Source organism: Haliotis rufescens, unplaced genomic scaffold (assembly GCF_023055435.1).
Source record: "Haliotis rufescens isolate VD_foot unplaced genomic scaffold, xgHalRufe1.0.p SCAF_19, whole genome shotgun sequence".
NCBI classification, from domain to species: Eukaryota; Metazoa; Mollusca; class Gastropoda; order Lepetellida; family Haliotidae; genus Haliotis; species Haliotis rufescens.
The window spans coordinates 17,295,547-17,367,635 of NW_025963879.1; the positions used below are offsets into that span (position 1 = coordinate 17,295,547).

The following is a 72,089-nucleotide window of genomic DNA, read 5'->3' on the forward strand; positions in this document are numbered from 1 at the left end:
ATATACTTCGACGTTGTATAATTACTAAGACCACACGCATCCAACTCAGCTGTTGCAAATCCAGTACGTAAAACATGTACACATGAACATTTGTCACAATTTTTTAATTGATTATTTCCGGCGAAATACATTAAAATGTTCAATTAGTCATCGAATACACCTGTTGCCTACAACATTTCTGGTTCATGCGATCGTAATGTACTTAGGTAATACCTCATAGTTTTTATTTAAACACAATTATATTCATTACAATAAATTAATATTAAAGGGATTAGTGAACAAGCAACTCATTATCTATGTAAAACTTGTCTATAATAACACATATTTTAACACACCCAATGTTTTAGAAACAATAGTTAATGTTATATATCCCTTCAAGCCAGATGACAGCTGTTGTTGATTCTACCATGACTACGTAAAAATACTCGATTTTGATTGGACAATCAATAAAACATACATAATCAACTTGGATTCAAAAAAACATGCATCTGGATTTATGACCGCTTCACTGCACGCTAACATTCCTGACAACACTGTCATTGCTTTTCTAACTCGTTGGCCGATCAAAGAAGGGGCAATTCTTCTATTCTGCAGGGTTAAGATTTGTCAGTCAGCCAAGTATCCTCCACTGTGACTTCAAATTTTAATCTTGCACAAAATGTAAAAACTGGCACGTCCACCGCTTTCCAAATTTCAAATTGTTGCGTAACTGTCAACAATTACTTCCAAGAAACTAAGTACAATAAACTACGGTTATAACGAACTCTAATGGACCACTAATGTTAGCTCGTTATCACCGTAGTTCGTTGTAAGCATATATACAACATCTATACAGCAAATGGCAGGGACCAAAAATTCAGTTCGTAATATCCGTCAGTTCGTTATAAACGTAATTTACTGTAGGTCAGGGTACGCCATGTAGTGTTGGCAGAGACTACAGTAATAGGGCACACCAGTAAGCTGGTTTCTGTCATATTTGGAGGGTTTATGTAACCGTTACTTATTTACAACGTAAAAAAATGTTGCATTGAACATTTAGTTTGTTTTCTTTTGACGAATATTTTTTTACGTTACAATGTTAAACACACAACGAAAGCCACTTACCACCTCTTTCACAGAGGAGTTCAATTAGCCTACTGCACAGACTGTATTTATGACCGGCAGTTTCCGAGGCACAGGATGCGATAACTGTCCATCTGCTAAAGTTGATATACTGTACATGTAGTAGATTTGTAATGTATCTCTCGCCTCTAGCCACTCTTGTACCATACTCGTATTAGGTATATTATTTTCACTGCACATTTTATAGTCAATAGAGGTTTATTACGTTTTGTCGCACGCTTTATGGCAGCAGACATAAATAGATCAGGATATTATATGAGTGTTCATGTCATACTATGTTTAGAACACAAGTGTCGTAAATAAAGTATGACATCAACACGAAAATAATGTTCTATTTATTTCCGAAGAAGATGTCTACATACCGAGACGAATTTTAGTGTTTTGGTGTTACAGCAAGTCGCAACAGCAGCGGAACCACAATTTGTCAAATGACGTCAACAATCTTTAACTCAGTAACTGGCAGAGTTGGCAGAGCGCCCAGTCTCTTCACGTACAGGTGCTGACCGCCTCCGTGGTCTAGTGGTAGAGCGTCCGCCCGGAGAGCTAAAGGTCCGGGGTTCGATACAAAAACGACGTTAAAATTGGTACTTGTTACTCTGTATGACGCTTGGCATTAAGGGGCTCAACAAGGAAATGATCGTCTCGGAGTCTACTGTATACTGTGTCTGAGTGGGGTATTCTTGTTAAACTGCGGCATGGTATCTCAGTGGGCTTGCACTATAAATCGGCATCAGTCCGGACTAGCACAAGTAGCCATACACACGTCTCTATACAAGTGCCACAATCTTGGACGCGACGTTAAACCCAATTTCACCTCACCTCATCTACAGGTGTTAGATCACACCTAAAAGTAGCTAGAACACGTCGATATGACATTGGTAAATGTAACAAAATATACATTGTTTTATTTTTAAATTTTATTGGAAGTTACATCAAAGTCGAAGTTTGTTACCACCAGTACCACAACTATTATTTGGACGATTAATTGCGCCTATATGGTCTTTGACAATATTTTCAAAGATAGCTCGTTTGAATTCCGATATAACAGAGTATGTTAAAGCTTTTGGATGTATCACTTCCATAGAAATCAGTTTTTTCCTACTGTTACCCATCTTCCCGAGGCAAGGGAGTTAACTGACCGTAAAGGTCCAGTTTCCACCCTTGCCGAACTAAGCTGGAATTTCTGTGCTCGATCGTAGCGCCACCAGTGGCTATTACGAGTTTTGTCCCTTCTATGCCCCTCCCTCTATGTCCCTCTATATCACTTGCATTTGCTTCAAACAAAATGGCGGCGCCCAGTGAAGAGTGTGTGAGTGAGTATGGTTTTACGCCGCTTTTAGCAATATTCCAGCAACATCACGGTGGGGGACACCAGAAATGGGCTTAACACATTGTACCCATGTCGGGAATCGAATCCGGGTCTTCGGCGTGATGAGTGAATGCTTTAACCACTAGGCTACCCGACTGCCCCTGCCCAGTGAAGACGATCTGATTGATAATCAAGATCTATATTGTAATAGAACGGGTCTTACTTCGCAAAGTGCATCAAATCACGTCAGCACCTTGGTTTAAAACATGAAAAAATTGGAAAATATCTGTTGACGGTACACATGCTTTGCAAATCCTACCTCCTACCGAAATCTGCACGGCAGTTAACGTACCGGATGTCGATTTCGTTACGAGATTTTGATTGGCCTGTGCATAGACTCGTTTGTCCAGCCAAGTTATTACTCCATAATTCCAGCCTAGTTCGGCAAGGGTGGAAACTGGACTTTACTGGAATTAACTCCCTTGACTCGGGAAGATGCCCGGCCCGCGCGACAAATTCTACTGGAAATGTCCATTTAAGTATTGAATGATCTAATTTAATCGTAGCTTGAGCATCTACCGACCCCACACACCCGGCACTTTTTACCAGAACATATGGTAACGTATGACCCTGAAGACAGACACCACCCCAGGGAATCGTATGGACAATGACTGTAGCCTACCACTTACATGTATATATCTCGTGTTGAGGCGTACGTAAAATCATGTAAAATGCTATTGCGAACATTGCAATACCGTAGTTGGCGTTCATTCAAAATCCATGAACACCATGTTTGTTTGTTGTTGTGGTGTCCCCCGCTGTGATATTGGTGGAATCGTGCTTAAAGCGGCGTAAAATTATACTCACTCACTCTGTTTACAATATATACTGTTTGTCAGTCTGTTTGTATGTTTGTTTGTTTGTTTGTTTGTTGTTTAACGCCGCACTCAGCAATATTCCAGCTATATGACGACGGTCTGTAAATAATCGACTCTGGACCAGACAATCCAGTGATTGACATCATGAGCATCGATCAACGCAATTGGGATACGATGACATGCATCAACCAAGTCAGCGAGCCTGACCACCCGATCCCGTTAGTCGCCTTTTACGGCAAGTATGGGCTGCTGAAGACCTATTCTATCCCGGATCTTCACGGGTCCCATGAAGACCATGTCCATATGTATTTTAGGTATTGTCTATCACCTCCCTCTCCTGTAGGGAATCAACACCTTCAATGTAATCTGACAGACCTGCACACCTGCCGGTGAAATCACCACACACATAAGTTGAATGACATCTTTGGTATCTAAATATTTGTGTCAGTAATATGTCATAAAAAGCGGAAGCGTCAACTTTCTATTGGTATTGTCTGGGGGTAAATAACAGACATATTGTTAAAACACAATACAACCATGTTCATTATCTGTTTTTTCCACATCACATTCATCGAGTAAACTTCTCTTTATTAAAAAACGTACACCTCCTGATCTTTTTCGTGCTTTTTGCTTTAGTTCAGTTCTGTTGTGACCAAACCACGTACACATTCAACATTTAATGTTTGTTTGTTGGTTGGGTAACGCAGCACTCAGCAATATTCCAGCTATATGACGGCGGTCTGTAAGTAATCGAGTCTGGACCAGACAATCCAGTGATTGATATCATGAGCATCGATCCACGAAATTTGGATACGATAACATGCATCAACCAACTCAGAGAGCCTGACCACCCGACTCCTTGAGTCACCTGTAAGACAAGCATGGTTGCCCTATACTATGTATTGATACCTGAATACACTCTTCAAAAAAGGAAACGCACAGGTGGCATGCACTTCATTGAACCGCCGAGCACCCTCATTCAAATGAAAGTGCTGAAACACTGACATTCTAAAAATAAACCCACTCAACATTTGAAAGGGATATTCTGAGTGCGCGACCTGAACGTGTGTGAATTGCTGCTTGCAGTCACACCAATGGTACCCTATATTCCAATGCTACTGTAGCATATTAGGGGCGGTGGGGTAGCCTAGTGGCTAAAGCGTTCGCTCGTCACGCCGAAGACCCGTGTTCGATTCCCCACATGGTTGCAATGTGTGAAGCTCATTTCTGGCGTCTTCCTGGCGTCCCACTGAATACTATATTCCGTATTTCAGAAATGTATTTCTTCGCTTCAAAGTAAATCGTCACTGAGAAGTTTAATTATTCTTATTAACCTTATTTCAGGATAAGTCTAAAGGTACCTAAACCCAAGGAGGCAATTGTTCAGTCCACACACGCACGCACGCACGCACGCACGCACGCACGCACGCACACACACGAAACCTCAGTGACCAAGACCAAAATGATGTCCGATGCAATTCCCTTTTTTGACATTTCTTAGGATTATGGAAAGGGTATGTCGATATTATGTATTAGAATCGCGTGACTCATGCTCAGTGAAACGACCCGTTAGATCAAGGTAAGACATGGTCTTCAGCAACCCATGCTTGTCGTAAAAGGCGACTATGCTTGTCGTAAGAGGCGACTAACGGGATCGGGTGGTCAGGCTCCCTGACTTGGTTGATGCATGTCATCGTATCCCAATTGCGTGGATCGATGCTCATGATATCAATCACTGGATTGTCTAGTAGGGGACGTAGAACATAACATAGCTACAAGAGGAATATCTAGTTTGTACGGTGGCCCATAAAATGTCCAAAACAAAAACGAAAATGTAAAAAACTAAAATGAAAGTACAGAAAAGTATTTCCATCGCGGTGAAAACTATTTTTATTGGAAATACTTTTCACTGCGGTGGAAATACTTTACTGTATTTATATTGTAGTTTTTGACATTTCCCTTTTAGATTTTGACATTTTTGCTTCAAATTTCAGCGATTCGATAGCTACTTTTCCATGTTTTCGGTTGTTTTTATACATGATTTATCACATATTTGTTTGACAAATTGCGTTAATTTGCAAAAGGTTACGATAAAAGTAAGTGAAATATCAAAATATTGAAAAACAGACTCCATGTCCCTTATGGGCCACCGTAAGTTTGGGCACTCACAGATGTTATCGCGTACACAGTGTCCTTGGCATACTTAGTAACACATGCCCTATATGATGTAGTTCTTAAAATAGCTGCATGGGGAATATCTCGTTTTAGCAGGCACAAATCAGAGGTACTGCGTTACATGCGCCGACCCAGACACAGGGTTTGCAAACACTCTAAGAAGTTCCTGTTATATTCAACGTTGGAACACTCGTCAGGTAGAGGATTTGGGTTAATCGTGTTCAAGTTCTGTCAGTAGTCATGGATTTACCCCGCGGGGATTCCGAGTTAGGTCAGCGTCCCCACTGTGCTGGTAGTACTACATAATGGATCAACCCGTGAAGATCCGGGGTACAATAGGTCTTCAGCAACCAATGCTCGCTGTAAAAGAGGCGACTAACGGGATCGGGGGGTCAGGCTCGCTGACTTGGTTGATGTATGTCATCGTATACCTATTGTTTGATTGGATGTTTTGAGGCAACACTAAAATGTTGCTTCTACTTTCACTTTTGGTTTTGCTTCAGAGAAACTTCTGACAATTCCAGGAACATCCGAAGTCCCAAATCAAGCATTCAGCCAGTTTGGTGGTCATTCGGAGTCTATATTCGCAGCATTATAGTAGCTCTTCTACAGGTTTGACATAGGTTTGTATTGTTTAGATTACTTAAATTTACTAATCCGCAAAATACAATTTTATCCAAATCAAAATGCATGCATTTTTCATCTTTCTTTTAAATGAGTTCATATTATCCTTTCGTTTTGCAAACACCCATTTACCTTCCACCCGTGAAGACCCGCGGTAGAATAGGTCTTCAGCAACCCGTGCTTGCCGTAAAACGCGACTGTGCTTGTCGTAAGAGGCGGCTAACGGGATCGGGTGGTCAGGCTCGCTGACTTGGTTGATGCATGTCATCGTATCCCAATTGCGTGGATCGATGCTCATGATGTCAATCACTGGACTGTCTGGTCCAGATTTGATTATTTACAGACCGTCGTCATATAACTGGAATATTGTTGAGTGCGGCGTTAAACAACAAACAAACAACATTTACCTTCCCCACAAAGTTTGCTGATAATAGTCATGCTGGTTGATTCATCCCATCACTATGATGTTGATGTTGAGGGTTTCTCACTGACTGTTCATGCAATCACAGGCCGGCGTATCTATCTTTAAGGATGAACGAGGTGAGGTGAGTTGAGTTGAGTTGAGTTGAGGTGAGGTGAGGTGAGGTGAGGTGAGGTGAGGTGAGGTGAGGTGAGGTGAAATGTGGTTGAACGTCGCGTCCAAGATTATTGCACTTATATAGCGACGTGCATTATACATGCACGTGTGTGTGGCTGCTTGTTCTAGTCCGGACTGATGCCGATTTATAGTGCTAGCTCACTGAGATACCATGCCGCAGTTTAACATGAATACCCCACTCAGACACAGTATACTGACACCGAGCCTACCAGTCCTTGTTTTAGCCCCATAATGCCGAGCGCCAGACAGGGTAACAACAAGTACCCTCTTTTAACGTCTTATGGTATGACGCGACCGGGGATCGAACTCCAGACCTTCCGCTCTCCGGGCGGACGCTCTACCACCAGACCACTGAGGCGGTTTAAGGATGAACCAAAAACACCAGCAGTCCTCCTCCACAATCTCTTTGTATTGTTGAGGTTATTTCGTCAGAATTATTACTTTTACTTTCAGGACACAATATGACCTCCCAAAATTACGAATGCAGTAAGTGCCCCAAGATTGATACACAGAGAAAATTAACAGAGCATTTTATCCGAAGCCACGTGACCGATGAGGAGGCACCATGGAGGTGTTCCTTGTGCAATTTCAAGGCTCTGTCGCATCATCAGCTTCAGAATCATACAAATCATTTTCGCCACCAAGAAGCAGTGAAGCGATGCCCTCTAGGAATAATTGAGTACATAAAATCCAAAACACCATATAAAGTACAATTTGGTAGAGATATTTTGCCGCATCGCGAGAATGAACCTATGTACAATACCGGCGTGGACAAGGTTATCGATTACAACCACAAATCACTCGGTATCGTTCTCAGTCCTGGTTTGGGTTTTGACTATTCCGTTGGCGAGACAGAATCGGAGGAAGACGAAATAAGAAGAAATAGATTTTGTGAAAGAGAAGGAAACACGAGGGAAAGGAGAAATAGATCTCAGGAAAGAGAAGGAAACGACAGGGAAAGAAGAAAGAAATCTGAGGAGAGAGAAGGAAACACAATGGAAAGAAGAAATATTTTCAAGGAAAGAGAAGGAAACACAATGGAAAGAAGAAAGACATCTGAGGAAAGAGAAGGAAACACAATGGAAAGAAGAAGGAAATCTGAGGAAAGAGAAGGAAACACAATGGAAAGAAGAAGGAAATCCAAAGAAAGAGAAGAAAACACAATGGAAAGAAGAAAGACATCTGAGGAAAGAGAAGGAAACACAATGGAAAGAAGAAGGACATCTGAGGAAAGAGAAGGAAACACAATGGAAAGAAGAAAGACATCTGAGGAAAGAGAAGGAAACACAATGGAAAGAAGAAGGACATCTGAGGAAAGAGAAGGAAACACAATGGAAAGAAGAAGGAAATCCAAGGAAAGAGAAGGAAACACAATGGAAAGAAGAAAGGCATCTGAGGAAAGAGAAGGAAACACAATGGAAAGAAGAAAGACATCTGAGGAAAGAGAAGGAAACACAATGGAAAGAAGAAAGACATCTGAGGAAAGAGAAGGAAATGGCGGGGAAAGAAGAAAGAAATCGGAGGAAAAAGAAAGAAAAGGCGGTGAAAGAAGAAAGAAATCCGAGAAAGGAGAAAGAAAAACAAGCGAAATAAGAAATATTAACGGTGATGAAGAAAGAAACGGTGTAGAAAAAGGAAGGAAATCGAAAGAAAGGGGAAATAAGCGACAGCGAACATCTGAACCAGACAACCAGAACAAAAAGCCCAGACTGACATCTTCATCGGGTGAGGGCAGCAGAATTAAGACAGAAAGGACACCAACCACACGGCGAGAAAGGGTACCCATGGCAACAAACGATGCTGGCGTAAACGAGGAAACAAACATGAAAGATGTTCTCGAAGACAAAAATGTGACCGGAATTACCAAAACCTATAAAGAGGCCCAGAGGGCGAAAACATCTTTCCCACTTAAAACAGAAGAACTAGACCTGCCATTAAACAACAACCTGCAACAGGACAAACAAATATATGACCATACTAACGAACCTACGCCGGATGTTGAAGAATCAGCCGAGGTCAACGTCGAACTAGGCATTGCCGATCAGCCATCACAAGATGGAGCAGAGAGAGAGCCGGATGTAGAGGTTGTTGGGGAAGAGGGCGCTCTTGTCGACAAGATATCGGACCTGATACAGAGTCTCCAGCCCATGAAGAACATCTCGAAAGCCCTCATTAGTCTGGACTTCCACATGAGACGACTCTTGCCACTGTTGGAGCAGTGTCAAAATGGAAGGCAGTCATCAACTGCAGGCTTGTTGAAGGACAGCAATGAATGTTAACACTGGAAGAACTGTATGTCTTTTATCACTGCATAGTGACATTTATACTAGCCATAATTTGGTTAATAAAATACGTTAAACTGCTATTTAAAATCATGATATCTAAATTAAAACGATGGTTTATCATGTCCATTACATAAAGACCACAAGAAGCGCTCACTTGTTCTTGAATTTCAGATGTCAAAATTTTTGCAGTTGCCACTCAATTGTTTTTTGAATTTATCTTTAAATTTTAGCAAGGCAGTATACCATAAACATAAATGTGTTGTTCTTTCTTGCATAACTGTGTACAATTTATGACATGACAAGTAAGTTTAGTTACTGTTACAGAGCATTGCAACAATTACAAATTCAAAAGAGGGTTTATTGACCTAGATGGAAACATAAACCTGTACATATTTCTGACACTTGCAAAGTGCGTAAATATAACGGCCCTGTCATTCTTGGCAACCTTAACTTTACATAACTACTTTCGCTTCATTTTCCGTTCATATTTCGAGACCCGTGAAGATTCCGGCGTAGAATAGGTCTTCAGCAACCCATGCTTGCCGTAAAAGGTGACTATGCTTGTCGTAAAAGGCGACTAGACAATCCAGTGATTGACATAATGAACATCGATCCACGCAATTGGGTTGGTTTATTTGTTGGTTTGTTGTTTTACGCCGCACCTCATCAATATTCCAGCTATATGACGGCGGTCTGTAAATAATCGAGTCTGGGCGATACAATCCAGTGACTGATATCATGAGCATCGATCCACGCAATTGGGATACGATGACATGCATCAACCATATCAGCGAGCCTGACCACCGGACCCCGTCAGTCGCCTTTTACGACAAGCATAGTCGCCTTTTACGGTTGCTGAAGACCTATTGTACCCCGGATCTTCACGGGTCGGGTCAGTTACTGATATTGTCAGCACAGATCCACTGGACGCTTCAACTGTTACAGTGATAATCAGTACTGAAGCGCTCGTAAAATAGCTGGTTCTGACAATAAAAATTCCATCCTTGAGCAACTCCTGTCATAACCAGTACCTTCAACATATGTTTCATGTTACTGAATTTTCCTTTCTTTTATACATCAAGTTTCAAAAGCTAAAAACCATCCGTTGATCGCTTCATGTGGCATCTATCATCTGTATGCAAAGTCGAAAAATCTGTTGCAGTTGCAAGAAACAGACCTCTTGATTAACAGTCGTCACGATATGGCTGAAATACTGCCGATGTGACGTTAAATATTAACTCACTCACTCACTCACTTAATTAACAGACAGAAATGGAATACTTGCAGATAACATTATATAATATATCAAAAGTCTTATATTGCGTGTCATAAAGCCTAATCTAATGAAGATTGTCCATTTAAAGCTGTTTTATTTATTAAAAATCGTACATATATCGTCCATCGTATACCTAACGCAACATATCAATCTTGGGAAATAGATAAATAAAAACATATTTAAAAATTGTCAGCATTATACTTTTTAAAAAAAAATACCCAGAACAAAAGCAACAAAACACTCCCGTTATTCCGGGACAAGCCGAATAGCCACTCGTGCCCCTCTCGTGGTCATTTGTGGCGCAAACGGGCATAGAAAATAGAATTGTCAACTCGTTGCGTAATGTTTCACGTATATCATCCGCATATAAACTGACGTCCAAAAGAAACTTTACCAGAGTTTGAAATCACTCTTGCCCAAAAACAACAAAACAAACATGCATGAAGTAAAGTGTATTGAGAAGATCAATATATCAACATAATCAACACTGAAAATGACAATCATACCGCGACCAAGGATGACGTCAGAGCCCCCCGAAGTTGGGTGTGGTACAAAACTCGAGCTTTCAGAATCATGGACAATAGGCAGAGTACATAAACAATCGCTCACGTTCAATAGCAAGTCATTAGTAGCGTGTGTGACCACCAAATGCCTAAATACACGCAAAAACTCTTCGACGCACAGAAAAAGTCTGTCGTCTGATGAGGTCGTGTGGGATTTGACGCCAGTTCTTGCCGGTTGGCTGGAGAGTGTGGTCGTTGTCGAACACGACGATCCATCAAGTCCCAGAGGTGTTCTATGGGGGACATGTCGGGTGAGCGTGCAGGCCAGGGCAGGGCGTTGACGTTGTTGGCTGCGAGGAAGTTAGTGACAATTCTGGCTGTATGGGCTCTAGCGTTGTCATGCTGATAAATGACACCACGTGGCTGCTGGAGAAATGGTAGGACAACTGGACGAAGAATGTTATCCATGTACCGCTGAGCTGTCAAGTTTCCGTCAACGATGACCAGCGGTGTCCTCTCCTGCCCACAGATCCCTCCCCACAACATGACACTCCCTCAACCATATGGTACGACCTCCTGCACGCAACACGCCGCCGTTCGTTCACCCCTTCGGCGGTAAACACGTTGTCTTCCATCAGCCCTAGACATACAGAATCGACTTTCGTCAGTGAAGATAATCCTCTGCCAGTCACGTCGTTGCCAACGCCGTACACAAGTTTCTTTTGGACGTCAGTTTATCATGTGTATTCCTGATGCTATTGAAAACACAACGGGGCATTATATTGAGCAATAAGATTGAACACATTTAACTGTATCTGGGACCGTATATTTTAGATACAAGACATCAAAAATTATTTCTGAGGGATTCTTTGACAGAAGAACTTGAAGTCATACGCACATTCTGATTGGTTTGTCGTATTTCCGGAATTAACGTTCATCGATAGGGGGCCGATTCCGTGAAAATATCTCCTTTCCCCCGTCACTCGATGAGAGAATCATGATATTTCACTCGACACATGAAATGTCCAATTTAATATACATGTATACTTTTTGTGTAGTTGTCTACCGGAAAATTTAATTATTTCATTACAAATGTAAAACCTTGAGACGTGAATTCTCCCAACCTAACACACATGGTTAACCACCACTTGTATTTGCGACTAGTTTCGTGTTTGCAAAATCTTAAAAAATATAAACAAAAATAACAAAAAATATTTACGGTCACGAAAATTCTGTATCATACATATAGAAATGATTATAATTATACAAAATCATCTATAACAAAAATATTCTTGTAAACTTCGCTTATAATAGTCTCGATTGACGAGTTAAATGAGAAATGTACAGTTTATAACAAAACATTTAAAGGGAATAACAAACGGCACGAACCGATATTAACACCATAAATGACCATCTGTCATTATTTTGTCTTGTCAATGTGGAACTAACGTAAAAAGGAAGTCAACTGTTTGTGTACGGGCCAGACACTTACGATAAACGTGGAGGGATAGGAGATCAATCTTGTATGACAATAGTTCCGTCAAAGTGTTATGTTCACTGCAATGAATATATCGCTAACACATTGAAGTATATAATAAAATGTGTGATCTTGCTGGGCCCTCTTGTGTCAATTTGCCCCGACTGAACGGATCCTTGCTGATGTCATCAGCTGATTGTCAACAATGGTTTCCCTGCCAAAGGACCCGTTGAAGATACGGGATAGAATGGGTCTTCAGCAACCCATGCTTGTCGTAAGAGGCGACTATCGGGATCGGGTGGTCAGGCTCGCTGACTTGGTTGATGCATGTCATCGGTCCCAATTGCGTGGATCGATGATCATGATGGCAATCACTGGATTGTCTTGTCCAGACTCAATTATTTACAGACCGCCGTCATATAGCCGGAATATTGCTGAGTGCGGCGTTCAACAACTATCCAACCAACCCTGCCAAAGACTGTTTTTATTATTCACAGAGTTCAACATTGCTGACTGCCACGTGCGCCCCTCACTCAATGGCTTCTCTTATCTGAAGAGATAAAACGATCTATTTGCAATTTATTGTCCGACCAGGAAGTATTGACTTGTCACTACACAGTGGCTGTGTCTTTTCTCTCCTTTAAAAAGTAAATCAGCTTTTAAACTCTGGGCAGGGTCGATTCTAAAATCAATTTACTGTACTCACTGACATACATTCGTTAGAGGTGATAAGCTATCTGTGTCATTTATATATTTATGCCTACAAGGGCAAACATATCGGGGTTAATAAAAATCTCATGTGCCCTTGGGTCATGTCACGTCACAAGACAACAGTGTATTGTTTCCGTCATCCAAACGGCATTGTTGACGTCATTCGAATATTATTGTGACGTAAGGGCGGAATGACGTCACACTAGAAACGACGTCATAGCTGAATATGTTTGACGTCATTCGACAAATTGTGGTTCCGCTGCTGTTGCGACTGATTGTGGACATCTTCGGTAATAAAAGAACAATATATTCGTGTTCATGTCATGCTATGCTTACGACACTCGTACCTAAGATCGACCGCCTCCGTGGTCTAGTGGTAGAGCGTCCGCCCGGAGAGCGGAAGGTCCGGGGTTCGATCCCCGGCCGCGTCATACCAAAAGACGTTAAAAGATGGTACTTGTTGTTACCCTGTCGGCATTAAGGGGCTAAAACAAGGACTGGTCGGCTCGGAGTCAGTATACTGTGTCTGATTGGGGTATTCATGTTAAACTGCGGCATGGTATCTCAGTGAGCTAGCACTATAAATCGGCATCAGTCCAGACTAGTACAAGCAGCCACACACACACACACACACACACGTGCATGCACGTCGCTATATAAGTGCAATAATCTTGGACGCGACGTTAAACCAATTTCACCTCACCTCACCGTACCTAAGATCCGGAATTTTGACACTCGAGTCATAAACATAGTATGACATGAACACTGATATAATATCCTCTATATTTTTATTATGACTAAAAGTGAGATCGAAATAATATCGTCTCTACAAATGAACCAGCTACAGCCTGAAAAACAACATACACTGACGATGAACTCCGTAAAGATCATGCGCACTCCATTATGTTCTCATTATATGAGCATGGGTGTCTCGTTTCACCACCACAGAGATTATGACTAAATTATTGGGATAAACAGTTGTGATAGAACAGCAGGTGTGAAGGTGATACATGCAACTCCCCCCTCTGTTCATAGTCTCATACAGGGAGAAGGCGAGAGAGTTGGGAGTGTGTCAGTGTGTATGTGTGAGGATGGGATGAGGATGGGATGGGGATGGGATGGGGATGGGATGGGATGGGATGGGATGGGATGGGGATGGGATGGGATGGGATGGGATGGGATGGGGATGGGATGGGGATGGGGATGAAATTAGATGTGTTGGGTTGGGATGGGGATGGGATGGGGATGGGGATAGGGTGGGATGGGATGGGATGGGGATAGGGATGAAATTAGATGGGTTGGGTTGGGATGGGATGGGGATGGGATGGGATGGGATGGGATGGGATGGGATGGGGATGGGGATGAAATTAGATGGGTTGGGTTGGGATGGGGATGGGATGGGGATAGGATGGGATGGGATGGGATGGGATAGGATAGGATAGGATAGGATAGGATAGGATAGGATAGGATTGGATGTAGATGGGTTTGGTTAGGTAAAGTTGGGTTGGGATGGGGATAGGGATAGGATTGGTTGGGTTGGGTAGGGTACGGTTGGGATGGGATGAGATGGGATAGGATGGGGGACAGGATTGGTTGGGTTGGGTTGGGTACGGTTGGGATGGGATGAGATGGGATAGGATGGGGGACAGGATTGGTTTGGTTGGGTTGGGTTGGGATGGGATGAGATGGGATAGGATGGGGATAGGATTGGTTGGGTTGGGTTTGGTTGGGTTGGGTTGGGTCGGGTTGGGATGGGATGGGATGGGAAAGGCATAGGGATGGGGTATGCGGTTGTAACAGAAACTCGAACAGTTTTCCATTTTTTGTCAGATAATAATATGGAAAAAAAGGTCCACTCTTGTGAAACCTAAACAAACCCGGATTCGAACCCAGGGCGCCTTACGCTGCACTGTCGGATGTGACGCCTTACACTGCCCCCGTTTACCTAAATCCAAATCGTGACAAGATAAACCATAGTGTATTATGCTGCTATATATAAAACACGTTTAATGCTATATTTAACACAGTGGCGTATATGGGGGTACACGCTATGCTATGTACCAGGAAGTACACTGGTCACGTTGACAAGTAACTGATTACATAGGCTTGAGCATGGCGTGCTATTCAAGGCGCTCTCAATAGATTACTTGTCGGTGTATGCATCGAAGCAGTGGGATTTACTGGAATCGTCTAGGGGCTTCTATTATATAAAGGTTACCTTGTCAGTAGAAGAAGAACAGACACGACATGGAGTGTAGGGTATAATGACCTACTGCTGTAACGAACTGTAACTAGTTGACAGTTGACCAACTTATGCCACATAACTGTCAACGTTTATGTCGTAGATTGATGACGGTTATAAAATAAACAAATATAATTGATGATAGAAATAATTCGAATAATGTTTCCAACTCTTCTACAAGTCAAACAGGTGAAGCAGGAATACCAGACTGACTAGACCCGTGAAGATCCGGGGTAGAAAAGGTCTTCAGCAACCCATGTTTGCCGCAAAAGGCGACTATGCTTGTCGTTAGAGGCCACTGACGGGATCGGGTGGTCAGCTCGCTGACTTGGTTGATGCATGTCATCGTATCCCAATTGCGTGGATCGATGCTCATGAAGTCAATCACTGGATTGTCTGGTCCAGATTTGATTGTTTACAGAGCCGTCATATAGATGACATATTGCTGAGTACGGCGTTAAACAACAAACAAACAAACATTCAAACCAGCCTGACTAACAGTATATATTGTAAATAGAGTGAGTGAGTGAGTGAGTGAGTATAATTTTACGCCGCTTTAAGCATTATTCCACCAGAAATGGGCTTCATCCATTGTACTCATGTCGGGAATCGAACCCGAGTCTTCGCCATGACGAGCGAACACTTTAACCACAAGGCTACCCGACAGCCCCTTATAAACAGAAAGATTGTAATGGAAAACAAAGGACATATGAACAGACAATGGAAAGGGTCTTATGGGTGTGATTAACGACGCGATCGAGTGATAATTGATGAAGGCTATATATGTCATAGTTTTAAGTAATGAATTGCTGTGTTGGTCAAGGACGCAATTAACTGCTGTTACACGTCTAGATTCCCATAACGATGTGTAACTCAACCCTGAATAGACCTTTGATTGTTGCTTGTTGGTTAAAAATAATTTATTGGGCAAGATATGTGCCTTAATGCAGTATTAGGTTTGTTTGTTCGTTGTTTAACGCCGCACTCAGCCATATTCTACCTATGACGGCGGTCTTTAAATGATCCAGTCTGACAGACCAGTGACTGAAATCATGAGCACCGGTCTATGTGATTGGGATACCATGACATGCATCAACCAAGGGTTGCTGAAGATGGGAAGCATCTCATTTGAATCCTTCACTTGATGCAAATACAAATGTTCTTCTCATATAGTCGACTGCCTAGTTCCCCCATAACGTAGCCCTCATAACGTGGGTTGCCCCGAGAACTCATATATTGTATATAATTAACTGTCAAGGACGCACATGCACCTCAATGGGATATTGTCATGGATGCACATAATCTCATATAATAGAATTCACTGTCGTGAACGTCCGGGGTAGAATAGGTGATCTTGCTGGGCCCTCTCGTGTCACTTTGCCCCGACTGAATGGATCCTTGCTGATGTCAACAGCTGACTGTCAACAATGGTTTCCCTGCGAAAGGACCCGTTGAAGATACGGGATAGAATGGGTCTTCAGCAACCCATGCTTGTCGAAAGAGGCGACGAACTGGATCGGGTGATCAGACTCACTGATTTGGTTGATGCATATCATCGATCCCAATTGCGTGGATCGATGATCATGATGTCAATCACTGGATTGTCTGGTCCAGGCTCGATTATTTACAGACCGCCGTCATATAGCATGAATATTGCTGAGTGCGGCGTTAAACAACTATCCAACCAACCAACCCTGCCAAAGACTGTTTTTATTATTTTATTATATTTTATTATTCACGGGCCGCCGTAGTGACTGCCACTACACCACTCGATCAATGACTTCTCTTATCTGAAGAGATAAAAGGATCTATTTGCAATTAATTGTCCGACCGGGAAGTATTGATAATCAGAGACTATCATTTGCTTGATAACGGTGTTAGAATCTACACCGAAACGTCGCCCAATTGTAATAAAGAAGTTGCTCATCCATAACAATTTTGTCTTAGTAATCACAGACTACTGCTATCAGTCTGGGAGAACAGATCTGTGAGAGCCGGCAGGACAATCACAGACTACTGCTATCAGTCTGGGAGAACAGATCTGTGAGATTCGGAAGGACAATCACAGACTACTGCTATCAGTCTGGGAGAACAGATCTGTGAGATTCGGAAGGACAATCACAGACTAATGCTGTCAGTCTGGGAGAAACAGATCTGTGAGCGCCGGAAGGACAATCACAGACTAATGCTGTCGGTCTGGGAGAACAGATCTGTGAGATTCGGAAGGACAATCACAGACTAATGCTGTCGGTCTGGGAGAACAGATCTGTGAGAGCCGGAAGGACAATCACAGACTAATGCTATCAGTCTGGGAGAACAGATCTGTGAGATTCGGAAGGACAATCACAGACTAATGCTATCAGTCTGGGAGAACAGATCTGTGAGATTCGGAAGGACAACCACAGACTAATGCCGTCAGTCTGGGAGAACAGATCTGTGAGAGCCGGAAGGACAATCACAGACTAATGCTATCAGTCTGAGCAAAAGAAACGTCACCCCAAGTAACATTGCATGAAAAGTTGTCATTTAAATATTTGGGTAATTTTTGTCAAAGTTTCTAAAATTTAACATTACCTTGTCCGGAAAAATGAAATTTGATGATAAAGAAACAAAGCAGACAATAAAACCGATCGCCCAAACGCATCACGGCAACGGCCATGTTAACCCGATGCACGTGTGTTCCGTGCAAATTGAAATGCACATGCGTTCCCACATGCATTTCTTGCCCTATAAAAATCCACCCAGATCGGATAACATTCATTCGTTATTGAATTGCTACCACATGTCAAGATTGACAAGAAATCAGCGACACCAAGCCCTTGGACGATTGCAAGCTGGACAAACCGCCCGGCAAGGACCCATTCTGACATCACGTCATCGCCGGGACCGTCTTCAGTGGGCAACACAGGGCCAGCTCTCAGACGAGAGCCGTTACTGTATCTCAACAGCAGAAGGCAGAGAGAGAGAGTCTGGCAACGCCGTGGGGAACGTTCTTCGGATGCTTGTGTTGTTGAGAGAGACTCGTGGGGTGGTCCGAGCATCATGGTGTGGGGTGGAATTGGTCTTGCACAGAGGGTCGGCCCTGTGGTCTTCCAGAACATCGGTCCAGGGAGAGACAATGGTGTCACAGCAGCTCGGTACATTGATCAAGTCTTGAGACCACACGCCATACCTCATTTGGCACGTCGCCGCAACCACGAGTTTCAACATGATAACGCCCGTGCCCACACTGCGAGAGCAAGAAGAGATTTCCTCCAGCAGAATGAAATCCGAGCCATGCAGTGGCCTGCCCTCAGACCCGATTTAAATCCCACTGAGCACCTGTAGGACGAGATTCAAAGACGGCTGAATGACGTCCGACCAAGGCCGACAACCGCAGCTGAACTGTGTCCTCAGAATGTGGGCTCAAGTGCCTATGGCCTTCATCAACCGCCTCATTCATTCCATGTATCGACGTTGCACGGCAATCATCAATGCACATGGCGGACACACGAGATACTGACTTGTGATGGCATTTTCTCAGAGACAAGTGTTGTGTTTCACTTTAAGAACATTTGACACTTTAATTTCAACCTTGATAATCAGTTTTGCCAAGTTTCATCTTTTTAATATCTCTCAAAGTACGTTCACAGTGTTTGGACAAATAAGGTTTCTCATATATCTATCCATAGTGACGTTTCTTTTGCGGTTCAGTATATGTGCATCAATAAATGTCAAATAAGAAAATTCAAAAGAATAATTTTGTACAATATATAGTGAGTTCATCATTGTGAACGGTTATGATAATGAGATACTCTCATACTGTACTCGTCGCTCAAAGCACATTTAGTTGAAACACGTTTGCAGGCTATTATAAATGTTCTTAAGATTCAGGTTCTGTGTTCAAACTTTTAAATGAATCTGGCCAATCACAGAGCTGCAAGTCAACCAATCACAGTGTGCTTGGACAGGGAAGTTACCCCGAGATCAACAACTCCTTACAGTGTAGAAATAGACATATGGGGTTGGCAAGGAAAGGTCGTGTGATCGAGAAGTGTACCTGTGCCGATTTACGACCTTCGACCCCGTTTTGTTACCGTGTTTTGTTACCGTTACAAGGGGCGTCCTGTGTTGGGCATGATATTAATAGTGAAGCTGTGGGAGTGCTGTGTGTACGTGAGAGAGACTGTGATCATTGGTTACATGTTGTTGTGTTGCGTTGCGTTGCGTTGCGTTGCGGTGCGCTGCGGTGCGGTGAGGTGGGCTGTTGTGTTATGTGGTGTGGCGTGCTGTGTTGTGGTGTGTTGTGGTGTCGTGTCGTGTGGTGCGGTGCGGTGAGGCGTGGCGTGGCGTGGCGTGGCGTGGTGTGGTGTGGTGAGGTGCGGTGTGGTGTGGTGTCGTGTAGCTGTCAGCGTCGTGTGGCAGAAATACTGCTGTGCGGCCTGAGGCAACAAACAAATACTTTAATTATGCAAATTGTGGGAGTCGCGGGCAGGACAGGCTTACCCTTCTCTAAAAACACCTGGTGTCATCACTGATTTTCAGTGATCCATTGACGTTGTATATTGATGTGGTCATGTGTGTATGTGGTATACTTAATGTGTGTATCGATGACCTATGTGTATGTGTGTTTTGTGTTTGTGGTATATGGTGCATGTAGCATAGGTATGTGTGTGTGTGTGTGCACGTGGTGTATGAATGTGCTTTTGTGTTCGTGTGTGTGTGTGTGTGTGTGAGTGTGTGTATATGTTTATGTGTGTGCTAATGCTTAAGTGTGCGTGATGAGTGTGTGTGGCATGTGTGTGTCTATAAACGATGTGTGTGTGTTGTGTGCGTTTAGCTATGTTTGCGGTGTATGTGTGGAGTATGCATGAAATATAGCATATGTTGTGCTTGTGGTGTATATTTGTATGTGATTAAGGTTCGCATGATTTGTATGACTCGTGCAGTGGTGAATGTGTATTAGTGTGTGATGTTTGTATGCATCAGTGTAGTGTGAGGGGTGTGCGGTATATCTTAGCTTGGTGTGTGTGTATGTGTGTGTATGTGTGAGTGACTGTGTGTGATACGTATGTGCGTAGGTGGTATGTGTGCATGTATGTTAGGTGGTTGTGTATGCGTGTACGTGCGTATGCGTATGTGTTTGTATTTACGCATCAACGTTCATATAAGAGAAAAATAGTGAACATTATGGACCACGACCCACTTGCACAAAACGATCTTAGTGCTAAGACTATTGTGAGCCTATGTTAAAGTATGGAAGTTAAGATCATCTTAGCACTAAGATCGTTTTGTGCAAGCGGGTCCAGATGTTCTGTGAAACCCGATGTATTTTACTGACGTATGAAAAACATGTTTTTTAAAACTTTAACTCAAAACTTCGAGACAAAGGGGTCAGTACATATTACATTGATCGTGAACCGCCTTCGATACAACAATATCTCGTTATAACGCGATGCGTTTTATTTCGTAGCGACCACATACGAATATCCTCTTTATAACATAGCACATATGTGAGTTAAATTACAGCAACATCAGTACCTACATACGTGGCAAGAGTATTATATGACCGCTTAGATGTTATATAACTATAAATATTATACACATCACGCAAACTGACATTTCCGCTGAACGCTCATTGAATACACACACCAACTAGCATCCCCTGTAAATGCAGGGCCCACTTGCACAAAGCGATCTTAGCGCTAAGATCGCTTTGTGCAAGTGGGCTCAGGTCGGTGAGATGTTAAGGACAATCACAGGTGGGTAATTTAAGATCGCTCGGACCAGGGGAATGGATCCAGTTACGATTTTATCGTTCTTACAAATTAATCATTAGCACAACTTACAAAATAAAAGCATCAAAACAAATTCCATAGTCATGATCAATCTCTACCGAAAGACCACTGTTGGATTCCGACTGTATCAGATCAGAAGCATGTGTTTATGAGTCACTAGACCCGTGAAGATCCAGGGTAGAATAGGTCTTCAGCAACCCATGTGTCCGATAAACAACTCCCACTCGTCGTTTATGTCTTAAGTACACGAACATCACAGCACAGCAACATCACGTCGGGGAACACCTGAAATGGGCTTCACACATTGTACCCATATGGGAAATTGAACCCGGGTCTTCGGCGAGATGAGCGAAAGCTATAACCACGAAGCTTCCCACAGCCCCGATGAGACAAAAAAAAACATATTTCTTTCATGATAGTTTATTTAAAGAAATAAAGTAACAATACATTTCACAATTTAACAAATCCTGTTTAAATACATCGTTAAATGTGACAAGCATGCTCCCGTCACTGAAAGCATGACATCGTAATACTGTTGGGTAACTGTAAGGGAAATCATATTCGAGACTCGAGGCTTCACGTCCCTGATTCATTTAACCCTAAACAATCTAGACTTACATACACTTACAACAATATCACAGCTACTTAGCGTCAACCCGCAAACTGGATTCGATCCAGGTAAACTTGTGGTTGATAGTGTGAGCAAAACATCCTAATACCGAATTTGTCAGCAGTCTTCCATTCTGATAATATCACACCAAGGAGCCATTGTGTCCAACAAATCAACTTCGCAATCCATGGGCCTAGTGTATGTTGTCCCACATCGGTCGCTCGGGTGGGATGGGCTGGGTTGGGTGGGGTTGGATGGGGTTGGGTGGAGTTGGGTGGGATTCATTCACAGTCAAGACTCAGGATGGATTGAACAGTGCTGGTGAATGGGATAGACTACTGGCTGCCTTTAAAGCGTCATTGGTTATCACTGAAAGTACTGGTAGCATGGGCGGATACAGCTTTTTTGAAAAGGGGGTGGGGGGGGGGGGGGTGGGGGGGTGGGGGGGGGTGCACAATTAAGATCTATTTATTGTCTTTGGTGGTAATTAATACAGAAATAAAGATTTTTTTCGAAATAAAAGGGGGGGGGGGGGGGGGGGGGCAGCGCACCCCCGCACCCCCCTCTGTATCCGCCCATGGGTAGCGATAACGCGACTGCTGAGAGTGAGTGAGTATGGTTTTACGCCGCTTTAAGCAATTTTTCAGCAATATCAAGGCGATGGATACCAGAAATGGGCTTCACATATTCTATCATTTTAAGGAATCAAACCCGGGATTTATGCGCAATGAGGACATGCTTTAACCGCTAGGCTACACCTTCGCCCTATAGCGAGGAGTGTAGGATTTTAACAATCTACACTAACATGGGAAATATATTTTAGGTTGATTCAATGCCTGCAAAATAAAGCATACACCCTTGTTTGACGGTGGCTGGAAATGAAAATAAAACGAGAAATCGTTATTCGATGGTGTTGTATTTCATACGGGTCTCATAGTCGTGTGGATCTTAAATTGGCATTGTTTCGGTGACTGTTTTCACCCTAGTATTGTTTTGATAATGTTTCTAAGTTGAATTGTTTGATAGTCATTACTCAGAAGTTGACGGATGACAAATTAGACACAATTTATGGATAACCACTTCTTTAATACTGTAAAGGCGACGTTTCGGTATAGCTCCTTATACCGTTGCCAAGCAAGATCCTTATACCGTTGTCAAGCAGGATCCTTATACCGTTGTCGAGCAAGATCTTTATACCGTTGTCAAACAAGACCAGCCTTGCTTGACAACGGTATAAGGATCTATACCGAAACGTCGCCTTTACAGTATTAAAGAAGTTGTTATTCATAAACTGTGTCTAATTTGTTTCTAAGTTTTGGACAAATCCAATTTTTCGGTGTATGCTTTTCTTTGCTAGTCAGTTTACATATAACAATAAGTTAGACAGTGGCCCTAAACAATGCGGCATTGCTACCAGTTCTTTAAGCTTAAATTTGCTTGTGAAATTGATTTTCAATATATTCTGAGTTTAACTATAGGAGCCGCGATATATTCCGTTGAGTTATTAAAATAGCGTAACATTTCTAAAATACATATATATATGCTATATGTATTTGGAAAAAATAAATTAGGTAACTATGACAATTCTGTACACAAAACATGAGCACCCTTTGGCAATCGTGAATATCGTTTCACAATAAATCACATCCATGTTTGGTTGTGCGATTACCTTTCAGTTGTGAATCACATTTTTGCTTTTGGTGGTCGATGGCAGGCATAAAAAACACATAAGCAGACGCATGTACATACTAGTTAACGAACGTACACGGACGAACGCACACACGCACACATGCACTACAGCAAACACTGAGATATACACTATAACAGTATAGGTTTTCAGTCTTTAGTTCAAAACACACACTTTTTTCTATGTGAGATTTGGAACCGAACGTGTATTTGTTTTACTCAACACATCCAGCATGTATACACACACGCACGCACGCACGCATTTACGCACGCACGCAAACACACACACGCACGCAAACACACACACGCCTTGGTCGATTCCTTAAGACCGGACGAACGAGATTCCTCTTTGTACGAAACATTTGAAAATTATACGGCTACCCAGCTCCCCCTCACGCTGTGAAAGAAGGGTCAGCTGTTTCCGAGAGTGCTGAGATTGAACTGTTTGTTGCGATTGGTATCTCCGGAAGATGCTGAGGATGCGGCATCACATTCTGGATGAGGACTGAGGTGGAGCAGCAGCTCGTGCTCGAACTGCTGCTTCGCACGCTCCCTCGAGACACTCTTGATAAATCAGTCCCAGCAGAACTCATTCGGCTCGTTTCGTCCTGTAAATGTAACCTCGTGCTGAAATTGTTGTGAACTACGTCAACGGAATTGCTGGAAACGTCATCAGTTTCTAATCCCACAGACGTAGGGGGTAAACGTGGCTCTTTGTAGACAAGTATTGGTTTGGATACGTTCTTGCTACAATGGTTATTTTTACCGTTTACGTTATTACAAATGTTCCTGTTGTCGTAAGATTTAAGATATCCATAGTTTAAATTGGAAAACGTTACACACTGTCTTATTCCCTGAGTCCCCGGAAGTGCTATGTCACGTGACTGGGGCTCCATCTGATTGGTCACTTGATAATTGGAGCTCTGTTCAGTGATATCGCCCGTCCCACACGGGGAATATTTAATGACTCGGCTCACATTTTGCAAAATCATCCAGAAATTCAGAACACAGAAGAACACAATACACATAAAAAATAAAATCATTGGGGGAAACGCCATCTTAAGCGGAGAATCGTGTTTTAAAGCTATGGCTAGAAACACAACGGGTATAACACCTCTTGAAGCCATGGTAACAGCACAACTGACAATGCCCGTTCTTCTATACAGAGCAGATGATTTCAGCACACCCAAGTCTCGCATAAACCGACCGATTTCTATGGGGATGACGTTAAGCTCCATCAATAAGCCAGCAACACTGAGAAATATATTTTGTTTGTATGCAAGGAATATGGTGTATGACGCCGTTGTAACTATATGATGAATCAGATCGGTCTTAAAACGTTCTAGATGTTGGTGTAGGAAACAGTCTTGGACAGTCGTGTAGATGTAGCGACCCACATTTACAGACATGACTGTCTGGATGATCGGGTCGAGGGGTGCAGTCTGGTTTCCGGTAAATGGTAAACGTGACACGGATGTACTTGACAGAGCGATTACAGACAGCGTGATGAGGAGGCAAGTCACCAGCAGCTCTGTTATCCTGGAATATAGAATATAATTTTAGGATAAAGTGATATGATAAGATATCGTATGAACACAATGCTAGATAATCTCAAACATAGTAGTTACAGTCAGTGGGTACATTGTTTGGGTATTTGGCAGCGTTGCGACAACATTTGGTGACTATCTGGGTTCGAACCAGTCTTTTAAGCGCGACAGAAGTACCCAATACCTCAATTTAAAAAACCCGTGAAGATCCGAGGTAGAATAGGTCTTCAGCAACCCATGCTTGCCGTAAAAGGCGACTATGCTTGTCGTAAGAGATGACTAACGGGATCGGGTGGTCAGGTGAGGTGAGGTGAGGTGAAATTGGGTTTAACGTCGCGTCCAAGATTATTGCACTTATATATAGCGACGTGCATGCACATGTGTGTGTGTGTGGCTGCTTGTACTAGTCCGGACTGATGCCGATTTATAGTGCTAGCTCACTGAGATACCATGACGCAGTTTAACATGAATACCCCACTCAGACACAGTATACTGACTCCGAGCCGACCAGTCCTTGTTTTAGCCCATTAATGTCGAGCGCCAGACAGGGTAACAACAAGTACCATCTTTTAACGTCTTTTTCGGGTGGTCAGACTCGCTGACTTGGTTGATGCATGTCATCGTATCCAAATTGCGTACGTAGATCGATGCTCATGATGTCAATCACTGGATTGTCGTGTCCAGACTCGATTATTAACAGACCGCCGTTATATAGCTTGAATATTGCTGAGTGCGGCGTTAAACAAACAAACAGACAAACAAACAAACACACAAATCATATAGATGGAATATTGCTGGGTGAGGCGTTAAACAAAAAGAAACACCAAACAATAGTTTTAAAGTCAGCATAACCACACTGAATATATCCTCAGTATAAGTAACTGGGTACGTGTGAACTTAGTGTCAGCAGCTGACGAGCGTTCCCATCACTGAAACTTGATACAAAGTACATTCCATCAATCCCACAAGCATTCACGTTACTATGACAGCATAGGAAAACACTGTCACATCCGTATTCACGCTACTCGTGGCATTTATCAAGTAAACAATCACACCTTTGTACCACGTACGACCAGGACCATGGACAAGGATTTTGTCACCAATCTAACTAAGATAGGCATAGGCTGAGACGTATAACGAAATAACGATTTCAAGGGAAATCCTGTTTCCGTGTGTCGTTGTCTTAGGACCGCACCTTAGCAAATACGTCATTTACGGTAGAAATTCAGTATCGCACGAACCGCAGTATTCAATCGCATTGTAGATCCTGTTTTGACATCCAGAGTGAATAGGCATGCGTTCACACACTTTGATCCGTGTAACGCGAATCTCACGTTATACTGGCGGGAAAAAGAAAGTATACACCTGAACATTTGATTTGATCAAACAATACATTCGCTGTCAAAACGTTACTAGGCTAAAAAACTGTCGTCGAAACGCTGCAAACTTAAGGTCCAAAACACAACTATGATACCGTATGATACAATGTGTGAAGCCCATTTCCGGTGTCCCGGCTGTGATATTACTTGAATATTGCTAAAAGCGGCGTAAAACAATACTCACTTACTCCTGTCAGGAATCGAACCCGGGTCTTCGTCGTGACGAGCGAACGCTTTAACCACTAGGCTAACCGACCGCCCCAACACGTATTCAAACTTGTCGCATGGTGATATGGTGATGATAGTGACTACATGTGTATGGCTTTGCAGACTAAACAAATGAGTGCCACAAGCCACTTGTCAAGATAGTCAAGTGCAGCTGTTCTTCCTCTTTCAAACTGCTGTAAATGTGCGATGGGAAACGATATTGTGAATTAAATTAAATTTAAATTAAAACAAGAATTTATAGAAACCCAATTAGGTCCATCACCATCCCAATTAAACACCAGTACACTTATTTAAAGGAGTTTGAGATGAGTGCATTTAAATAAATATGACAAAATAACAATATTTAAAAAAGTTTTCCATTTTCCATTAGTCGAGAGGCCGGCCACATGACCGTGAAACCGACGTTCATAACTGTATGAACGATACGTTTTGACGTCCTATATGTTTTTCGCGTATTCTGGACATGACGTATTCACTGACGGATTTCTTTCACGGGAATTCCCAATCACAAATAGACGCAATAGCTCTGTTTCTAATCGTTTAGGCACTTTAATCTTGAACTCAGGTTTTTTTAATATGATGGAAAACATCAGAGTGTTTGCCTGCCGGCGACCGAATACTATAAATAATATGTGATAACAACTGACCAAAACGAAGAAATACACACCCAAACTATCGATTCGATTCGACCTAGACTAACAGTAACAATGAACATTCTACAGCAATGTGTGAATTTACGTCAGTATCTGTTGTCAGTAGTTATAACCTTTCAATTATCGGCCAAATAATCAATGATGGCTAACAATCCCCACAGGTTCACTGACGACATCGCCCGGTGAAGATCCGGGTTAGAATATGTATTCAGCAATCCATGCTTGCTGTAAGAGGCGACAAACTAGCTGACTTGGTTGATGCATGTCATCGTTTAACGATGGCGGAGATTGGTGCACGTGAAGCCAATCACTAAATTGTCTGGTTCAGACTCCATCATTTACAGACCGCCGTCAAATAGCTTGAATACCGCTGAGTGCGGCGTTAAACAACAAACACTGACAACTTCGGATATATATGAAGATTCAAACTCCAATGAACCCACACAAAGTGATAATTTTCTGGTTTTGAGTGTATAGAGCTTGAATATTGGAGTGTCGCGTTAAACATCAAACAAACACAAAGATATAACCTTAATAGTGAAGACATGTTTCAACTTGTCTGTTTAGATTTATCTTCAGCAACCCATAATTGTCGTAAGATGTGACCAACGGGATCGGGTGGTCAGGCTCGGTGACTTGGTTGATGCATGCAATTGCGCAGATCGATGCTCATGGTGTCAATCACTGCTTTGTCTGGTCCGTTGCTGAGTGCGGCGTAAAACAACAACCAACCAACAACCAGCCAACCACGCAGAATGAAATCATGTCCAAAACATATTTCTAGAACACGCTTTGAAGCATCCAGCGTGGACCACACATACCGACAGCATATCAATGCTTGTAAGTGTACAACACGCATGGAAAATGACACAATGTATCATATCAGAACACAAAGAATGAAAGTATGCCTAATTTAATCAGTTTAAAACACGCATGAATAAAGCCTATAACAGCTACTCATGATGTGTCAAACATGACTCATTCAACTGCGTGGAACACGCATGAGGAAAGCATGGCTCATTAAACAGTGTAGAACTCACACGAGGAAAGCATGGCTCATTAAACAGTGTAGAACTCACACGAGGGAAGCATGGCTCATTAAACAGTGTAGAACTCACACGAGGGAAGCATGGCTCATTAAACAGTGTAGAACTCATACGAGGGAAGCATGGCTCATTAAACAGTGTAGAACTCACACGAGGGAAGCATGGCTCATTCAACAGTGTAGAACTCACACGAGGAGAGCATGACTCATTCAACGCTGTAGAATAAACACGCATGAGGAAAGCAAGGCTCATTCAACAGTGTAGAATAAACACGCATGAGGAAAGCATGGCTCATTCAACAGTGTAGAATTAACACGCATGAGGAAAGCATGGCTCATTCAACAGTGTAGAACTCACACGAGGAAAGCATGACTCATTCAACAGTGTAGAATAAAAACGCATGAGGAAAGCAAGGCTCATTCAACAGTGTAGAATTAACACGCATGAGGAAAGCAAGGCTCATTCAACAGTGTAGAATAAACACGCATGAGGAAAGCATGGCTCATTCAACAGTGTAGAATTAACACGCATGAGGAAAGCAAGGCTCGTTCAACAGTGTAGAATAAACACGCATGAGGAAAGCATGGCTGATTCAACAGTGTAGAATAAACACGCATGAGGAAAGCAAGGTTCATTCAACAGTGTAGAATAAACACGCATGAGGAAAGCAAGGCTCATTCAACAGTGTAGAATTAACACGCATGAGGAAAGCATGGATCATTCAACAGTGTAGAATTAACACGCATGAGGAAAGCAAGGCTCATTCAACAGTGTAAAATTAACACGCATGAGGAAAGCATGGCTCATTCAACAGTGAAGAACTAACACGCATGAGGAAAGCATGACTTATTCAACAAACACACACGAGGAAAGCATGACTCATTCAACAAACACACACGAGGAAAGCATGACTCGTTCAACAGTACAGAACACCCATGAGCGTGTCTCAGCTGCTCAGCTGCTCAGCGTAAAACAGGAAGTGCTGCAAGCACGAATCAGACAGAAAGCTGAGATCAATAAAGAGTGTCACCCAAACTCGACAATTGCCATGTCTGTTTCCAACAAATGAATGCCAATGGCCCCAATCCACAAACAAGTAAGCCGAATATGGCAACGCTGCGTCACCTGGATTGCCTGAGTTGGTGCACAATGTAGGTCAGTAGGTCACCTCAATGGAGACATTGGACGGTGGGAGATCGCTGCCAACTCTGAGATCGCTCTGATACCAGATCCAATAAGCATGATAGGCAATGCTACCTTTTCTTCCGTATTCGCTGACATTAATCTTTCACTGTATTACACCAATAAATGAATGTTGAAAAAACACAATTAAATATTTATCATAAAAATGTTATTAGTTGCATTAAGTCAAGTTATAGATTAATGTGAATAAACCGATTCAGGATAAACAACTGCAAATTTCAGATCGCCTATCATCATAAAAAAAATAGTTGAATATCGAATAGGTGATATTAATAAAAGCTTTTCATTTATTGATATCACAAAGTCGATTATGAGCTACCGCTAATTCGAGGTATTGATGTAAAATCCAATTATTGATATCCCCCGCCTACACACACAACCCTCGTTACTCCGGACTCTGTAGCAGCTTGCTTGTCGTACGTGATAATAGAACTGTGGCACTGTGTGTCAATTATCGCAAATCGCACTCACAGATATCAGTGATTACACGGGGAGATGACACTCGCCTGGTGATAATTGGCTGAAATTAGTCAGTATTGTTGATAACTGTCGTCGAGTAAGACTGTTCGTTAACCTTGCGGTTAAACCGTTCCCTTACCTAGCACAATATCGGGCTCGGTACAATGTTTGACTAAAAATAATACATAAAATCGAAAAATCCATTTTCATATTCACAATGAGTGAGACAGTATGGTTTTACGCCGCTTTTAGCAATATTCCAGCAATATCACGGCGGGGGACACCAGAAATGGGCTTCACACATTGTACCCATGTCGGGAATCGAACCCGGGTCTTCGGCGTGACGAGCGAACGCTTTAACCACTAGGCTACCCAACCGCCCTCATATTCATAAGAAATCTCTGCAAAAGAGTCTATTGTACACTTTCATGATCATGTGTTTATGAATAACTCAGAAATAGTGACGATACAAGGTGTTTACGAAAAGGTGTCCCGCGTGCAAGGTGTCCATCGTGCAATGTGTCCACCCACCTGATACTATCTAAAAGTGCTAAAAGCGGCGTGATATAGCACTCACCCAAAGAGATTATCAAAGGAGATAAGAGTGGAAATAATTCAATGAGTCGATAATAATAAAAAGTAAATTTTCTACATGAGTGAATGAGTATAGTTTTACGCTGCTTTTAGTAATATTCCAGCAATATCACGGCGGGGGACACCAGAAATGGGCTTCACACATTGTACCCATGTCGGGAATCGAACCCAGGTCGTCGGCGTGACGAGCGAAATCTTTAACCACTGGGCTATCCCACCGCCCCGCTCCGGATGAAGATTAAATAACTTATAGATTATCAAGTATACGCGAACCAGGAAGAACAAACAAGGAGCGTTATCTGAGAACATAAATTAAAATCTAAACATCATCGAGCATTATCACGAGGACACTTATCGATGAAGGAGTTTTATTTGTGTACATAGAACACCGTACGAACCGGGGCGATGTCACCACGAAGCACCGTACTCACTCATACATACACACACGCATTGATCCGGCGAAAACGTGGGATAGCGCCCATGAGATAATTATGCAATCCCGTGTGCATACATCCTGCTTAAGATGCAAGGGAGTGCAGTATCCTGCTGCGGGACAACCCGTGCATATTCTTGTCACTCCTCACTCCGTATAATATGAGTGAGTGAGTGAGTATGGTTTTACGCCGCTTTTAGCAATATTCCAGCAATATCACGGCGGGGGACACCAGAAATGGGCTTCACACATTGTACCCATGTCGGGAATCGAACCCGGGTCTTCGGCGTGACGAGCGAACGCTTTAACCACTAGGCTACCCGACCGCCCCTCCGTATAATATGAAGACTCAGGATTGAACTTTTCCACTATTTAACACGTGCTTATATGTTACATAACTACATACATGGGCAACGGTGTTTCATGTTTATTCCTAGCCTTGCTCCAAGTCTGTACTGCCCATGGCTGTACAGTAATTCTATCCTAGGCAAGTCTAGATAAGCGGGCAGTACATCTGAGGACGACTTTAAGGAAGTCTTTTATAGGAACAACTTGTTCTTATTAGCTATCTAACCTAGGAATTATGATTTCAATGAATATTCATTGCTGTAGAGACTTGTGCAAGTCTAGTGAATGCCTAGACATTCGGGGAGTTGCCGTAATTCCAGGCAGACAATTCTAAAGGCGAAAATGCCGGTTATTTGCTTGGTTAATGGATCCGCCGACCAAATTTCACAAATGCAAAATAATGATTAATTAAAGTCTTCATATTGTCCCTACCGAGCCTGTAAACAAATAACTTAATGGAAAAAAATATATACTTCATGTAGATCGACATACTATTTACCCTTTGCCTTGTCATTGAAAAAGATTCATTTTGTTTTCATTTTTATTACAACAAACCAACACTTTCTGTACGAAATAACTTCAAAAACATGTTTTTTTTAACATTGTGTGCATATTTATTCCGGTCATCAATCCAAATTTTCTAGAAATCAATTTATACAGACAGTGTCTTGTACTACCTTTGTACTCTTTAGCTGATTCCGTTGATTATTGAAAGTCACACTGTCTGTTTGAATACAGCACGATTGACTCCAACAGGTAAAGTAAAAAATACAGGTGAGTCATGGTATTAATGTTAAGTAGATCTCAAGCAGAGATACAGGATCAGATGTACTCAAATACACTGTCCGTATAATACATCAAGTGAAGATGCAGTTAATTGATAATTACAGGTAAGTCCCTGCCACACGTATGTCATAATTACAGGTGAGGTGAGGTGGTGTTTAACGTCGCGTCCAAGATTATTGCGACGTGTGTGTGTTTGAGTGGCTGCTTGTACTAGTCCGGACTGATGCCGATTTATAGTGCTAGCTCACTGAGATACCATGACGCAGTTTAACATGAATACCCCACTCAGACACAGTATACTGACTCCGAGCCGACCAGTCCTTGTTTTAGCCCCTTAATGCCGAGCGCCTGACAGGGTAACAACAAATACCATCTTTTAACGTCTTTTGGTATGACGCGGCCGGGGATCGAACCCCGGACCTTCCGCTCTCCGGGCGGACGCCCTACCACTAGACCACGGAGGCGGTCCATAATTAGAGGTAACACTTTTCCACAGCTTCAGATATAATAGTCATAGGCGTAGTGACAATCACAGACATATAGCAGAGAGAGAGAGAGAGAGAGGAGAGAGAGAGAGAGAGAGAGAGAGAGAGAGAGAGAGAGAGAGAGAGAGAGAGAGAGAGAGAGAGAGAGAGAGAGAGAGATAGGTATTTACTTACGTTTTGCCCCAAAGCCAGGGTTTGCTTCTTTGAAGGTCGGCAAATTTAGTAAGAAGAGTCGCTTTGGAACCATATTTGTTTCCAATAAACTCCACGAGGCGTCCACAGCCGAAGAAAGAGAGCGTACACACGTTGATTGTTAGAGAAATACATAGTAAACCACCGTCCGTGAACATGTGCATGAAGACGTTGTCTGCCGTCGTGTGTGCAGATAGCCAGTCTACCCACGTGGATTGTTCCACCATCTGCTGGTACGCGCTCTCACCGAGAACGTCAACTTTCAAATGAAACAGATCCTCAACCAGGAAGTACTTGCTATTAATAGAGAAAGGGGAATCCCCTTTTCAGTAGCGACCCAACACGGCTGTGAAAGACTGCCTGGGTTTTCTGGTCTGCGGAAGCGCATCAAATGAAAATCCCAGGTAAGTTTAGATGAGCTGTTTTACGTCACTGAGGTTTTCAATAAAACTATTTTAGATAGCTATATTGTTTACGCCACTTTAAAGAAGGATGTCTGCTGATGGGAAACCCCCCAAAACTTTTATGGCGTAAAATGCACAAACAACCAGCTGATGCTATTCGAAGAAGGAAATACCGTCACATATGTTATTTAAATGATGATGGTTATGGGTATAAATATGAAGTAGTATTGTATTGCAATAAATACCGTTCTTATAACTTTCTATGATATAGTTATTATGATGATTTCATACCAATAGTATCATTATCATAATATTGTATCCTCAGTATACTACTGTTGGGGCGGTCGGGTAGCCAAGTGGTTAAAGCGATCGCTCGTCAAGCCGAAGACCCAGGTTCGATTCTCCATCCGGGTACAATGTCTGAAGCCTATTTTCGGTGTCCCCGCCGTGATATAGTTGGAATATTGCTAAAAGCGGCTCACTGCTTTATATCATAAAAACCTGCATAAATAGGAGTTTATGCATACAAAGAGGACAGTGCCACCTGCTGCTATGAGAGACGATACAAAACTAAAAGATATATACATATACAACTGTTTTACCCATATAACAAATGCTTTCTGCTTTCTAATATTAAAAAACAGGTTTTGGCAGTGAATTACGAGTATACCTCATGTTTGATAAGAATACACAACATCTCATTGTTTGACAGATTGATAAAGTTAGGCTCTGAGCCGTTATACTTGTAAATAAGGTAAATCTCATAACGGACATTGAAATAAAACATGTTCTTCATCTTCAATATGATCATTACAGTTAAAACATATCCTAACACATCTGCCTGTTTCGATTCTTAAAGGTCTAATACCACATCTAAATTTTGGAACTCCGAGGCATACTTACCGCTTTGATACAGTTTTAACAGCAAAACAATCTTTAAAAATCCTATACGTACGGAGTTTGCTTATACCAGTATGAACATAAAAATTCCGCTACCTAACGGGGCGGTCGGGTAGCCTAGTGGTTAAGGCGTTCGCTCGTCACGCCAAGGACCGGGGTTCGCTTCCCGACATGGGTACAATGTGTGAAGCCCATTTCTGGTGTCCCCCTCCGTGATATTGCTGGAATATTGCTAAACTAAATTCACTCACTCACTCCGCCACCTAACAGATGCGGAAGGTCCAGGGTTCGATCCCGGGCCGCGTCATACAAAAAGACGTTAAAAGATTGTACTTGTTTTTACCCTGTCTGGCGCTCGGCATTAAGGGGCTAAAACAAGGACTGGTCGGCTCGGAGTCAGTATACTGTGTCTGAGTGGGGTATTCATGTTAAACTGCGGCATGGTATCTCAGTGAGCTAGCACTATAAATCGGCATCAGTCCGGACTAGTACAAGCAGCCACACACACACATACACGTGCATGCACGTCGCTATATAAGTGCAATAATCTTGGACGCGACGTTAAACCCAATTTCACCTCACCTAACAGATACTTTCTCATGAGAACATGTATTTTGCTAGAAATAGTTTCGTATTTAAACCAGTGGTGATGTTAAATATATGCTACATTTTTTAAGTCGGCCAATTTTGTCGTAAAAGGTAAATTCCAATTTTTATGATCAGCGGCAAGCCTTTCCGCCCATATAAAGAGATGTTTATTTGATCGATCAGACATCCTGCTGGCTTACGCGGACATGTAATATATTGACTAGCTAAATCAACATAACAATCGTGATCCAAAAACATTGTAATAATTGTCACTTCCGCGTTTCTGCATTTCGAGCATTCCAAAAATACCACTGCCCTTTAAAAACCTTATTTCCTGTATCTGTATTTTACCGATGCAGTATGCTTTCATTCGTGCGAAGCAAGCAGACTGTACGGGCGAAAATGTCCCACTTCCTTGGCATGTCGTGGCTTGTGATCGATGGGCCAATCATATAACATTATCTGACAACCAAGGCTTATGATTGGCTGCCTCCCAACCAGGAAGTAGGTCGCTTTCCCTGTTCACTATTGATGTTTTACATCTACGTCGCCTGCCTTCTCGTAATTCGATAGCACATCGTCAATACAAGCCAGCGAAGCCTGCTAGTGGGTAACAATCCATTACAAGAAGTCGATAGGACACTGCATAGAAGAGCCAGAAATGTCAATTTCATCAAAGCATGCCCTGTGCCTCGTACGTGAACGACAGCGGTCGTGTCAGCAGCGAGGCTGTTAGGTTATGTGGCACTCGCTGGTGAGTTTATAGGACACACGATTTTAATAAAGCTTATGATAGCAAAAGCTACTGATATCAATAATGACATTCTGCTGCGTTTCTCGAGGATGTATGGAAGAAACACGTACTGATATTCAAATGGTGATTTTGCAGTAACATTGGCAGTTTCAAACACATTGCTATGATTTTTTTACCGGGGGCTGAGACGCCCACGGCAATGAAGAGTATTAGTTGTTAAATGAGCTGCCCCTATGATTCAGTGCCCTCGCTAGTCTGTCTTACAGACCCTGATACATTTATATAAACTACAGCCCATGCAAGTCTATAATGTTTGGCAAGTCTAGATTACTGCAGTATCTGAAAATGAAGAGAATCACTGGGCTCCCTTTTTATTAGATTTTTATTAAGATAACTGAACAACTGTTTTTTTCTGTACGATATGTTCATTTCAGAGACTATATGTTAGTCTATGCCCTCGCTTGTGTTGTGCCAGCTGCCCCTATGATTCAGTGCCCTCGTTTGTGTTGTGCCAGCTGCCCCTATGATTCAGTGCCCTCGTTTGTGTTGTGCCAGCTGCCCCTATGATTCAGTGCCCTCGTTTGTGTTGTGCCAGCTGCCCCTATGATTCAGTGCCCTCGTTTGTGTTGTGCCAGCTGCCCCTATGATTCAGTGCCCTCGTTTGTGTTGTGCCAGCTGCCCCTATGATTCAGAGTTGTGTCCCTTAAACGTTCCAGAATCCGATGATCATAGATTCGAATCTCAGATTTACCCTATTTTGATCCAATAGTTTGTCAGCACCTCAACCATGCTTATGGATTTCGGAAGATTGTAAACATGAAAACCTGCATCCCGTCAGACTTCCCACATTAAACCTTCAGGCCAGACATACCTGAAAAGACCTCACTCAATCACAATCCTAGCCGTCGTGACTGAGCATATTGCCTTGTCGTATAAATGTTTGTTTGTTGTTTAACGCTGCACTCAGCAATATTCCAGCTACAGGTCGACCGTCTGTAAATAATCGAGTCTGGACCAGCTACCACTGATTCAAATCATGAGCATCTATCTACGCAATTGGGATACGATGACATGCGTCAACAAAGTCATCAAGCCTGACCACTCGATCCTGTTGGTCATCTCTTACGACAATCATGAGTTGCGGTACACCGGTTCTAACCCGGATCTTCACGGGGATGTCGTATACCATCATGTTCCATGACGGGGTTGTGTTTGCAATTCAGCTGCTTCCGTCGCATGTTGACGTCATATCGATGCAGAAGCATCCTTTTGTGTTGTCCACATCCCAACGACTATGTAACCGTAAAATGATACGGACACACGATGTTGAAGTGGCTATGTACGCATTGAATCTCATACACCTGAACAGTTCACTGCACATCCAACCTGCAACATGCATTTGATGACTCAGTCATTGATGTCAATTTTTACTTACGCATCGGTAGTTTGACATGAACACCCATCCCATCATGAAAAATAAATGGTATGTAATTTTGGTTTCTGAAAGGGCATTGTATCATTGTATCACTGTTTCCGTGACATTCGTGTGGCAGACACAATTTGCTATGCTTCTTTTCTCGTAGCATTGGATCAAGGGTAGACAAGGGGTACCTCCAGTTTGAGATTGATGGAGGATGACTGAGATAATATATATATATATCTATATCTATATCTATATATATATCTATATCTATATATCTATATATATATATATATATATATATATATATATCTATATATATATATATATATATACCATCCCGGATCACTTCATGACCTTTCGATCTACTTCCGCAATACGTTTTAGAGAACACAGGGAGTTTACTGGGTTGTTGACATTCACGATCGCGTCCTAAATGTACCCGGCAGAGCAAACCCAGGCCATTGATTGGCTGTATGTAAGCCACTCTACGAGAAGTTCCTTGTTTTTTTGGCAGGAGATAAACATGTAGTTTGATACTGACTAGTCGGTGACTTTGCTTGATATTATTCCCGATAGACGCTCGTAGCACTACCGGAACTGAGAACTAACCCGACACGCATCTCGACGGGTTTTATATTTTTATATAAGGGGTACATCTAGTTTCTGATTTGTGGAGTCTGGTTGTGAGATAGTAGACAAGGGGTACCTCCAGTTTGAGATTGGTGGAGGATGACTGTGAGATAGTAGACAAGGGGTACCTCCAGTTTGAGATTGGTGGAGGATGACTGTGATATGGTAGACAAGGGGTACCTCCAGTTTGAGATTGGTGGAGGATGACTGTGAGATAGCAGACAAGGGGTACCTCCAGTTTGAGATTAGTGGAGGATGACTGTGAGATAGTAGACAAGGGATACCTCCAGTTTCAGATAAGTGGAGGATGACTGTGAGACAGTAGACAAGGGGTACCTCCAGTTTGAGAATGGTGGAGGATGACTGTGAGATAGTAGACAAGGGGTACCTCCAGTTTGAGATTAGTGGAGGATGACTGTGAGATAGTAGACAAGGGGTACCTCCAGTTTGAGATTGGTGGAGGATGACTGTGATATGGTAGATAAGGGGTACCTCCAGTTTGAGATTGGTGGAGGGTGACTGTGAGATAGTAGACAAGGGGTACCTCCAGTTTGAGATTGGTGGAGGATGACTGTGAGATAGTAGACAAGGGGTACCTCCAGTTTGAGATTGGTGGAGGATGACTGTGAGATAGTAGACAAGGGGTACCTCCAGTTTGAGATTGGTTGAGGATGAGTGTGATATAGTAGACAAGGGGTACCTCTAGTTTAAGTGTGATGGAAAATGACTGTGAGATAGTAGACAATAGGTATCACAAGTTTGAGATTGGTAGAGGATGAATGTGAGATGGTAGACAAGGGGTTCCTCCAGTTTAAGTGTGATGGAAAATGACTGTGAGATAGTAGACAATAGGTACTTCCAGTTTGTGATTAGTGGAGGATGACTGTGAGATAGTAGACAAGGGGTACCTCCAGTTTGAGATTGGTGGAGGATGACTGTGAGATAGTAGACAAGGGGTACCACAAGTTTGAGATTGGTGGAGGATGAATGTGAGATGGTAGACAAGGGCTTCCTCCAGTTTGAGATTGGTGGAGGATGACTGTGAGATAGTAGACAAGGGGTACCTCCAGTTTGAGATTGGTGGAGGATGACTGTGAGCTAGTAGACAAGGGGTACCTCCAGTTTGAGATTAGTGGAGGATGACTGTGAGATAGTAGACAAGGGGTACCACAAGTTTGAGATTAGTGGAGGATGACTGTGAGATAGTAGACAAGGGGTACCTCCAGTTTGAGATTGGTGGAGGATGACTGTGAGATAGTAGACAAGGAGTACCTCCAGTTTGAGATTGGTGGAGGATGACTGTGATATGGTAGACAAGGGGTACCTCCAGTTTGAGAATGGTGGAGGATGACTGTGATATAGTAGACAAGGGGTTCCTCCAGTTTAAGTGTGATGGAAAATGACTGTGAGATAGTAGACAATAGGTACTTCCAGTTTGTGATTAGTGGAGGATGACTGTGAGATAGTAGACAAGGGGTACCTCCAGTTTGAGATTGGTGGAGGATGACTGTGAGATAGTAGACAAGGGGTACCACAAGTTTGAGATTGGTGGAGGATGAATGTGAGATGGTAGACAAGGGCTTCCTCCAGTTTGAGATTGGTGGAGGATGACTGTGAGATAGTAGACAAGGGGTACCTCCAGTTTGAGATTGGTGGAGGATGACTGTGAGCTAGTAGACAAGGGGTACCTCCAGTTTGAGATAAGTGGAGGATGACTGTGAGATAGTAGACAAGGGGTACCTCCAGTTTGAGATTAGTGGAGGATGACTGTGAGATAGTAGACAAGGAGTACCTCTAGTTTAAGTGTGATGGATAAACACTGTGAGATAGTAGACAATAGGTACTTCCAGTTTGAGATAAGTGGAGGATGACTGTGAGATAGTAGACAAGGGCTTCCTCCAGTTTGAGTGTGAAACCCCCTCAAAAGGTAGCGTATACAGTGAATACTTATTTTCATCATTTATGTGTTTATAGTTTACACACAGTAGACTTATTTTTTAATCATAGCTCTATTTTCATTTTCCAATTATTGGAAAATATACCATAATGAATTATTTATATGATCAACCAAGCCATTTGATATGTCAAAATGATCCGACACGTCTTATGATGAGATGGCAATGTTCATATTCCACATAACTTTTATGATTTTAAAACAAATTGGTCTTATGTTATCCCACCCCCTATTTTGTCAAAATATGCATTTTTTATTCCCATTATCAATTTAATTGATAATAGATTTATACAACACATACATATCACCGTTTGCAAATATCTTTTCTATATAGGATATTTTTAAAGGCTTGCCTAAAATCAATGATTATTTACACCACCGAGGGGGGTATATTTGAAGGTCAATGCCACTTTGAAGGTCATTTGAATTAATACATAAATAGTACAAAAATGCTACAAATGAACGTACAACTATCACTACAGGTTCTGGGTATGGTTGGTACATCCCTATAGAATATACGAGAAACAAACAAAAACTGTGCACAAGATCAAAATAACTGCTCTCCATCAAAATGGACAAGCAAATGATACGGTGGACTCAATCTCAAGACACATAAAGGTATAAGGAAATAAGGTCAACTTCTTTATTATGAGGAACACAACGTTTCGGAGTATAAACTTCTTCATCAGGTGAATTAATGCTATGAAGCAGAGAACAAATATATTTTCCTGTAAGAAGAACAAAAGTAATAGAATAACAAAGGTGGAAACTTAACAATCAATCCTTATATCAAGAGTCTTTAAGGGTCAGAAGAAAAATGTCAACCGTTGTGCGATGTCCAATCGAAGCACATTTAGACATTGAATATTTGATTATCTGAATATTTCATCACTTTGCTTCCATAGATACAGCAACAAGGAAGCATCGATTGTAGACATGTACATATTGAACGCTAAAAATATTGCTTGGTGTTGATGTTGTCGTATTGTAAGCATCGCAGAGCATGATACACCAAGTACCAAAACTGGTTAGTGAGAGGGATGGGTCGGTGGAGCGTGCCCACCTGTAATATGACGATAGAGATCATATTAGATGACTACATATTAGCTGAGATAATGATAAGGATAAGATCTTATGAAAATTATTTGAACTCAGTTTCTTGCATCACTTAACGTTACGCTGTAGGGGCCAAGGCTTCAATAGCGTAATTACACTGAGCTGAGATAATCGAGACTGGGTATTCTCTGTTATTTATTTGTAAGTGAATCGGGAAAGACAGTAGCACGCTGCTAATTGTGATCAAGAAGAACATTGTGAAACGTGATATTCTTATGGTGATGTCAGGTTATAAATTCAGACAGCTTTCTCGACATTGCTGAGACATGTTGAAATGTAGAACTTGTCAGTTTGGATTGAGCTTCCTAGAAGTGTCCCTAAACTGTGCTAGTGCATTCGTCCTCCTGCTATACTTTTGAACCCTGGATGACCTAGGATGTCCAGGCCTCCAACACTGACAAGGAAGCTACAATGTTCCGACCTGTAGAAGATGCTTTCAAGCAACACGTGTTCAGAGCCATGTTTCAGACGACAATATGGCTGCAGATACGTCACTCATCTCATGTACAGTGACAGATCATGTGTCAGTCTCAGGAAAGTGTACTTGTCTCATGCCTGGACTGCCAAGTACTGAATACTGCACCTGCTCTGTTTTCTAACACTCTGCCCACGATGATGAACCTGAAGGCTTGAGTGACAGTGGCAGTGACTAAATGCATCTTACTGTATTGGAGAAAAATAATGGATTTGTTAATTACAATATTGAAGCATTTGCTTATAAGTGCTTCACATTGACACTTCAATAAGTCAATATGATCAGCAATTATAGTACATAACATATGCATAATTTTCTTTCACATGAAACCTAAATTTTGACATTTAGTTTTCATACATTCCGAAGTAAAGACGAAATATTGTCATTTTCCTGTATTGGCGGCCATCTTGGAGGCCATTTGGCCGCCATATTGGATAAATCAAATTTCTCAGGCACATATATGTAAGATACTTAAACGATTCATGTGTTCAAATAAAACAATTTGGTGTACAAGAATGTTAGTGTTGTCATATTAGTTTTGTAATAGGCAATTATATATTTGTTGCTTTTTAATAGGATGGGGGTTGGGATAACAGTCACTAAATTTTCATACATTATATTATTCCTACATTAATTGTGGAATATTTTATAAGCTCATAAAACATTCAGGCAGATTTTGAGATATCACTCGACATGATTGTCAATATGGAGGCTATATTATCTTTAGTTCTGTGTTAATTTGAAAATAAATATTGAGTGTTTTTTTCTGAAACCTATAATTGTGGTTTCGAATCCCAGTTCGTTCGCCCCGTTATATTTCTAGGTTCGTCAGCACCTTACCCATGCTCACGGGTTTTACCAAAGTGGTAAACGTCTGAGACCTGCATCACTTCGGGTTTTTCTCACACATTAAGCTGACACGCCGTGATATAACTGGAATACTGTTAAAAGCGACGTTAAACACAACTCAACACAATCACTCACTGTCTATGAGGCGCTAGAAGGATTTATTATTTCATCCTACCGGGTACCCATTCACTGCTAGTGGGCTTCATCTGCATCACTTTAGGCTTTCCTCCCACATTCAGCTGACACGCCGTGATATAACTGGAATACTGTTAAAAGCGACGTTAAACACAACTCACTCACTCACTGTCTATGAGGCGCTAGAAGGATTTATTATTTCATCCTACCGGGTACCCATTCACTGATAGTGGGCTTCATCTGCAAAACTTTAGGCTTTCCTCCCACATTAAGCTTGCACGACGTGATATAACTGGTGTACTATTCAAAGCGACGTTAAAACCTAATTCACTCACCCACTGCTCAACCTGCCTGCCTACACCTGCTATGCCTACTTGTCTGCACGTGTGGTAGGCAGTCCTACTGGCAGTACCTCCTATATGCTCTACTGACTGCGTCAACGTTTGTAACGTCAAATCAAAAACGTCAACGCCAAAGAATAATCAGTCCAGAATATCTGCCGAAACAGATTCCACACAGCGTAAAAGACAAAATAGTGATGAAAGATATATAAATGGATCACTGAAAATCAGTTATGATACCAGGCGTTCGCGAAAAGGGTAAGCTTTACCGGTAGCACCATCTTCCCGAGGCAAGAGAGTTAACTGACTATAAAAGTCCAGTTTCCACCCTTGCCGAACTAGGCTGGTATTATGGAGTTACATTTTGGCTGGACTAACGAGTCTATGCATAGTCCAATCAAAATCGCGCACCGAAATCGAAATCCGGTTCGTAAACTGTCGTGCAGATTTCGATCGATTGCAGGATTTGCAAAGCATGTGCACAGCCAACTCGTTGTCAGCAGATATTTTCCAAATCTTTTCATGTTTTTAATCAAGGTGCTCACGTGATTTGATGCATTTCGCGATGTAAGACCCATTTAATCACAATATAGATCTTGATTTTCGATCAGGTCGTCCTGACTGGGCGCCACCATTTTGTATGAAGCAAACGCAAATGATACGAGAGGAGGAATCTGATTAGTCCATAGGAGGGACTTAGAAGGGACATAACTGGTAATAACCACTGGTGGCGCTACGATCGAGCCCAGTAATTCCAGCCTTGTTCGGCAAGGGTGGAAACTGGACTTTTAAAGTCAGTTAACTCTCTTGCCTCGTGAAGATGCGGTAGCACCCGTAACCCACACAATATTAATTAAATTGTCTTATCATTAAAGGTCTTATCATGGGTGTCCTAGTTACAGACTAAAAGGACAGTGGGTAGCCTAGTGGTTAAAGCGTTCGCTACTCACGCCGAAGAGCCGGGTTCGATTCCCACATGGGTACAATATGTGAAGCCCATTTCTGGTGTCCCCCGCCGTGATTTGGCTGGAATATTGCTAATTGCAGCTTTATAACCATACTCACTCACTACAAGAATAAATAATAAACGACACAGGAAAAATATTCAACTCTGTCAGTTAAAACCACGTGAGCATGCAGTACACGGAAATAACAAAGCGAAACGGAATATTTAATAGACAAACGGTTTTAATTATTGCAATCTGTTTCATCCCACTAACAGCGCCATCGAGTCGTATCCGCGCTTCCCCGTGTCCTTGGTCCCCGTCCATACGATGATGAAATTATTAAAAGAAACTTTTAATGAATTTCGAATGTCAAATGTATTTGGACAGATGCCGCACACAATCCTACAATCAAATACTTTATTGTCTCTGTATGCGTGACACTGTACAGTAATGGCTTCGAAATGTGTGACATGATCGTGATAAGATAAAACGGTGGGAATGTATACTGCAATCCGATTGGTTGAAATGAATGCCATTAAAACTGGGCACATTGATAAGAGAGTTCTACTGAAAAATACCGACATTTTCTTTTGTATTTACAACGTCGATTCACATATTGGGAAATATTAAAATTTGAATTGTCTCGGCATCGATCCCAATGACACTAACATATATGAAAACACTAACATATATGAAAACACATATTTATCTCCTAACTCCAGCATCCTGCTGCATCTCATTGAAGGGCTGCATTTCAGGATATCCTTAAAATATTTAATACAGAGAACTATTTTCATTGGCGAACGCAGAATTTTATCAAGAGCCAGGACGGCCTTGTTCTCAACTTCAAACAGGGGGCACGGGTGGCCCACTCGTCTAAGGCGCCGCAATTCGCTGTGCAGAGTTGCGTCCCTTGGGCACGCCAGAAACGTATGATTGTTGGTTCGAGTCCCGGTTCGCCCACATTATGTTTCTAGGCTTGTCAGCACCATACCCGTGCTCGTGGGTTTCACCGAAGTGGTAAACGTCCGAGACCTGCATCACTTCGGGCTTTCCTCCCACATTAAGCTGACACGCCGCGATATCACTGAAGTACTGTTAAAAGCGGCGTTAAACCCAACTCACTCACTCACTCACTCAACTTCAAAGACGGTGATTCAAACACATGCTGATTAGTGTCTTTTTACACTGACTTTATTGGATTAAATAAGACGTTTCCATTGTTTGGTTTCGCTTTCAATGTGACATTGAAGGATCAATCAGGACATGTTTGGATTAACGCTGCCTTAAACAGTAGGGCTGATGTGTCTCGGCTTGACAGCGTGCAGCATGAGGAGATGACGCGGATTCTAGCTGTTTACTTCTGTGATGAGTGATGGCCGCAGCATGGCGTATCTAGACCTTCATCAAGGACTTTAGGAGGAACATGATATTAGAGTACATGTACTTTAAGGCAGTAGCGTCTCTATAGTTACAGCCATGCTTGCCACATTGTCACTGATATAGGTACAGGACTAAATCCAACTGATCCGGCGTTTTCTCTGAGGATCCTAGTGTCGTGTAATTCGATTAGTAGCTATGAAATTTATATATTAATATTTTACTGAGGTATACTATTAATTGCCTCAGGAATAACTATTATGTTGCTATACCTCATAACGACCGCACTGGTCGAGATAAAAAATATTGAAGCATATTAGTGCCATATTCTACAAAACTATATTTTACCTACATGATACTTATCTAAGTAGATGGTACTTTCAACTACGTATATGTGAGAAAGTATCATCTACTATCGGGGTGGGGGGCCCAGTCCCTTGGGGCTTGGGCACGACAGAAACCTATGATTGTGGGTTCGAATCCCGGTTCGCCCCGAGTATGCTTTTAGGTTTGTCAGCACCATACCCATGCTCGTGGGTTTCACCGAAGTGGTAAACGTCTGAGACCCGCATCACTTCGGGCTTTCCTCCTACATTAAGCTGACACGCCGCGATATAACTGGAATAGCGGTGTTAAAACCAACTCACTCACTCACTCACTCACTCACTCACTCTAATGCCTTTAACTGTCGAGACAGAACATTTTGAAAACAGAAAACGTTCTATGAATTGGGTGAACACGAGATCATGTCATCGTACCCAAATTGCGTAGATCGATGCTCATGATGTCAATCACTGAATTGCCTGACCCAGACTCGGTTATTTACAGTATGCTGTCATGTAGCTGGAATATTGCTGAGTGTGGCGTTATATTGCAAACATAATCACAATCCATATGGAATACTTTATTTTGTGTGTTTGGTGATTTATTATCTGGTTATGCAATTATCGACTCTGGACCAGACATTCCAGTGATTGACATCATGGGCATCGCAATTGGGATACGATGACACGCAAAGTTCATCCGATCCCGTTAACCGTCCCTTACGACAAACATGGGTTACTGGAAACCCATTTTAACCCGGATGTTCACAAACATGACGAAACAAGAATCCACAACTATACTCACCGCTAAAAAACCCAAACGCAAACATATAAACATATAGAGAAGTCTGAAGAGATGTTTTCAATGTGTACCACTTAATGACAAAACTGACAGTCAGTCAAGTGTTACCACAGAGTGTCTTTATTCTTATCACAATATGCTGCACGTGATTTCCAAAATTTACACGCTAATCCTGCACGAGACAAATGGTGCATCTCGAATCTGGGATATGTGACGTCATATGTGATGCGTTCATGAGCGTCGGTTCACACAACAGACCAGTATGTTGGTTTGTGCATCAAACCAGTCTTATATCTCTTGAATATGCGTATTTCACCATATATTAACCAACGTGTTGGGTGTTCGCGTTTCTTTTGTCGGTGAGTATATATTTAAAAATACATCATGTAGAGTTATTAAGGACTATGAAATGCTGCTGTGTTGACTGCCTGATGCTGACCTCCGATCCTGCGCTTCTCAACTAGAGTATCCGATTTGCAGCATCGTAAAAAGACATTGTAATTATATCCAACATATATTCTTTTGAAGTCATATTTGCGTGATGACCTCTTCCGCCTACCTGTAGGTGTATAACTTGTAGAACAGGTAGGTTAACAATAACGCTTCTGTTAAGAATGTATAGCACCAAGGTGTACCGGGTATCCGTGAATCTCTGTTCTCTCAACAATGACGGGACGAGTAAAAGGAAGACCTTGTGGACGTTTTATCTTGTCTTTGGTCACAGGACCAACAGGTTTATTTCGTTGTTTCTGCCTGAATATTTTAGTTAAGACGATGCATCTAGTCGTTCATATGTTCGTCAGTGAGTGAATGTTATTTTACGTCACAGTGTGGCAAGAATGGGTTCGTTAGAGGCTGTCTGCGGTATTTGTTATATGCCTGTTGCCGTGTCCACTGTCTTCTGTGTGAGTGAGTGAGTGAGTGAGTGAGTGAGAATGGTTTTACGCCGCTTTTAGCAATATTACAGCAATATCACGGCGGGGGACACCAGCAATGGGCTTCACACATTGTACCCATGTCGGGAATCGAACCCAGGTCTTCGGCGTGACGAGCGAACGCTTTAACCACTAGGCTACCCGACCGCCCTCTTCTGTGTGAAGAAATATAAGTGAAACACGTCCCAATTTAATCCTGGAAACCCAATAGTCCAGAAACTCTGCGGTCTTTACCCAGTCTCGGTCAAAGGTATTTACAAAATTAAACATGCTGTTTTCATGGGAACATACCAAGGAAGAAAAAATGGGCGAAGTGTGGCCCATTGGCCTGCCCATGGGCGAGAATATTTTCCTTTGCTCAAAACTCATGTTTTTGTTTCGCAAATACATATGTGTATTTCTTTCAAGTATCATGACACAAAATTTAACTCATTTTAACTTAATTCAACGATTTTATAGCGATATTGAAATATTTCGCCCATGGGCGAGAAAAAGGTTTGGCCAATGGGCGAGAATATTCTCCCTTGCTCAAAACTCATGTTTTTGTTTCGCAAATACATAAATGTATTTCTTTCAAGTATCATGACGCAAAATTTAACTCTTTTTAACTTAATTCAACGATTTTATAGAGATATTTAAATATTTCGCCCATGGGCGAGAAAAAGGTTTGGCCCATGGGCGAGAATATTTTCCTTTGCTCAACAGTTTTAGTTTCGCAAATACATAAAGGTGTTATAAGCATGACACATGACTCAACTCATTTTAACTTAATTCAACTATTGTACGGCGTTATTATAATATTTCGCCCATGTCTTCGTCAGTCCTTTTAAAGCATTAACTAATTGTGTACAAAGTATATTGTTTCATGTGAAATATACTTTTAACATTCGTATATTTAATGTTTATTTGTTTGTTGTTAATATTTACACATATAATGAGTGAGTGAGTTAGTTTAAAGTTATTCCTTTAAACTAAAGAAAGAAACTATACTTCTCATATGTTTGATTCAATTGAAAATATCGTAAGTTAGAGATATTATATCTTAATTGCGAACGGTACTGGCGCTGAGTCAGCACTGAAAGAATACTTGGTTTTATTTTTCTCAAATTTAACTGATTTAAAACTTTTCGCATAATACACAACTGATGATGGGTATTTTAAACATTTTAAACCCTTGAAAATCAATAAATCCCTTTTTCCGGCAGAATATTTCAATCATGAATTCACTGAACAGAGTTGCGTCCAAAATGATAAACGTCCATGACCTGCAATATTCTAGACCCCCCCCCTCCCCCCCCCCCCCCAAACACACACACACATCAAGCTGCTGTTATATTACAGACCTGACTAGGTCTCTACGTTTCCGTGGAACGCAAGATCCTCCCAGCAACCTTGTAGCAAGACATCAAGCGAAAACTAGATAAGACCAGTCGGTCAGGAAGTACATTAATATAGTGACCAAATGATGTATTTCTGGGAGCATGATTCCAATTACAAATCTGTTGATAGTCTCACTGAACAGTCGTTAGGCAGCCACAGCTGCAGATATCCGAATTAAATATTCTTTGCTATATATCTTTGGTATCTGCAATGCAACCTTTACCCACTTATTGTTAATTTGAATGAGACCTATTACTGGATTTGTTACGTATCCGAATAAAGTTTGTAGTGTTTTGTATATGAATGTAGCATTACAACCTTATCCACCTACCCACCTGAACATTGATGGAGACTGTTTACTTCCAGACACACCTGAACATTGATGGAGACTGTTTACTTCCAGACATACCTGAACATTAATGGAGACTGTTTACTTCCAGACATACCTGAACATTGATGGAGACTGTTTACTTCCAGACATACCTGAACATTAATGGAGACTGTTTACTTCCAGACATACCTGAACATTGATGGAGACTGTTTACTTCCAGACATACCTGAACATTAATGGAGACTGTTTACTTCCAGACATACCTGAACATTGGCGGAGATTGTTTACTTCCAGACATACCTTAACATTGATGGAGACTGTTTACTTCCAGACATACCTTAACATTAATGGAGACTGTTTACTTCCAGACATAACTGAACATTGATGGAGACTGTTTACTTCCAGACATACCTGAACATTAATGGAGACTGTTTACTTCCAGACATACCTGAACATTGGCGGAGATTGTTTACTTCCAGACATACCTTAACATTGATGGAGACTGTTTACTTCCAGACATACCTGAACAATGGCGGAGACTGTTTACTTCCAGACATACCTGAACATTAATGGAGACTGTTTACTTCCAGACATACCTGAACATTAATGGAGACTGTTTACTTCCAGACATACCTGAACATTAATGGAGACTGTTTACTTCCAGACATACCTGAACATTGATGGAGACTGTTTACTTCCAGACATACCTGAACATTAATGGAGACTGTTTACTTCCAGACATACCTGAACATTGACGGAGACTGTTAACATCCAGACATACCTGAACATTGATGGAGACTGTTTACTCCCAGACATACCTTAACATTAATGGAGACTGTTTACTTCCAGACATACCTTAACATTGATGGAGACTGTTTACTTCCAGACATACCTGAACATTAATGGAGACTGTTTACTTCCAGACATACCTGAACATTAATGGAGACTGTTTACTTCCAGACATACCTGAACATTAATGGAGACTGTTTACTTCCAGACATACCTGAACATTGATGGAGACTGTTTACTTCCAGACATACCTGAACATTAATGGAGACTGTTTACTTCCAGACATACCTGAACATTGATGGAGACTGTTTACTTCCAGACATACCTGAACATTAATGGAGACTGTTTACTTCCAGACATACCTTAACATTGATGGAGACTGTTTACTTCCAGACATACCTGAACATTGGCGGAGACTGTTTACTTCCAGACATACCTGAACATTGACGGAGACCGTTTACTTCCAGACATACCTTAACATTAATGGAGACTGTTTACTTCCAGACATACCTGAACATTAATGGAGACTGTTTACTTCCAGACATACCTGAACATTGGCGGAGATTGTATACTTCCAGACATACCTTAACATTGATGGAGACTGTTTACTTCCAGACATACCTGAACAATGGCGGAGACTGTTTACTTCCAGACATACCTGAACATTAATGGAGACTGTTTACTTCCAGACATACCTGAACATTAATGGAGACTGTTTACTTCCAGACATACCTGAACATTAATGGAGACTGTTTACTTCCAGACATACCTGAACATTGATGGAGACTGTTTACTTCCAGACATACCTGAACATTGACGGAGACTGTTTACTTCCAGACATACCTGAACATTAATGGAGACTGTTTACTTCCAGACATACCTGAACATTGGCGGAGACTGTTTACTTCCAGACATACCTGAACATTGATGGAGACTGTTTACTTCCAGAGATACCTGAACATTGGCGGAGACTGTTTTCTTCCAGACATATCTGAACATTGATGGAGACTGTTTACTTCCAGACATACCTGAACATTAATGGAGACTGTTTACTTCCAGACATACCTGAACATTGACGGAGACTGTTAACATCCAGACATACCTGAACATTGATGGAGACTGTTTACTTCCAGACATACCTGAACATTGATGGAGACTGTTTACTTCCAGACATACCTGAACATTGGCGGAGACTGTTTACTTCCAGACATACCTGAACATTGATGGAGACTGTTTACTTCCAGAGATACCTGAACATTGGCGGAGACTGTTTACTTCCAGACATATCTGAACATTGATGGAGACTGTTTACTTCCAGACATACCTGAACATTAATGGAGACTGTTTACTTCCAGACATACCTGAACATTGACGGAGACTGTTAACATCCAGACATACCTGAACATTGATGGAGACTGTTTACTCCCAGACATACCTTAACATTGACGGAGACTGTTTACTTCCAGACATACCTGAACATTGATGGAGACTGTTTACTTCCAGACATACCTGAACATTGATGGAGACTGTTTACTTCCAGACATACCTGAACATTGGCGGAGACTGTTTACTTCCAGACATACCTGAACATTGATGGAGACTGTTTACTTCCAGACATACCTGAACACTGGCGGAGACTGTTTACTTCCAGACATACCTGAACATTGATGGAGACTGTTTACTTCCAGACATACCTGAACACTGGCGGAGACTGTTTACTTCCAGACATACCTGAACATTGATGGAGACTGTTTACTGTATACATCTGGCACTAGACAGTGTCCTGCAATGCTTACATATATCTGGCACTAGACAGTGTCCTGCAATGCTTACCTACATCTGACACTAGACAGTGTCCTGCAATGCTTACCTACATCTGACACTAGACAGTGTCCTGCAATGCTTACCTTCATCTGACACTAGACAGTGTCCTGCAATGCTTACATATATCTGACACTAGACAGTGTCCTGTAATGCTCACATACATCTGACACTAGACAGTGTCCTGTAATGCTTACCTACATCTGACACTAGACAGTGTCCTGCAATGCTTACCTACATCTGACACTAGACAGTGTCCTGCAATGCTTACATATATCTGACACTAGACAGTGTCCTGTAATGCTCACATACATCTGACACTAGACAGTGTCCTGTAATGCTTACCTACATCTGACACTAGACAGTGTCCTGCAATGCTTACCTACATCTGACACTAGACAATGTCCTGCAATGCTTACCTACATCTGACACTAGACAGTGTCCTGCAATGCTTACCTACATCTGACACTAGACAGTGTCCTGCAATGCTTACATATATCTGACACTAGACAGTGTCCTGCAATGCTTACATATATCTGACACTAGACAGTGTCCTGCAATGCTTACCTACATCTGACACTAGACAGTGTCCTGCAATGCTTACATATATCTGACACTAGACAGTGTCCTGCAATGCTTACCTACATCTGACACTAGACAGTGTCCTGCAATGCTTACCTACATCTGACACTAGACAGTGTCCTGCAATGCTTACATATATCTGACACTAGACAGTGTCCTGTAATGCTCACATACATCTGACACTAGACAGTGTCCTGTAATGCTTACCTACATCTGACACTAGACAGTGTCCTGCAATGCTTACCTACATCTGACACTAGACAGTGTCCTGCAATGCTTACCTACATCTGACACTAGACAGTGTCCTGCAATGCTTACATATATCTGACACAAGACAGTGTCCTGTAATGCTCACATACATCTGACACTAGACAGTGTCCTGTAATGCTCACATACATCTGACACTAGACAGTGTCCTGTAATGCTTACCTACATCTGACACTAGACAATGTCCTGTAATGCTCACATACATCTGACACTAGACAGTGTCCTGTAATGCTTACCTACATCTGACACTAGACAGTGTCCTGTAATGCTTACCTACATCTGACACTAGACAGTGTCCTGCAATGCTTACATATATCTGACACTAGACAGTGTCCTGTAATGCTCACATACATCTGACACTAGACAGTGTCCTGCAATGCTTACATACATCTGACACTAGACAGTGTCCTGCAATGCTCACATACATCTGACACTAGACAGTGTCCTGCAATGCTCACATACATCTGACAGTGTCCTGTAATGCTTTTTTCAGCACGGGCATGTTTTTAAGTTCCCCTGCATATTACCTAGAGATGTGGCTAAATACCTGGTAAAGAATGAATTTAAAAAAAAAAATTTATGAGCAATTTATACTGTTTCCCTGATTCAGACATTTTGTCATTTTTCGTTATGACATTCCGCAGAAACTACAACTGGCTACAGTAAAACATAGAGTAATGTACACTCTGAGAAGCGCGTGACCCTGCCACTTGATCTCGCCACGTACCTTGCCCTCTCAGGATTCAGGAAGTAAAGCATTTTAACTTTGTTTCTTTGTTTGATTCAATAGTAGTCACTATCACTGCTTTATTGACCTTAGCAAGACCCAGAGGTACAGAAACGTTGAGATATAGTTTGAAAACAAATACGACTGAGTGTCCATTCTCTGATTAATCAAGTTCCAGTTACATCGTACACCTGCCAAAACCAGCAAAGCAAAGGAATTATTGTGAAATAGATGCTAACCGAGACAAAAAAAAAAAAAATCCTTTTTTTTTCTGTACATCATAGGAGGTAGCCTAGTGGTTAAAGCGTTCGCTCCTCACGCCGAAGACCCGGGTTCGATTTCCGACATGGGTACAATGTGTGAAGCCCATTTCTGATTTTCCCCGCCGTGATATTGCTGGAATATTGCTAAAAGCGGCGTTAAACCAAATCCACCCACTCACTTTACACTATATATCATTTAGATCTAACATGACTGATTAAGAGCAGCTGGCGTTATGGCATACATCGTTTGTTCTCGGTCACTGCAGACCTTAGAGGCAGATGGGGTCCGCTTTGAAGGAAATGTCAGCTTGATGTTGAGGCCGATAACAAAGTGATGCAGGTGTTAGACGTGTACCCGGTAAAACCCACGAGCAGGGTAGGGTGGGGACAGACCAAGGACCATCATTAGGACGAATGTAGGATTCGAACCAAAGACTAGCGGGATGCAATCATCGGAAAGAATCATCAGTATATGTGTTCACATGTGTGTCATGGGGCTTCCATTTGGATACGGATCGGATTTGATAACGGGGGCTAGCTGCCATATGTTATAACGGGGACTAGCTGCCATATGTTATAGCGGGGACTAGCTGTCATATGTTATAACGGGGACTAGCTGTCATACGTTATAACAGGGACGAAATTTAATATGTTATAACGGGGACTAGCTGTCATATGTTATAACGGGGACTAGCTGTCATACGTTATAACGGGGACTAGCTGTCATATGTTATAACGGGGACTAGCTGTCATATGTTATAACGGGGACTAGCTGTCATACGTTATAACGGGGACGAAATGTCATATGTTATAACGGGGACTAGCTGTCATACATTATAACGGGGACTAGCTGTCATATGTTATAACGGGGACTAGCAGTCATCAGCCCAAGTGTTTACCTTAGGGCCCGGGCTGACAATATTTGCCTCCTACAATTCATTTCTATCCTTTTTTTTTTTAATCGAAGCAAACATCCAGTATGCCTAATTAACGATTTGTATTCGAGTAAAACCAGAGAGTAAAATAGTTTTGGCATAGTATTTCCAGGAACAGATTATTAAGAAAAACACATAAAAAAAACACACAAAAATGTCCAACCCCAACCCACACCATCCTCCGCACAAATATCACAAATTGTCGGCAACTTAATTATTTCGCCATCAAAACTATGGCAATATAGTTTTGCCTCAAATCGTAGTAATTATAAACAATGATACGTATGCTGCATGCATTTGATGTTGTGTTTTCTGCTTGGAGTTGTTCAATTAAAGCAATGGAAATTCACAATTATGTTTCCATTTATTATGGTACCGAATTCCAAACATTGTACGCTCTATTTCATCATCCAGCGATTGAAAATGATAGGATTGAAAGAAAACGACTGTTAAAATACATTACAAAAATCGGCATGTAATCACAACATCATTAGTCTATTGTGATGTTTTTAAGCTCTATATGACGGAAAAATAATTGAAATATTTATTAGTATTTACAAAATTGCCTGAGTGAAAACCTCAGTCATTTTACACATTGACTGTTACGTACATTATTGCACGTATATGTGTGTTTGTGTGTGTGTTTGTGTGTGTGTTTGTGTTTGTGTGTGTGTTTGTGTTTGTGTTTGTGTTTGTGTGTATGTGTGCGTGTGTGTGTTTGTGTTTTTGTGTGTGTGTGTATGTATTTGTGTGTGTGTTTGTGTGTGTGTGTGTTTGTGTGTGTGTGTGTTTGTGTTTTTGTGTGTGTGTGTATGTATTTGTGTGTGTGTTTGTGTGTGTGTGTGTGTGTGTGTGTGTTTGTTTGTGTTTGTGTGTGTTTGTGTGTGTGTGTGTGTGTGTGTGTGTGTGTGTGTGTGTGTGTGTGTGTGTGTGTGTGTCTACTTGTACAAGTCCGGATTGATGCCGATTTACACAGTACATGAATACCCCACTCAGACGCAATATACTCCGAATCGACCAGTCCTTGTTTTAGCCCCTTACTGTCGAGCCCCAGGCAGGTTAACAACCTGTACCATCTTTAATTGACGTGTTTTGGAATGACGCGGCCGGGGATGGAACCCCGATCTCCCGCTCTCCTAGTAGACGCTCTACCACTAGACTACGGAGGCAGTCTTGTTTATGGATAACAATGATGAACACATTTCGTAAATATGCTATGCGGATTTATACAGAGGACGGGGAGGTTTTACGTTAATACTTCCAGAAGAAAAACGAAAAACAATATTGAAGTCAATTCTTAAACAAACATACGAAAAGGATTAAAAGTTTCACCTTCAGTTGAGCCGAGTGAACATTTATTTGCTAATCAGAGGTTAAAATCTGACATAAAACATGAAATACGTCTATATTATATATATACATACATATTCAGTGAGTGTGTGAGCTATGTTTTACTCCGGTTTGAACAGTATTCCAATTATATCGCGTCGTGTCAGCTTAATGTGATAGAAGTGATGCAGGTCTCAGACGTTTACCACTTCGGTGAAACCCACGAGAACGGACATGGTTGAAAAACCTAAACACATCATCGGCGCTCTGGGTTTACTCACAAGAAGTAAACTGGATTGAAATACGTGCTTGACATAATTGAAAATATAAGTGACAACATCGTTTCCTTAATTCTGAAACATGAAATACTTACCTTTGAATGAATTGCAAATAGGAAAAGAAATTAAACGACGTTCTAACCTTACAGTTGCCTTAGTCTCAGGTTACTTAGTGCTATGCAGATCTTAGGGGGCACGGGTGGCCCAGTTTTCTAAGGCGTCGCGATTCGCTGTGCAGAGTTGCGTCCCTTGGACACGCCAGAAACCTATGATTGTGGGTTCGAATCCCGGTTCGCCCCGATTATGTTTCTAGGTTTGTCAGCACCATACCTATGCTCTTTGGTTTCACCGAAGTGGTAAACATCTGAGACCTGCATCACTTCGGGCTTTCCTCCCACATCAAGCTGACACGCCGCGATGTAACTGGAATACTGTTAAAAGCGGTGTTAAACCCAACTCACTCATTCACTATGTAAATCTTAGCTGACCCTAAGGAATACATTCTATGATGACCCTAAGATTGCAGTCAGACCCCGGAAAAGTGTTGAATCAATTACTAATGGGATGTATCCATCATTTGGACAATCCACCCACATCTTTGCACTAACTCGGATACACAGGCGAATCAATAATCACTGCTGCCTGTAAACACGTTGTGTACCTCTCATGATGTAGTTGTCTGCCGCTCATGTTTCACCCCGATGATACGCAGACATTTCAAGGCATTAAGCTCCCCTGGGCTATGACGCATTTAAAAAGTATAACCCGCATTATCAACGGTTCTTGTCTGCCATCGGTGGGTGTTGGGTGAGTGGGTGTCTGTGATTGATTGAGTGCGTGATCAGACCCAGCGTAAATAAATACATTTATTTCCATATTCCTGATATTTTGAGTCGGTGGGTCTGTACACCAAGTAATTAAGAACAATACTAACAATATAACGCTTGTTAACTACATGCACCTACCATAGACTTCTGCCTACCACGTCATTCCAGTGAAAGATGATGAATGATTCATATTATGCGTAGGCACACGCACAAACGCTAAACATACGTGTTGTCTTTGTCTCAGGAAGATATATTCTTATTAATAGATATTTTTTTAAATACAAATGTCAACAGTTGCGTCTTTGAGGTAGTTAACCCATGTTCGGGTCTGAAATTTCCTTTCGTATAGGTTTGTCTCAGAAATCAGATGACGTAAAACGTAATGAAGATTAGCTTCCTTCTGGGTGTTTTTTCGAGTTTTTTATTTGAAAAGTGTCATTAGCTTGAGTTAAAGAAGGCAAATATATGTCGGAGAATTAAAGAGAAGGAAAGATGATGAGAAGAAACAAGAGCGCATTCTCGTATTGCTATACCTAGTATGTGCTGCCTTCTTCCTTTGTAGTTTGACGCTCCGTGTGTGTCTTGTTTGTGTGTGTGTGTGTGTGTGTGTGTGTGTGTGTGTGTGTGTGTGTGTGTGTGTGTGTGTGTGTGTGTGTGCGCGCGTGCGTGCGTGCGTGTGTGCGCGCGCGCAGTCCGGGTATATAGTCCTAGTCCACTGAGAAACATGCCGCAGTTTAACATAGATATCGCTTTCTGACACAGTATACTGACTCCGAGCCGACCAGTCCTTAATATTTTATCCCCCTATTGCCGAGAGCCAGACAGGGTAACAACAAGTACCATTTTTAACGTCTTTTGGAATGATGCGACCGGGGATTGAACCTGCGACCTTCCGCTCTCCGGGTAGATGCTCTATCCACTAAACTAAGAAGGTGGTCAAGATGTACCAATATATACTCACACGCAAAATAAACGCAAGTGGTTTTAAGCAAATAGGTAACAAACTCGGAACCATAAATTGATACGAGTTTTAGCATGTAGTGAAGCCTGATGGTGTTATCAATATTTTTGGTTGCATTTTGGAAGCCCCGAGTAAAAACGCAACATAAAAAACGAATCGCCAAAACGCACCATTTCAATGAATATGTGGGTATCATGCACTCATTGCTCGCGAAATCGAAAATGCACGAACTGTCACGAACTGTAGTGGGTATAAAACTGTGACCGATTCTTGGACCTACCACTCCTTGGTCAACAATGCCACGCCTTACTCAAATTCAGAGAAACAAGGCTATCGGACGTTTGGAAGCTGGAAAGTCTGTCCAAGATGTTGCCCGTCATTTCAACGTTAACATAACCACAATTTACCGTCTCCTGCATCGATACAATGCTACACAGACCACAGATGACCTTCCTCGGAGCGGTCGTCCTAGGGTCACCACACCTCGACAAGATCGGCAGATTACCCGTCAACACCAGCGACATCCGTACCTAACTGCAAGTGAAAGTGCTCGACAGACCATAGGAACACATAATCGACACATTAGCCGGGACACTGTGATCCGACGTCTTCGTTCCAACAACCTCAGATGTCGCCGACCAGCACGTCGTCCTGTTCTCCAACCAAGGCATCGACAAGCACGACTTCAGTGGGCACAGAGTCATCACAATTGGCGTCATCGTGAGTGTCATCTTCTCTGATGAAAGTCGCTTTTGTGTCTTCCCATGCAGACGGAAGAGTCAGAATTTGGCGGCGTCGAGGTGATCGTTTCGCTGACAGAAACGTTGTGGAAAGGGATGGACCTAGCGTCCATGGGGTGGACCTAGCGTCATGATATGGGCAGGGATGGACTTAATGCGAGACTTGGACCCATGTGCTTTCTGAATGTTGGTCAAGGCCGGGGAAACGGCGTCACTGCTCAGCGGTATATCGACCAAGTGATCAGACCCTACGTTGTTCCATTTTTTGCATAACATCAACAACACATTTTCCAGCAGGACAACGCTCGTCCCCATGTTGCCATAGCCAACATGGCCTTTCTGCAACAACACAACATCCGTGTTCTACCGTGGCCAGCCCTCAGCCCTCATCTGAACCCCATCGAACACTTGTGGGATGAGGTTCAAAGGCGTCTGTACAATGTGCGCCCAGTCCCTACAACTGCCGATGAACTACGCACATCTGCTCTGGATGTGTGCAGGAGGATCCCTAGGGCCTTCACAAATCGTCTGATCCACTCAATGTACAGGAGATGTGTGGCAGTGATCAATGCTAATGGTGGTCACACCAGGTATTGACTGACATTTTGGGTATATACCCGAAACTGTGTAAGCCCTTAACATTTGAAAAAAACAATTATGTCATCTGCCTTTTAATCCATTAAACTGTCTTCAGTCAAATTTTTGTCAATCTTGCCCTATTAGTATTTCTTGTCTTTACTGTTGAAAATAAATAACATGTATACTGCATACTCGGCTTGCGTTTCTTTTGCGTGTGAGTTTATATGTGGGATTTCATACTGAGATACTGAGTGAGTGAGTTTGGTTTTACGCCGCTTTTAGCAATATTCCAGCAATATCGCGGCGGGGGATTCCAGAAATGGGCTTCACACATTGTACCCATGTCGGGAATCGAACCCGGGTCTTCGGCGTGACGAGCGAACGCTTTAACCACTAGGCTACCCCAACGCCCCCTCCTACTGAGATAATGATACAATCGATGTGGTCCAGTCGTTAAGGTGCCACAGTTGCGTCCCTTAGGCGTGCCAGGAACTTATGATCGTGGGTTTGAATCCATGATTTATTCTGATATTTGCAGGATTGTCAGCACTAACCCTTGCTCGTCGGTTTCACTAAACTGGTAAACGTCTAAAAGCTTTGCTGTCACATAAAGCTACATGTCTTGATATTTGCGAAATGCTATATTTCAACACGGCATTACTGTTAACTCACTCACTCAACTCTTTTTTCTTACTTTCTTTAAAAAGTGTGCTTTTGAATCTCGTCCTCACATTATTCAAAGCCATTTACATAATTTAAAAGCAGTCATTTGCTTAATATTGGAGTGTTAGTGAGTGAGTGAGTTTTTACGCCAGCAATATCACGACAGGGGACACCAGAAATGGGCTTCACACATTGTACCCATGTCGGGATCGAACCAGGGTCTTCGGCGTGACGTGCAAACGCTTTAACTACCAGGCTACCCGACCGCCCCCTGGTCGTTATGGCATGGGGTCTGTTATGTGAGGAAGGCTATAACTTGTTTGTTCGTTTGTTGTTTAAATAACAGCAGCAATTTAAGCTATAAGACGGCGGTCTGTAAGTAATCGAGTCTGGACTAGACAATCTAGACTTCATGAGCATCGTTCCTCCAACTGTGATACGATCAAATGCAATAGACGTCGGCGAACCTGCTCACCCAAACTATTTCGTTGCCTCTACGGCGAGCGCGGGTTGCGGGATACCTACACCCTCCACCGGCGGGGCCGGTATGGTTGTAATGTGGGGATGTGTGGGGATGTGTGGTGATGCAAGTATGTTTGGGATGATGATATTTGGGGTATTGTGGGGTTGATTTGAGGTGTTGGTGGCGGTTTGTGCTGTGAGTATTGGGTAGCGGTATCCGGTTGTGGGTCGCGGTATGAGATAGTTTAGGTTATGGGTGGTGGTATGGCTTGGTGGCTTTAGTGATGTAGGGGTTGTGTGGCGGTTTGAGGCTAGGGGTGCTGTGTTGTGGTACGGGTAGAGGTTATTGTGTAGGGGTTTGAGGTTAGGGGTGTTGTGATGTGATATGGGTAGAGGTTATTGTGTAGGGGTTTGGGGTTGGGGGTGTTGTCATGTGGTATGGGTAGAGGTAATTGTGTAGGGGTTTGAGGTTGGGGGTGTTGTGATGTGGTATTGGTAGATGTTATTGTGTGGCGGTTTGAGGATAGGGGTTGTTGTGGCGGTATGAGGTTGGGGGTGTTGTGTTGTGGTACGGGTAGATGTTGTGTGGAGGTTTGAGGTTAGGGAAGAGGTTATTGTGTAGGGGTTTGAGGTTGGGGTTGTTGTGATGTGGTATTGGTAGATGTTATTGTGTGGCGGTTTGAGATTGGGGTTGTTGTGGCGGTATGAGGTTGGGGGTGTTGTGATGTGGTGCGGGTAGATGTGTGGCAGTTAAAGTGTGAAGGTGTTGTGAAGTGGTGTGGGTAGAGGTTATTGTGTGGCGGTATGAGATTGGGGTTATTGTGATGTGGTGTGGGTAGATGTGTGGCGGTTAAAGTGTGAAGGTGTTGTGATGTGGTGTGGGTAGAGGTTATTGTGTGGCGGTATGAGATTGGGGTTATTGTGATGTGGTGTGGGTAGATGTGTGGCGGTTAAAGTGTGAAGGTGTTGTGATGTGGTGTGGGTAGAGGTTATTGTGTGGCGGTATGAGGTTGGGGGTGTTGTGATGTGGTGTGGGTAGATGTGTGGTGGTTAAAGTGTGAAGGTGTTGTGATGTGGTAGGGTACACATCTTTTTATAATGTCAACTAGAACAATGTGGGGAGGGATTATATGGTATCTGTTCAAAAGGTTTGAAGAATAGTTTTTAAAATAAAATATTTATATTTATATGAATATATTTTAACATTTTACTTATTTTGGGTTTGTTGAATTAAACAGACAGCTAGGTTTCCTCCGCACAAATTAGGGCCGACATGTCTTGAGATAACTGTTTGACCAAACTCACTCACTCACTTACCCACCCACCCAAACACCCACCAATCCACTCACTCCCTCACTCACTCCGGCTAGTCTGCACAATACCACAACGTTTATACCACGTGTGATCATTTAGGAAAGACTGTTCTATATTGAAAACACAATGAGATTGGCCCATGGCTGCCGATGACTGGTTTTGGACAGTGCATACGACATTTCCAAACCAACATAATGAAAACATTTAAAAATGCATCACTATTTGATATATTGATTTGATCAATAAAAACGACAAAAACATTTCCATAATCATAGGAAATCTCTCCTGAGGACAGAGCCGATTGATTCTTCAAAGTCACGTTTCAGCTTTGTCAAGAATTAAAAACAGGCTACCGCCAAACAAACTCGTTCGTGTCGTCCATGTTAACAGCAGCCTCGTGTTAGCGACAGTGAGTCATTGACAGTCGGTGACTGTGCTTCCTGGATAAGGTGTATATATCATTTAATTATTTAAAGGAGCTTCATCGATTGCCATATGATACTCCCTTCATTGCTTAGCCTTCTTTAATTTGTACTGATAAACACATCCAATAAAAATAAACAAGTTATGTTCCATAATTTAATCTCTATCTACAGTTCACGTTTAAGATGACCATCACACCTGGGGAGATTTTTTAAAGGTCGTGTTTGCCTCTGAAACAAGTTATATATAATATGTTTAGAAATATTTACTCTAATAAATTGCAAAGAACAGTCATGACGTCACCAGTGCCCATTACACTCGACTTTGCGGTACTAGTGATCCGACAAGCTAATCTACAACAAACGAGGAAGTAGCGTAGTCTACCTGTAAGGGGGGTACGGTAGGGGGGGAGGGGGGGGGGGACCTGCGTCTATACGTTGCCCTGGGAGTAATGCTCCTCGTTAAACTAAAGACGCCACTTGCGATAACGCCCAAAGTCAATAGTTCACTCTCTTCACTGGGTAGGTTCTCGATGCATAGGATTTGAAATGATATATTTTAAGATTAGTTTTCAAAAATGTAAGGTCAACGCAATAGACAGTCGCGATACTCCGCCGAAACAAGGGGAGGCAGCATCTCGGAGGATTGTGTACGTCTTTTTTGAAGGGCGTGCCTGTATCATCAACGTAACTGTATAATTAAGCATTCAAAACATGCGTAGAAACCGACTCGGGTTGCTTGACACTGGTGTGTCCACATGGGGCACCGGGCTAATGTGCGGTTGAGACAGACGCAAACAGGGAACGCCTGTCACTGTCCAAATTCAGATTACAGATCGTGTGACACGACGCTCTTGAATTTACACAACACAATCACCTGTTTGAATCCTTACTTTTGCTGCAGTAAAATAACACCACACAATACCGGCTTACATCTATTGTTCAGTACAGTAACGCCATGTTTCGCCGTCACCAAAAGAATGGATAAAAAACTTTAAAAATTGGTGTAATTACGTTCGTACTGCTGTCACAGCGAGCTACTGTGCAGCCACGGCGTGAGACATAACCTGTAATGCTTTATTTCATATAGGGGGGCAGTTGTCTAAAGCGCCGCGATTCGCTGTGCAGAGTTGCGTCCCTTGCACACGCCAGAAACGTATGATTGTGGGTTCGAATCCCGGTTCGCCCCGATTATGTTTCTAGGTTTGTCAGCACCATACCCGTGCTCGTGGGTTTCACCGAAGTGGTAAACGTCTGATACCTGTGTCACTTCAGGCTTTCCTCCCACATTAAGCTGACACGCCGTGATATAACTGGAAAACTGTTAAAAGCGGCGTTAAACCCAACTCACTCACTCACTCACTATTTCATATGGGGTGTGTGTAGTATTTTGGGTAGTCCGGTTCATCACAACAAAGATCCCAGTTCGGTTCTCCATGTTGTCGTTAGCCCCGCCGTGTTTATTCGTTTGTTGTTTAACGCCGCACTCTGCAATATTCAAGCTATGTGACGGCGGTCTGTAAATAATCGAGTCGGGACCAGACAATACAGTGATTGACATCAGGAGCATCGATCTATGCAGTTGGGATCGATGACATGCATCAACCAAGTAGGCAAGCCTGACCAACCGATCCCGTTAGTCGCCTCTTCCGATAAACATGGGTTGCTGAAAACCAATTCTAACCCGGGTCTTCACGAGTTACCTTCCTTGTTATGGATGAAAATAGAGATTACCGTCTGATGGTTAGAATAATGCAAAACCCCACTCACTCACTCACATATTGGATCTGATGTTTGTCACACACCTGCCTTTAACTCTCCTTCATGTGATTATACCTCTATTTGTAACTGGTCTTAGTGACTATACTCCTATTTGTAACTTGTCTTAGTGACTATACTCCTTCTTGTAACTGGCCTTAGTGACTATACTCCTCCTTGTAACTAGTCTCAGTGACTATACTCCTTCTTGTAACTGGCCTTAGTGACTATACTCCTTCTTGTAACTGGCCTTAGTGACTATACTCCTTCTTGTAACTAGTCTTAGTGACTATACTCCTTCTTGTAACTGGCCTTAGTGACTATACTCCTTCTTGTAACTGGCCTTAGTGACTATACTCCTTCTTGTAACTGGCCTTAGTGACTATACTCCTTCTTGTAACTGGCCTTAGTGACTATACTCCTTCTTGTAACTGGCCTTAGTGACTATACTCCTCCTTGTAACTAGTCTTAGTGACTATACTCCTTCTTGTAACTGGCCTTAGTGACTATACTCCTTCTTGTAACTGGCCTTAGTGACTATACTCCTTCTTGTAACTGGCCTTAGTGACTATACTCCTTCTTGTAACTGGCCTTAGTGACTATACTCCTAATTGTGACTGGCCTTAGTGACAACACTCCTTCTTGTAACTGGCCTTAGTGACTATACTCCTACTTATGACTGGCCTTAGTGACAACACTCCTTCTTGTAACTGGCCTTAGTGACTATACTCCTGTTTGTAACTGGCCTTAGTGACTATACTCCTTCTTGTAACTGGCCTTAGTGACTATACTCCTTCTTGTAACTGGCCTTGGTGACTATACTCCTTCTTGTAACTGGCCTTAGTGGCTATACTCCTTCTTGTAACTGGCCTTAGTGGCTATACTCCTTCTTGTAACTGGCCTTAGTGACTATACTCCTTCTTGTAACTGGCCTTAGTGACTATACTCCTCCTTGTAACTAGTCTTAGTGACTATACTCCTTCTTGTAACTGGCCTTAGTGACTATACTCCTTCTTGTAACTGGCCTTAGTGACTATACTCCTTCTTGTAACTGGCCTTAGTGACTATACTCCTTCTTGTAACTGGCCTTAGTGACTATACTCCTTCTTGTAACTGGCCTTAGTGACTATACTCCTTCTTGTAACTGGGCTTAGTGACTATACTCCTTCTTGTAACTGGCCTTAGTGACTATACTCCTCCTTGTAACTAGTCTTAGTGACTATACTCCTTCTTGTAACTGGCCTTAGTGACTATACTCCTTCTTGTAACTGGCCTTAGTGACTATACTCCTTCTTGTAACTGACCTTAGTGACTATACTCCTACTTGTAACTTGTTTTAGTGTGACTATACTCCTACTTGTAACTTGTCTTAGTGTGACTATACTCCTACTTGTAACTGGCCTTAGTGACTACACTCCTACTTGTAACTTGTCTTAGTGTGACTATACTCCTACATGTAACTGGCCTTAGTGACTATACTCCTGATTGTAACTTGCCTTAGTGACTACACTCCTACTTGTAACTTGTTTTAGTGTGACTATACTCCTACTTATAACTTGTCTTATTGACTATACTTCTGCTTGTAACTGGCCTTAGTGACTATACTCCTCCTTGTAACTGGTCAGTGTGACTATACTCCTACTTGTAACTTGTCTTAATGACTACACTCCTACTTGTAACTGGCCTTAGTGACTATACTCCTTCTTGTAACTGGCCTTCGTGACTATAGTCCTACTTGTAACTTGTCTTAGTGTGACTATACTTCTTCTTGTAACTGGCCTTAGTGACTATACTCCTTCTTGTAACTGGCCTTAGTGACTATACTCCTTCTTGTAACTGGCCTTAGTGACTATACTCCTACTTGTAACTGGCCTTAGTGACTATACTCCTCCTTGTAACTGGTCAGTGTGACTATACTCCTACTTGTAACTTGTCTTAATGACTACACTCCTACTTGTAACTGGCCTTAGTGACTATACTCCTTCTTGTAACTGGCCTTAGTGACTATAGTGCTACCTGTAACTTGTCTTAGTGTGACTATACTCCTTCTTGTAACTGGCCTTAGTGACTATACTCCTACTTGTAACTGGTCAGTGTGACTATACTCCTACTTGTAACTGGTCTTAATGTGAATATAATCCTACTTCTAACTGGTCTGTGTGTGATGGTGCTAACAAATCAAGAATCATAATCAAAACGAATAGTGGATTCGAACACACCATCATCGGGTTCTGGCACAACCAAGGGAGACAACTATGTACAAAGAATTGTATGTTTTTTGTGGCTGGTCACACGTGTTCCCACATGCTGTAACATGTCATCTGAGTTGTGACAGCGATACATCCATAAATCTCCATGGCATTGAAGTTTGTTATTTGATGCCTGTGGTTTCGCAGCTAGATCTGAATTCGGCACATACGCCAGAGTTATATAGCCCACATAAAATGAGATTGTTTTCCTGGAACCCACAGACCCCTCAATGTCCTGACAGTCCAACAGACAATCACTCCATGACACACGATCACATGCCTTGCAAATACAGAACATCCGGTATTCTAGATGCGTCAAACTAGCATTTCAGTGGTCTGACAGTCGTCTGTCGCCCAATAAAGTTCATGATTCCCTCAGCTGTCCTTGAACTGCTGATACACGACATGTCCTTCGCGCGCACGTTAACTGTCAGACACGATGTATTTCACAGGCTATATGATTGTCTTTATTCGGTTTAATGCCCATGGGCTCATTTAAACAGGTTCATCGGGATTCTTTCACATATGTGCGTTCATATTACACATGGATATGTTTAATGTAAGAGCTCCTATAAGCGCACAATTTATTGAAATATTCTTCCTGGTACGATGATAATAGCACAAATTTTTTTCTCACGTTATGGTAATTCCTATAATACTTCCGGAGATATCATATGTTTAAAGCAGTTAAATATTACATACCAAGTGGTAACCATTTTTAAATTTCCCCAGCATCCACAATATATACATCGATTACACCAAGAAGTACTGTATCTTCTTTCAGCATATATCATTGGTTGCACTTCACCAATTACAACGACTCCATTTACCGCCTCCGTGGTCTTGTGGTAGAGCGTCCGCCCGGAGAGCGGAAGGTCCGGGGTTCGATCCCCGGCCGCGTCATATAAAAAGACGTTAAAAGATTGTATTTGTTGTTACCCTATCTGGCGCTCGGCATTAAGGGGCTAAAACAAGGACTGGTCGGCTTTGAGTCAGTATACTGTGTCTGGGTGGGGTATTCATGTTAAACTGCGGCATGGTATCTCAGTGAGCTAGCACTATAAATCGGCATCAGTCCGGACTAGAACAAGCAGCCACACACATACACGTGCATGCACGTCGCTATATAAGTGCAATAATCTTGGACGCGACGTTAAACCCAATTTCACCTTACCTCCGTGGTCTAATGGTAAAGCGTCCGCCCGGAGTGCGGAAGGTGGGGGGTTCCATCCCGGGCAGCCTCATACCAAAACACGTTAAAAGATCGATCTTGTTGTTTCCCTGTTACCCTGTCTGAAGCTTGGGGTTGAAACAAGGAATGGTCGGCTCGGAGTCAGTATACTGTCACTGAGTGGGGTATTCATGTTAAACTGCGGTATCTCAGTGGGCTGGCTCTATGAAATATTGGTATTAGTCCGGACTAGTACAAGCAGCCACACACACACACATACAAGATCTTGAACGCGACGTTAAACCCCTATCCCCTCACCTCACAATTACATGTATAAATAAGCGTTTTATTTTCGAACCAATAAATGATACTCAGCTGCAAGATGTGATTACATTATTTCTACAGACATAAACTGCCGGGTAAAAAGTAGACACTTGAATTGGATTTGACGAAAACATCAGAAACGTTATCAAGCGTTACTTGACTGATCTGCTGTGAATTATTGAAATGATGTATGTAAATCGTCTATTCTACCCGTATCATATACATCACCATCGAATAACAATTTCATTTATTTCATTTTTAGCCACCATCAAACATGGTTGTATACTTGCTTTTGACCGGCAGTTTAGCATGCTCGATTCAATTTGTATACCAGTCTTGGTGCTTATAATTTCTTAATGTATGTCCAAAGTTATTAGATTGTTTGTTGTTTAGCACCGCACTCAGCAATATTCTAGCTATATGACGGCGGTCTGTGAGTATTCGAGTCTGGACCAGACAATCCAGTGATTGATATCATGAGCATCGATCCACGCAATTGGGATACGATGACATGCATAAATCATCACAGGGGTAACGCTACAACACCCATCAGATCACCCAGTATAACCTTCATCTGATCACCTAGTATAACCTTCATCTGATCACCTAGTATAACCTTTATCAGATCACCCAGTATAACCTTTATCATATCACCCAGTATAACCTTTATCAGATCACCCAGTATAACCTTCATCAGATCACCTTCGTCAGATCACCCAGTATAACCTTCATCTGATCACCTAGTATAACCTTTATCAGATCACCCAGTATAACCTTCATCTGATCACCTAGTATAACCTTTATCAGATCACCCAGTATAACCTTCATCAGATCACCTTCGTCAGATCACCCAGTATAACCTTCATCTGATCACCCAGTATAACCGTCATCAGATCATCCAGTTTAACCTTCATCTGATCACCCAGTATAACCTTTATCAGATCATCCAGTATAACCTTCATCTGATCACCTTCGTCAGATCACCCAGTATAACCTTCATCTGATCACCCAGTATAACCGTCATCAGATCATCCAGTATAACCTTCATCTGATCACCCAGTATAACCTTCATCTCATCACCCAGTATAACCTTCATCAGATCACCTTCATCAGATCGCCCAGTATAGCCTTCATCTGATCACCCAGTATAACCTTCATCAGATCACTCAGTATAACCTTCATCTGATCACTCAGTATAACCTTCATCAGATCACCTTCATCAGATCACCCAGTATAACCTTCATCAGATCACCCAGTATAACCTTCATCTGATCACCCAGTATAACCTTCATCAGATCACCTTCATCAGATCACCCAGTATAGCCTTCATCTGATCACCCAGTATAACCTTCATCTGATCACTCAGTATAGCCTTCATCTGATCACCCAGTATAACCTTCATCTGATCACTCAGTATAACCTTCATCTGATCACTCAGTATAACCTTCAACTGATCACCCAGTATAACCTTCATCAGATCACCCAGTATATCCTTCGTCAGATCATCCAGTATAACCTTCATCATATCACCCAGTATAGCCTTCATCAGATCACCCAGTATAACCTTCATCAGATCACCCAGTATAGCCTTCGTCAGATCACCCAGTATAGCCTTCATCAGATCACCAAGTATAACCTTCGTCAGATCACCCAGTATAACCTTCATCAGATCACCTTCGTCAGATCACTCAGTATAGCCTTCGTCAGATCATCCAGTAAAGCCTTCATCAGATCACCAGTATAACCTTCATCAGATTACTCAGTATAACCTTCATCAGATCACCCAGTATAACCTTCATCAGATCGCCTTCGTCAGATCACCCAGTATAACCTTCATCAGATCACCTTCGTCTGATCACCCAGTATAGCCTTTATCAGATCACCAGTATAACCTTCATCAGATCACTCAGTATAACCTTCATCAGATCACCTTCATCAGATCACCCAGTATAACCTTCATCAGATCACCCAGTATAACCTTCATCAGATCACCAGTATAACCTTCATCAGATCACCCAGTATAACCTTCATCAGATCACCTTCGTCAGATCACCCATCATAACCTTCGTCAGATCACCTAGTATAACCTTTATCAGATCACCCAGTATAACCTTCATCAGATCACCTTCGTCAGATCACCCAGTATAACCTTCATCTGATCACCCAGTATAACCGTCATCAGATCATCCAGTATAACCTTCATCTGATCACCCAGTATAACCTTTATCAGATCATCCAGTATAACCTTCATCAGATCACCTAGTATAACCTTTATCAGATCACCCAGTATAACCTTCATCAGATCACCTTCGTCAGATCACCCAGTATAACCTTCATCTGATCACCCAGTATAACCGTCATCAGATCATCCAGTATAACCTTCATCTGATCACCCAGTATAACCTTCATCTGATCACCCAGTATAACCTTCATCAGATCACCTTCATCAGATCACCCAGTATAGCCTTCATCTGATCACCCAGTATAACCTTCATCAGATCACTCAGTATAACCTTCATCTGATCACTCAGTATAACCTTCATCAGATCACCTTCATCAGATCACCCAGTATAGCCTTCATCTGATCACCCAGTATAACCTTCATCAGATCACCCAGTATAACCTTCATCTGATCACCCAGTATAACCTTCATCTGATCACTCAGTATAACCTTCATCAGATCACCTTCATCAGATCACCCAGTATAGCCTTCATCTGATCACCCAGTATAACCTTCATCAGATCACCCAGTATAACCTTCATCTGATCACCCAGTATAACCTTCATCTGATCACTCAGTATAGCCTTCATCTGATCACCCAGTATAACCTTCATCTGATCACTCAGTCTAACCTTCATCTGATCACTCAGTATAACCTTCAACTGATCACCCAGTATAACCTTCATCAGATCACCCAGTATATCCTTCGTCAGATCATCCAGTATAACCTTCATCAGATCACCCAGTATAACCTTCATCAGATCACCCAGTATAACCTTCATCAGATCACCCAGTATAACCTTCATCAGATCACCCAGCATGGCCATGTAATCAGAAAAACTGCTGCGCAATAACAATAGTTATGAATATCAGTTGAATCCCAGTTTAAAGCCTTTATAGGAAAGCTGCTATTCATCTGTCAGATTGGACACATGTATTATCTGTAACAGAAAGTCCCCCGAGTCTAGCCGCTCACACGGGCAGAGGGTGTAACATTGCATGGTATGCACTATATTATATATATCTTGTACAGGGGAGGAGGCCACTTTCAGTTTATTGTTGATTATAATTCCTAGCTGTTCTTCGTCGTCATCATCATCTTCATCAAATATTGACTGCAAAAACAAGCTTCGGTTAAACGACGGTCTCATAAATATGGAGTACTGGAAGGGACAGTGTCGCGATATCGCATTCTCGTGGTTTGGGCACATTTAGCTCGTTTCAAAAGGTCGAGATCGCGAGACTGCGAGATCGCGAGAATGTCCCTTACAGTATTCCATACATAATTTGGTTTCAGTAAATATGAAAATCCAATCTCGTTTTAGTTAAAGGGTACCTGGGTAAATAAAACAATTAATTGTCAACTTAATTGGCACTTTAATTTATTATTGCTCCAGCTGTTTCATTTCCTGTGACAGCGGTGAATAATTGAATATACTGGTTCTTTAAATTACCACAGCAGAACATGGTCAATGCATATATGCCTTGTATATGTGCAGCATCCTGTGGCATGCGATGTTATGATTCATCTCCTCTCTATGCATGGCTACTTGCAGCAGATGGAGGCCTCGAAGGTCGATACGGAGGCACGAAAACTGAGTCAGTGGGCCGACTGTTGTAAGTGTTCGCGACTCAGACGTGCAAGAAACCTATGATCTTGGGTTCAAACCCCGTTTCGCTCTGATCTTGATTGTCTGTTTGTCACGCCATACCATCCTGGTGGGTTTAATCAAAGTGGTAAACGACTACGATTTGCACTTCAAAGCGGCGTTAAGTCAAACTCACTCACTTAGCGTTCGGTTGTCACGCCGAGCACACAGTCCCATTCCTCTGGGCCACCCACAGTGTACAGTGCATATCCCGCCGTAATATTGCAGGAATATTGCAAAATGCGGCGTAAAACATATACACTCATTTCTTAATTTATCAATGGCAAGTTTGGAATATTGGGCTACAACAATTTAGAAATCCCCTGAAGTGTTTGTTTCGGCCACGCCACATACATAAATCATTAAATCTCATTGCTAAGGAGTGAGTTAGAGAGTGAGTTAGTGAGTGGATGGGTGAGTGAGTGGGTGGGTGAGTGAGTGAGTGAGTGAGTGAGTGAGTGAGTGAGTGAGTGGGTGGGTGGGTGGGTGGGTGAGTGAGTGAGTGGGTGGGTGGGTGGGTTGGTGAGTGGGTGAGTGAGTGAGTGAGTGAGTGGGTGGGTGAGTGGGTAAGTGAGTGAGTGAGTGAGTGAGTGAGTGAGTGAGTGAGTGGGTGGGTGGGTGGGTGGGTGAGTGAGTGAGTGAGTGGGTTGGTGGGATGAGTGAGTGGGTGAGTGAGTGAGTGAGTGAGTGAGTGAGTGAGTATGGTTTTACGCCGCTTTTAGCAATATTCCAGCAATATCACGGCGGGGGACACCAGAAATGGGCTTCACACATTGTACCCATGTGGGGAATCGAACCCGGGTCTTCGGCGTGACGAGCGAACGCTTTAACCACTAGGCTACCCCACCGCTCCTCATTGCTAAGGCAGTTCATTTTTGCGTTTTATATTCAGGTTGTTATGTACTTCGGTCTCATAGCCAAGTTGTTTAGGTGTCCGACGCTGTTCGAAGCCAAAATGGTAAACACGTGAAACCATTCTTGCTGTTCTTTGTAGTGATGTTGCTTGGGACGACCACACTCACTCATTCTGGTACCATTATGATCGGAGGGACTAGTCTAGCGGTTTAAGCGTTCGTTCTCTCTTGGTTCGATACCTCACTTCAGTACAACGCGAGGGGGCACGGGTGGCCCAGTCGTCTAAGGCGCCGCGATTCGCTGTGCAGAGTTGCGTCCCTTGGGCACGCCAGAAACCTATGATTGTGGGTTCGAATCCCGGTTCGCCCCAATTATGTTTCTAGGTTTGTCAGCACCATACCCGTGCTCGTGGGTTTCACCGAAGTGGTAAACGTCTGAGACCTGCATCACTTCGGGATTTCCTCTCCCATTAAGCTGACACGCCGTGATATAACTGGAAAACTGTTAAAAGCGGCGTTAAACCCAACTCACTCACTCACTCGCGAAGCCCGTTTTCAATGTCCCCCGTCGAGAAACTACTAGAATATTGCCTATCGGTGCGTTAATACTC

At 42.3% G+C, this 72,089-nt stretch overlaps 2 protein-coding genes across 3 annotated transcripts; one reads left to right on the plus strand and one right to left on the minus strand.

Annotated features, from left to right (window-relative positions):
• Positions 1-5,544: 5,544 nt before the first annotated feature.
• Positions 5,545-9,603, plus strand: LOC124137566 (DEAD-box ATP-dependent RNA helicase 42-like). 2 transcript variants are annotated; one of them, XM_046503916.2, is made up of 3 exons: positions 5,545-5,681; positions 5,988-6,107; positions 7,160-9,603. In XM_046503916.2, the coding sequence occupies exon 3, from the start codon at positions 7,168-7,170 to the stop codon at positions 8,983-8,985; it is 1,818 nt and encodes a 605-aa protein (XP_046359872.2). In that variant the 5' UTR covers positions 5,545-5,681; positions 5,988-6,107; positions 7,160-7,167; the 3' UTR covers positions 8,986-9,603. The 2 variants fall into 2 exon arrangements, with proteins under 2 accessions (XP_046359872.2, XP_046359873.2); XM_046503917.2 differs by having other exon boundaries at positions 5,558-5,681; positions 6,009-6,107.
• A 13,194-nt stretch (positions 9,604-22,797) lies between these two features.
• On the minus strand, positions 22,798-32,911 carry LOC124137565. The gene is made up of 2 exons (XM_046503915.2): positions 32,609-32,911; positions 22,798-24,812 (listed from the first exon to the last, which is right to left on the minus strand). Exons 1-2 carry the CDS (start codon positions 32,851-32,853, stop codon positions 23,666-23,668), a joined length of 1,392 nt encoding a protein of 463 aa, XP_046359871.1. The 5' UTR covers positions 32,854-32,911; the 3' UTR covers positions 22,798-23,665.
• Positions 32,912-72,089: the final 39,178 nt, after the last annotated feature.

Bases quoted from the DNA above. Each gene is read 5' to 3' on its own strand.
- LOC124137566 (XM_046503916.2), top strand. From the start codon at position 7,168: ATGACCTCCCAAAATTACGAATGCAGTAAGTGCCCCAAGATTGATACA.
- LOC124137565 (XM_046503915.2), bottom strand. From the start codon at position 32,853: ATGGTGGAACAATCCACGTGGGTAGACTGGCTATCTGCACACACGACG. The intron at 24,813-32,608 runs GTAAGTAAATAC...TCTATATTCCAG, and splicing joins CCCTGGCTTTGGGGCAAAAC to GATAACAGAGCTGCTGGTGA.